The following is a 63,803-nucleotide window of genomic DNA, read 5'->3' on the forward strand; positions in this document are numbered from 1 at the left end:
TTATAAAGCAGCCTCAATCAACCCCAGGAGCTGTGTGTGATTAACCTGACCAAAGTTTTACAGCTGCTGACACAAGATAACCGGTTTCATTTTTCATCTCTTTTTCCATCTCTGCAGAAATTACCCTGAGAAGGGAGGTGTGACCCCTGATCCCCTGCAGTGACAGAGCTGCCCTGCAGCAGTGCGGGCTGCTGGCTGACTGCTGCAGCTCCCCGTCTTCATGGGGTCAGAACTGATCCCAGCTACGGAGCTCAGATTTGGGGAAGCTCAAGGGCTCCACATCCAGCTTCTCATTCGTGGAAATCCATTACGATCACCTCCCCAAAGCAACAAGTTTGGGGTCTTTTATGTAAAACAACTGCAAGGAAAGAGTGGTGAGCTAGCACGGCTCTGCACCGTCTTTACCTCCTTGCTCTTCAACACAACCCTGCTGGCTGTGGAGTTAATCACCTTTTGATTACTTTTTGTTTGTTTACTTTAGTTAGAGCAATGGTGATCTCCAGAGTTTTCCTGGAGCCCTCAGGTTTCAATTCCAGCAGGCTGGTAGTGTTGTTCCGTGTGCCTTTCCCTCTGCACTCGTTCTGCCCAAAGGATAAGCACTGTGCAATTAGGAGCAGAACTTAATAAGTCTTCACGTTACTAGAAGGAGTTTATTCTTATAAATAGGCTTTGTGAGTCACTGTTCTGCCACCCAGCTTCACATGGAATGCTGGGCTGCGTCCGAAAGGCAATAAACGTTCTGTATCGCTCCTCTCCCGATCCTGTTTCTTAAGAGCAGATGTTGAGATGGTTGTCTCCCCACCAGAGCCCAGCTGAAAAGCATTACCTGCACTCCGAGTGTGAACCCTGCCGAGCTACTTCCCGGAAGTCACCCGGGTAGGATTAGTGTCCGAATTTCAGCTAATTCTTCCAAGCATCTCTCAAAGCCAATTGCTTTCCCGTTTTTCGCAGGAGTTTGCTCCAAAAGGCAGCTCGAACAAAAGCGAGAACCGGCCAGCTGCAGAGCTCCTCGGAGCCGCGGACCTGCCGGCCCCGCGCTGCTGCAGACCCAGCAGCCTCTGCACGGCCGTAAGAACAACAGTGGCACAGGGACACCGACGGGCACGGCCCGCGAGCCGGAGCGCCGAGCGGGGAGGAGAAAGAAGCTCGTCTGTACGTTGCACAGCAGTCGGATGGAGCCGCTGCACAAAGAAAGTTCAGCCCCGGGCGCACGCATTCCTCCGCTGTCCCTCCCCTGGGGGAGGTCGCCTGTCTGCTGCTGCCGCTGCTTCAGGGGGGTACCGGGGAGCCAAAGTACGGCGACGCACCTCCAGCACCCCTGAGCCGAACCCGGCCCCTCTGCACCGCAGCCACCGCCTGGCTCAACACCCCCATCCCTCTGCCCCCTTCAGCCCTGCACAGCTGCCCTCTTGCCCCAACAACACGCTGCCCCGCGGTGCCCCGTCCCCTCGATCCCCCGTCACTTTGCTCCCGGCCCCTGCAGCCCCCCGGTCCCGTCCGTACCGCGCGCTCAGGCGGAGCAGCCCTCGGCGGGGCAGAGCTGCGAGCAGTGCGGCGGTGGCCATGAGTGCGGCGACGGCAGAACCGGGGGGGCCGCTCCGCTCCGTACGCAGCTCCGGCGGGGGCGGTGCGCGGCCCGGCCCGGCCCTCCTCAGCCCCGGCTTGGCCTCACCCGGCCCCGGGGAGGGCAGGGCAGGGCTTGGCCGGCCTCGCCCCGCAACGGCCCGGCCCTGGAGGGAGGACGGGGTCTGGGAGCCGGGAGCCCTGCTAACCGCCACCCGCTCAGCCGTGTGGAGTGGGTCGCAAAGCATCTTCTGCGCGTGGGGGCCCCGCTGGAGCAGCAGGCAGGATGCCGCGCGTCCCAGGGCACTGCCGCGGCTTCCCGGGATCCCCCCTTTGCTTCCCGGCCACGGCACGCTGCTGACGGCACTGAGCCCCGTCTCCCTGCTCGCTTCTCTTCCCAGCTCCCTGCCATGCAGCTCCGTCTCTCCGCTCTGTCCCAGCGGCCGCTTTTGGCCTCACCCCAAGCGCTTTGCCGCAGCCGCCCCGAAACCCTCACGCAAATCCCGAGCCTTGGCTGACACGGAATTTGGTACGAGGGCTGAAATTGACTCTGCCAAGGCAACCGGCGCTGCTTGCCTGTTTTTCTGCATCCGTCAGAGCCCTGTGAGTCATTAATTTCTAGCCTTATCCACTTAATGAATTATCGCAGTTACCACTTCGCTAGCGGCTTTCAGCACTCTGGCTGTCTGTACCCCGTCACATCAAACAGAGCAGCGAGGAGCGGCAGAGCCGGGCTTGCCGAGGGCAGAGGCAGCACCCAGAGGAGCCCCGCAGCGCACAGCGGCACTGAATGGTGCAGAAGGGCTGACACGTGTGGCATTCCTTGTGGCAAATGATTGACAGACTCTCCGGGCACTGCTGGAGGCTAAGGTATAAATTTGGTGCCAGAGGACAACCCGTGTCTCAAACATCACACAGACATTAACCACCGGGGTGGGCTGAGAGCGGCCTGATTCTCACTCAGCCACTGACCTGCAGGACAATCGCTGGCAGTCATTTCACAACCCCACTTCTGGTTTTCCCTCCGCCCAGGTGGACGCCAGAGATCAGCAATGGGAGATGCTCCAAGGCTCGCTCACCGTGTCGAGTGCAACAGAGCTTATGAACAAAGGCATCAATACTGGCTGCAGTGAATCTTAGGTATCAGAGCCACAAAACATGCTCGTAACACAACCATGTAATGAAATGCTGCCTGCAACCAAATCTTGTGTTTGGGAAGGTTGGCTTCAGAAGTAGATGTTGGATTTCTCTCAGTGTGCATTGCTCATGAAGCACAAGGAGCTTGTTTGGTGGCAGTAGTGGTGCTGATTTATTTGGTTGGAGGAAGGAAAACTTTGTCTTTGAAATGTGAAAAACTGGTGAGCAGGTAGGTGAGTGTGCATTTCCATAGGTGATGTAAGGCTGTATGGCACTCATGGCCAGGAGTCACTGCTGCAGCAAAGCACAGTGCAATTATCTGTATCTGTACTGCAGGAGCATCAGTGTGCACTCAGTGTCGTATAACCACAGAGAAAAAAAACAAATGTCTTTGAAAAAAAAAAAAAAAAAAGAAAAAGAAAAAGAGGAGTCAGCTCTCCTCTCCTCTCCTCTCCTCTCCTCTCCTCTCCTCGGCACAGATTTGCCCTTCATTGCCCTCTGAACCTCGCTGCAAAAAGCACGAGCTTTGCACAACCGGACCTCACTTTTCTCCAAAGAGGGCTCTGCCATTTCAGCTCACCATTGGGAGGCACAATAGCGTGCTTTACCAAATTCCTGTAACCTCCTGGATGAAAGCACGCCAACCTTAGGTACCTTCCATGGTATTTTCTAGGATGCAAATCCTTGTTTACCTTGTTTACCATGCCTTTGCTCAGAACCTCCAATAATCTCCGTTACATCTAAGGTAAGCAGATCCCCCGTGCTGGAAGAGGCTCAGTGGCACTGCACCGAGCAGCCAAGGTGCTCCCCGGGCACAGGTGTGCCGCAGCAGCACTCACAGACGCCTCTGTAAGCGCACGTAGGTCACAATGCGTGGAGGGGCTTGGAAACTCAAGGCTCGTTCTCACCACAATGCCGTTACTGAGGAGCACTAATTCGGCTCTGCCTCAGGAAAAACTCTTCCTCGGACTTTTCCGGCCGTGGGTCGATCGGGACAGGAGAGCACTTTGCTGGTGGAGCTTCCGGACCAGAAGAGAAGTTGCAGAATTTCTCCTCGCAGAGAGGAACGCCTCGGTCCAACTGCAGCTCCCAAAAGACAATCCGGGCTCCGAGCGCGGCGGCGGCGGCACGGCTCTGTGCAATGCGGCCGGCCAAGGCAGGGAGGCGCGGATCGCTGCGCGCTGCCGCTCGCAGGGCCGGCAACGCCGCTCCGGGCCGCCAGGGGGCGCTGCGCGACACCGCGGTGCGGACGTGGACGCGGAAGTGGCTGGCGGGGCGGCGGGGCGGCGCGGGGTCCGCGGAGCGGCCATGGCGCGGGGCGGCGGCAAGGCGGGCAGCCTGAAGGACAAGCTGGATGGCAACGAGCTGGACCTGAGCCTGTGCGGCCTGAGCGAGGTGCCGGTCAGGGAGCTGGTGAGCGTCCGAGCGTGCGGGGCCGGCCGGGAGCAGCGGGCCGATGCCGGCTTCGGGGCAGCAGCGCTGTGAGCCGGCGTGCGGGGACGGAGCCGGGCGGCGGAGCGTCACGACCCGTTCGGCGGAGCGGCGCTGCCCGGCCGCGCGAATGGCCCCGGGTTCGCTCCTTAGAGCGAGATCCCGGCTGCGGCCCCGTCAAGATACGACGTAGCTTCGCGGAAACAATACAAAATATCGCGGAAACGATACAAAAGTAGCGCCTTCGCGGAGGTTTCCGCACTGTACCCGTACGTTCATTCCGGACTGCTTTCTTTCAGGCTGCGCTTCCAAAAGCAACCGTGCTGGATTTGTCCTGTAACAGCCTGGTTTCCTTGCCGGTAAGATGCCCGACAGCCTTTGAGAGGATGAAGCAGAGCTGGTAGGAAATATCGGGAAGAGACCCCTGGTGCTCCAACAGCCGCCGGCTCAGCCGGAGGTCGGAAGGAGCTCTGGGCTCTTTGCTCCTGCGGCGGCTGAAGGCGCCGCTGGCAGCGCAGGGCGGGTCGGTGCAGGCAGCGCTGCGGGACAGAGAGCAGCTGACAGAAAAGGGTTGCGCCGAGCAGAGTGCAGAACCTCCTGCCGAAGGATCCCGGGCTGAATACCGAGCAGGCTCAGCAGCCGCAGCAGTTCAGCTGTCTCAGTTGTTCTGCACACCGCCTCCGGTTCGTCTGCCCCACCGTTACCTACCTCACTTTTCTGAGGCAAAGGAGGTGGGGGGATTCTCCTCCACCAGTTCCGTGGGAAGCTGGGGATTTGTGGCTTGTATCAGGTGCAGACTCGGCACAGCCCCTGCCGAGGACCTTTAGTAAGGTGCTGAAATGCTTTTCCTGCTTTTTGGTTGTGTTTTAGTCAGATTTCTGCAGTTTGACACACCTGGTGAAACTGGATTTGAGTAAAAATCGGCTCCAGCAGCTGCCCGTGGACTTTGGGCGCCTGGTCAGCCTGCAGCACCTGGACCTCCTCAACAACCGTTTGGTCACCCTGCCCGTCAGCTTCGCGCAGCTCAAGGTAAAGCCGGCGGCCGGGCGGTTACGTAAAGCTTTGGGACGCAGCCCAGGGTCTTGTGATCCTTCTCAAGTTGATTTCTCTGGTGAAGCATCTATCCTGACGATACTCCTTCCAAAATTCAGCTGTCTCTGCGCTACGGCCCAGAGGAAATTCTCTCACACCTATTGAGAACGCTGAGCTCCCCACTTGTCTTCCTATTTCATTCTTGGGAAAACCAAGCAGCTCTTTGCTTCAGCTTTGAATTTCTTAAATAACCACAAGTCTGTTGTGATGTTTGTGGCCGTCTGACAGCCCCCCCTTCACCACCTCTTCCTGCAGAACCTGAAGTGGCTGGATCTGAAGGACAATCCCCTGGATCCTGTTCTAGCTAAGGTAGCTGGCGACTGCCTGGATGAGAAGCAGTGCAAGCAGGCTGCAGTCAGGGTAAGGAACGTGCTGCTGTTTTATTCTTGTTTCTTATCTTTTTGGTGATGTTTTTTTCCTCTCTTTACTTAGTAAGCTCTAAAGTTTCTTCAAGCAGTTCTCTGCACTGATTTTACTGCTTCCATGGCTAGAGAAAAAACATGGGGAGTCCCACTCTCAGTAGAACTGAGGACTAAATGCTGCTTTGCTAAGGGATTGAAGGCACAATCAGACAAAATAACTTGTGCATAGGCTTTGTTATATTGTTATACTTTGTTATAACTTGTTATACTCCAGGGTATAAAAATCTTCATAGAACTACTATGGGAAACCATAGGGTCATGTAAATAGTTGCTGCTGGGATTTGTGGAGCAAAAAGTTACAATATGCACTTCTGTTACTGCCTTGCCATGCTGCTGTGAAATAGTTCAGGCTGATGAAACAAGCTGTTCTGTGATCCTCTGTAGCTGCTAGCACCGCTTTTCCATGTAATTTTAGAGCAGAGACCTCTGCTTAACTGCAAAGATTGGTGTAGCAAGAGTTCTCTCCAAGTCGTACCTGGAGGGCTCAGGTCAGCAGTCAGATCCACCTGACTGCCTTCGCACCCACTGCAGCCATTTGTGAGCTAACCTGCCACGAGCCTTCTGCAGCCATCTCACCTTGTTCTCTTGGACCTTGAAGGTACTGCAGCACATGAAAGCGATCCAGTCTGAGCAGGATCGAGAAAGGCAACGGAAGCTCCAGGCAGAGCGAGGTAAGCACAGTCCTCACACTGCTGAATGCTGCCCACAGTAAGGATTGCCAGCAGGCAAATATTTGTAACTATTGGAGTTCTGAGCAGGGTAGAATGGCTGGAAGGAGAAAGATACCCTGGGACACAGTGCTAGTTCCTGCCTTCTTGACAGAATCATAGGACAGCTTAGGTTGGAAGATACCTTAAGAATCACCTGGTTTCAACCCTGCTGCCATGGGCAGAGGCACCTCCAACTGGACCTGGTTGCTCAAAGCCCCGTTCAGCTTGGTCTTGCACCCTTCCAGGGAGCAGAATGAAGGATAAATAAAAGAAAGAAAAAAACCCACCACCACCAGAACAAACCACTACAGCACAGGACAGTTATTTGATTTCAGAGTGTCAGAGAATAGCTAAGGTTGGAACAGGTATCTGGGGGTCATCTGGTGCAACTCCCGCCTCAAGCAGGGGCATTGAGAGCAGCTCGCCCAGGACTGTGTCCAGGGGTTCCAACTAGGAACAGATAAGCAGGCAGTAAGGAAGAAGCCAACGACAATCCTTTATGTAAATGGAAAACTTGCTGTTAATCCCCAGAAATGGAAAAGAAGCGCGAGGCAGAACAGCGAGCCAGGGAGGCTCAGGAGAGGGAACTGAGGAAGCGAGAGAAGGCAGAAGAAAAGGAACGCAGGAGACGGGAATACGATGCTCAGAGAGCTGCAAAACAGGAGGTGGAAAAGAAAACTAAAAAGGAAACTGCGCAGACCCGAAGTAAGTGGTATCCACAGTGAGCTCAGGTAAAGTGCATTTTAATGTGTGCCTTGTGGAAAAGAGTGAACAGGAGCACTGCCTCAGAACTGCGTCATGCTTAACCTGCACTGTAGATTTGATAGTGCCAGATCTGCATTTATGCAGCCTAGGTGCTGAGAGACCAGGAGTGGGGGAAGCAGCACAGCAGCAGAGCTTACAGAAGCCTTACAGACAGGCAGCTGTAGGCAAGTAAAACAGTGATTTAACATCCGGGTTCCTGATGAACTGCTGAGCTACAAGTTTCGTAAAGTGCTCTGAGTGCTCCTAAAAACTTCTCCATTCATTTAATCTTACTGTACTGAACTATAGGTTTAAAAACAGGTCTTGTACAACACACAGATGCTCTGCTCCTTTTTCACTTCTGCCCACGAAAGTGAATCTCATGGTCTTCTCCTAAAGTGACCGTAGTTAAATGAGGAGAGTTCTTTGAGAAAACAGGAGCACAGCACAGGCTGAAAAACGCATTATGTGAGCACGGCACAGACGGGTAAGGATGCCTGAATAATTCCTCCCGTTGTCTTGCAAACGTTGTTCTTGCAGAGCCTGCCTCCAGTTCTCGCGCCCCTCCCCCAGCGCGGCACAAGCACTCGTGGTCGCGGTCGGTGCTGAGGGCGCTGCTGCTGCTGCTGCTCTGCATCCTCGGCACTGTGGCTGTCTGCAGACTGACAGAGCTTCAGCACCAACCGCTGTGCGTCAGCGTGAGCGCTCTCTACGAAGATGTAGTTGCTGCCGTGCAGAGCCACAAAACCCTGCAAAACGTGCTGCAGCAGAACTCGCAGCAGTGATTGTCCTGGATGGGCGCTTTGTCAGCATCTCCTTTCACCATCCACGCAGCTGGAATTCCTATGGAATTGTGTTCTGATGAAACGCTTTTTACTGTCAGCGTTGATTTGCTGGTCCTCTCCACGCACAGTAGTTACTGGCGGACCATCGCTGCTGCGCGCTTCTGTCGGCCGGCCGCTGCCATCACCTGCCTGCATTAACTTAACGCTCCTTGCCTCGAGGGATCCACAGCTAGCTCCTAAGACACAGACAGATGTCACTTCATAGGAGTGGGGAAAAAAGTGGCTTTCAGTTATCAGGTAGTTGTCGCTCTGTAATGCAGGTGTAAGATTTTTTTTAATACGTATCCAGTTCTTGCTCTCGTTTCTGTTAGTGCTAAAATTGATGACGTAGCTGTATGGGAGTAACATAGGTAGGCCTGCTCCAGGACCAATGACGTGTGGAATGGCTGTGCATCTGTGTGTGTTGGAGTGAAGGAGCTGATGTACTATTGAAAGAAACTGAAAATTTTCAATACAACATTTTTCGCATCAATGTGTCTGAAGTGTTTGTGTTGTCACCTCAGGACAGAGCTGTGTTACACACCCTAGAGCAGCAACGCCCCTTTCTGACCACACACAGCAATCACTCGTTGCAGCCAGCTAGGAGCAGCAAAGGAGCTACAGCTCAAGAAGGGCTTCTTGCCAGCCTGCAGTCTTGTCAGAAAGTGAGCGCAGGGGGAGGTGACACAGACAGGAGCTGCTGCGGCTGGCTGCAGCACACGGCGCTGGGTGGCACTGCTGCAGCAGCACAAAGCCTGGCCCAGACTTCACCGTGGGACCTGCAAAGGTTGGGAGTTTGGCACAGTGCTAAAGAAGATTCGGCTGTGTAAAGGCAGAGTAGTTCAAATAATCTCCACACCGAGGAAAACCAAACAAGCATGTCATATCCCTACAGGGTTTGTGATTGTAAAAGAAAGTGAGTGTAAATGTAATGATGCAGCGCAGCTTTCAGAATAGCCATGCTACAGCCTCCACAGAGACACAGCTTTGTTAGGCACCTGATGTGCTCCCTCTTTTGCAGTACTGGAACGATTGCATCATTACACTGACACGAGGAATGGCAACTCCTCTGTTCCACTGTTATTGCGCTGCTACAAAGAAGTCAGTTATGCCATTTCATATGACCGAGGTCATAAGTGAAACAGAAGCTTTCACCTTCCCATAGCTTTATGATACACCTGTAGTTCTCTCATTACCTTTCAGAAGAAATCAACAGCATGGATTCAAAATAAAAGGACAGAGCAGCTTCCCATCCCTCTGACACAGCAGTATATTGCACGTTTTCTACAATTCCTTGAAACAGCTTTAGGTTTTGTTTCTAACTCATAGTCTTTAACAGGTCATTGCTTACCATCCAGAAATACAGCAGACAACACCCAAAGCAACACCTGCCTGTCAGCACCCGGCAGCAACCTGCAGCTCTACCATCTAGAAGAGTCCTGCTTAAGGCAGCAAACGCAAGGCTAATAAGATCTGTCACTTTCAGTCAGCAGCACCTACTGGCCACGCTGAGGCACCCGCTGCGCGCGAAGCCACTGCAGCTCATGGCTGTTTTTCCTGTTTGAGGTGGCGTTCCTCCAAAAGGCAACTTCCATGCATGGAGTGCAGTTCAATTCATACTCAGCACTTATTTCAGTAAGTGCCTCTGGAGCAAAAAGCCTCAACTGTCCTCGTGTGCTCACCAGTGCTGATGGCTTTGTGGGCAGGAAAGCGTGTTCCCCAACCTAATCAAAAGAAAGCTCTTTCTGCCAACTGTTTAGACCTCATAATTCCAGCACATGTAATCAGATTTCAAGACCCTCTATAGATTAAGCTGTCTGTGGACTGAATCAGGGCAGTCTAAATTTAAATCCGAAAATTAGTCTTATTCATTCCCATCTGGCACAGCAGAAAACAAAATGTCTTTGAGAGGTAAAGTTCTTTTCCCTCAGCAGAGCAGGTGCTGGGGGCAGCACCGCACTGAGCAGCACCATTTCTCACACTGAAGAAAGAGAAGGTATCTACTTGTAGTTTGGATACCAGTGGAAAACATCCAAGAAGACACGCCAGGATTACAGAACAGCTCGAGGTCGGAAGGGACCTCTGGAAGTTGTACCCGTCCAAGGAAGTGTGTTAAGAAATAACTGGTGTTATTACAGAAAGTGATTTATTCCCTTGGAAGAACTCTTGACAAATAACAAAAGCACCACCAGTGCCGTAAGGCATGTCCAGTTCATGCTTCATGGAAGACATTCCACAGCTTTCTGTGTAAACGCCAGCCATTCAGCAATTGGATCCAATTTCCTTCTAATGATAGAGACCAAAAGTGCTTCAAGCCTTTAAGCTGCGATCCAGGAGCCCACTTGTCACCTCCGTGCCTTTTCCCAGAAGGAAGATGAATACAACCAGAGAGACCATAGGATCTTCGCTCATCTGGGCTATCCAGAGACATCCAGGCACAGATCAGGGTCGTGGGAAGTCATCTGCACACAGATCCTCCTGGACAGCTCGGGCCCGACACGGCGGCAGGTTGCCGTCACCCCGGTGCCGCGGCGCACAGGGAGGGCAGCCAGCATGTTCTGCTGCTCCTGCTCTGAGGAGCACCTGCTGTAGGCCTGCGAGCAGCACAAAGGAACGGCATCATCTCTTCTCATCCATCGCTCAAAGACAGATCAGTAAATAAACCCCACACGCCTGCAACAGCTCTGCACTCTCACAATAAAACTTGTTTTTCCCCTGGTCTCACTCCAGATCTCATTACGGGTTTGGAGGCAGACAGGCCCCAAACTGCCCAGACAGAACAGGAGAACGGACACTGCGAGGTGTGACACTGCGCAGGCAGGACGAGCAAAGCAGGGCCGCATTACTGTGGTGTCACTGGCAATTTCTTTGGCCTTTCTCTCCGAGGGGAGGCTCTCATACAGGCTTGTCAGTAGTCTGCTCCATAAAGCTGAAGCAGCGTGTGCCAAGGAATTGAGTTTGTTCACCACCTTCCTAAACACTTCACGCAGAATCCTTGTGTCAAAGCTAACGCAAAGGTAAATTATTCCTACCATCCCCACAGCAGCTGTTTGCATGCAGCCCTCGGGACGCAGGAGGCATCCTTACCTGGACCAGCAGCTGAGGAGAAGGGTACGCAGACACAACAGCCTCAGCCATCTCCCCACTGACCCGGTTAAACTGTTGGATCTGCCTCTTCCAAACTTCAAAGAGGCCCTTTCCAGAAGGTTCCACTTTCACGCCTCTGCACCACTTGTTCTCTAAGTAGAAAGAGAATCCTGTATTCTGCTGCTCTCGTCTGTGGATAAAGGATGAGAAAGCAAGTGACCCTCCCAAAAATTCCAATTCCTGTACCTGTTACCACACAGCCAGAGAGCCACCTCTCGTGCTGTGCTGCTAAAGACACCAGTGGCATCAGCATGCTAAAAAGGTGACCCTGCTTTCTCTACATCAGTTTCCTACACGCAGGCCAACATTTTCTATTGAAAAAGGAACCATCCTGTAGCTAGGAGAACAAGACCTTGACTTAATGCCAAGTGAGACAACTTGAAATCAAAGTCTGCCTTCACCCCACTATTCCCCCCAGGAAGCCTGAAAGCAAAGCCTCTCCAAAGAAAACATAACCAAAATCGCCTGCTTACTCACTTGAATGGAGCTTCAGCTACAGCTTTTGTAAACATGGTGGCAAACTCTCCGAGTTCCTCCCAGCTCTCAAAAAAAGTGACTTGGACACGTGTGCAGAGTTGCAAATCCACCAAGGCCTGTAAAGGTCATTGAAACAACAAATGGAACAACTCACGTTCTTACATCAAACTCCATTCATGACTGAAAGAAAAACAAAAAAACAGTCCTAACATCCTGGTGTAAGTCAGGAACACCCATTCCCTCCCCATTTTGCAAACAGCTGAACACAAAGCGTTTGGAGGCACTTTGTTTCCTACTGTCCAATAGCAGTTAGTGCCATATCAGCTGGGAGATTCCTGCAACATGCAGCAACTGCTCCTGGGCGGCAGCAGCTGGCTTCATCGTCAGGCCATGGAGTTCAGGAAATGCTAACAGATTCATTTTTCACTTCCAGAGTCAAGGTGAACAAGACACAATAGCCCAGGAGAGGGTTGGTTTGTAACTGAACAGAGGGGAACTGAAAGAGCTCTACTTATTGTGCATAAACCAACAGAAGCTGAAGATCCCAGTCCCAGAAAGCGCGTGATGGGGTCAAGTGTCCATGCAGAGGCAGACAACAACTGCATGCCTGTTCTACTCACATCTTCCACATCCAGTCTGCTGATCTCCAGGCCAGGATCCTTAACCCGTTTCTGCCTCTGGCCTCCCCTGTCTTCTGCCTGGCTCCCATTTGCTGTTACCTGTTGCAGTCTCTTTTTTGACTGAGCTCTGAGACACCTAAGAAGAGGAAGCTCAGATTGGGAATTCTGAAGGGCGAGGCTGCACTGGAGCATAGAGCACCTCAGGGCCAACACCCTGCGCTGACACCGAATCTGTAGGACAGGCCATTGGGTACACAAGCATTACAGCTGACAGAAAATTCCTCTGCGGCATTTATTTATTTATTCTTAGAGCAACAGAAGCCTTTCAAGAAAGTATCTGTGAACATTTCTGCCGCCCTCATACTCATACAGGTATCTGTCACTGGTCACTGTGCTGACGAGCTAGACAGACCTTTGTTTCTGCTCCTACGTAACAGATGTGGAGCAGTTCTAGATGGGAATTTGTTACACGTCTTTGCTAGAAGGAATTAATGTAAACACTGCCTCTTTCAGTGGGACAACACTGACGCATTTGAAGAGAAAAATTCTAACCTGAAATATTTCTCTACTTCAACAACTGTTAGAGCCAGAATTTTCCCAGGCATCTTTTCCATCACATGAGCTACAAAGCTCTGTAAGGTCTCCTTCTGCTCTGTGCAGCCTTGGGCCTCCTGCAAAGAGCAATAGGAAAAAGAATGGAACCATCCCGAGTAGCACAGATGAGACCAGCAGCCTATGGCCCGAAGTTACAGCTAAATCTTTGCGTAGGTGAAGTTCTGCTCCTGAAGCTCTCGGGTGCAAACAGAGAGCACTTGATCTAGTAACAAGTTACAGTAAAGAACACAAAAATAACAAAACATACATCACAAAAAAAGCCCCACAACATACTTAACCTGACAGCATCTACTAAGACAATGTTACCTCTCAAAAAGCCTCTAACAAATAGCAGCTAGGAAAGAAAGCTTACCAGAACTCTGTCTCAGACAATCTCAGTGCTTTTTATCAAGTATAGATCAGACTTATGATTCAATAAACCATAGATAGCTTCCAAATGAAAAGGGATGGCAAATACCACCCTCTCCAGAAAGCCACATTCAGAGAGCACAAAAGTTATAAGCAGTCTTACTTGCTTGTAGTTACGAACCATGGACAAGAACTCTTCCAAGCCAAGCAGAACCAGGAGATTCGGCTCTTCTGTCCATTCATTACTGTCCTCAGCCTGCCCAGACACAAAAACAAACAGCCAGACCAACGGCCTGTTTACAATTCAAAATCAAACCAGTGTTCTCAATCTGAGGTAGGGAGAAGGTTAGAGGAATGTTTGCTTGGGATGCTAAAAACAATTACTATCAAGTGCAAACAACGTGCAAAGAAAAGGGCAAGATGATTTTGTCCCCACACCTGAGATAACACTGACTTCCTCCTCCAGGTAATGCTGCAGGGAACAGCCTGGCTCTCAACCACGCAGGAATAATTTGCAGACTGCAAAGCAGCGCGGATCTGCACCCCACCTTCAACCTGCAAGAGAACTGAGATTGGCACACGGGTCAGGATCCCACAGCCAGAGCTGCTGCGAGGCCAGCGCAGGCTGCAAGCAGTACCTGGATCCAGCACCACAGCGATGTATTTCTGGCACTCCCCCGGCCGCTGAGCTCTCAGCACTTTGGCGAGGTTCTTCTTTCTTTCTCTTTCCTCCTCCTGCCGCCTTTTCCTCGCTTCCCGATCCTTCCTCCTCTTCCAGGCCGCCTGGCAAATCGCCTCCCCTTCCTCCCGGCCGTACTTCGGCTTTTTCGGAGGAGGAGAAGCTTCTGCGTTTTCTCCACTTTCCAGAGGCCCCCCAGGCCGGGCCGTACGCTCACTCACAGGGGCAGCCGGAGGGATCGCCGGCCCCTCAGAGCCAGGGGGGCTGACGGAAGGTCCTCCCTCGGGTAACAGCGAGGCTGTTGGAACAGCCCGTTCCCTGCGGCCAGCCGCCAGCCGCTCACCGCCGCGAGGACGGCCGTCCCGCTCAGCCGCAGCCCCGCCACCCGCCGGCAGAAGCCCCGGACCCGCAGCGTTCTGCATCGGCCCGCCGGGCGGCAGCCTCCTGCTGACCCTCTCAGACAGGGGAAGGATCTCTACTTCATCCTCGCTGTCACTGCTCAGCATCTCAACGCCGCTCCCTCGCCTCAGAGGAGGAGGAGAAAACGACGCCCTCAGAAGGGCCGGCCCGCCGGCTGCCGGCAGCGGCTGTAGCAGAGCAGCGAAGGCTGGCAGCTCCTCATCACCACCCTCAGCTCCCGCCATTTCCTACGCCTCCAGAAGCGGCCGTTGAGGGGAAAACAGAGGGCGGGCGTTTGGCGCGCTGGGCGGTGATTGGCCGGATCCCGAGCGCATGCGCCTGCGGCGGGAGGGGATTGGTCCGCGCGCGTGAGCACGTGTGCGTTCGGACGAATCTCCTCCTACTGCTCCGGAAGGAGAAGTGAGGCGGTGCCGGAAGATGGCGGCCTGGGGGCGGCTGTGTGAGTGAGAGGCGTTGCGGGAGGCGCGGCGGGGCGGTGAGGGTCTGTGGGATCGTTGAAGTGGAGCGGGTTTGAGGCCCGGCTCGCTCTGAAGCACAGGACGGCCTGCGGGAAGCCGTGCCGGACGGTTCCCGGTTCGCGCTCTCTGAGGCCGCTCTGTGGTGAAAGGGCATCGCTGGGAAAAAACGCTGGGCTGTGTTGGGCCGAACGGCGCGGGGCGCTGCGGTCAGACGGCGCCGTTTGTCTGCGGGAAGGGGTTTGCAGGCAGTGATGTGGTGGCGGCAGACGCCATCCGGGCCGTAACAGAGGTTTCTTTTTCCCTGGACTTGTGCTGGTTGTAGCCCCAGGGTTTGTGCTCAGGGAGTAATTATGCCTGTGTATCGTCCTGAAGTGGAGTCTCCGCATTTTGCTTTATCAGTACTGGTTGCTTTCTTCTTGCTTTGTTCTCCTCAGCCCTTGAGATGCAGCCTATTTGCAGAGGATTTAGTGGTTGAACAATAATTTGCCCTGGGATTTCTTTTCCTCAGGGCTTTTGTTTACCTTTAAAGCCGTTAACTGACATCCTCTAAATCGGGAAAGAAAAAAAACAACACCTTAACTTACATATTTTTCAGCTGGTTTGTTGCTGTTGTTCTTGTTCCAAATCTAGTTCTGTCCGTTCCACAAACGAGCCTGGCTGCTGTCAGATGCGCTTCTAAGAAATCCGGGGGCAGCTCAAAAAATTTGGGTGGTCGCAGCCCCGGGAAGCGCTACGGAGTGAAAAAGTTAGAAGGTAGGTGAGATGTCTGCTGAGCCGCATTGGCACCCACGGGGTTTTCCACAGGTATCCCCTGCCAGCTGGGCTGATTGTGGAGCATTCCGGTAGGAGGCGGCTGGGGCATTTTTCCAAGAGAAAGGAAACAGGAAGTTCAGCAGAAACTCGCCTCCCGTGGGCAGGGGTGGCAGCAGGAGGGCGCGGTGAGTCAGCCCTCCCTGCCAGCAGGACTGCGGGAGGCCAGACAAAACTGCCTATGGAAAATGTACTCTGGTACTTTGCCTCCCTGCGGAGTCCAGGAGGAGGGTACCCTGTGGGACAGCTGGTAACTGAAGCGTCCTTTCCCTCTGCTCTGCGTTAAGAAGTTGGTTGTTTTAGATGTTTACAAAGGGGAGAATTATGATGTGCAGAGGAAGCCAAAGTACAGATTCTTGCAGCTCAGTGCTTAATAATTAGAGAGTTTGTTCATGAAAACATGTCAGTGTTAGAGGTAATATAACAAATGCCTTCAGCAAGTACAAAATGCCTTGTGCTCTAGAAGCAATCTCCTCAAAAAGAAAATTCCCACAGAAAGCTCTTAAAGTCCTGGAACCGTTTGTTCTTCTGCCAGCCTCGGGGCTCCATTTCTCTGCAGTCTGACTCTGCCATTCTGTTGCAGGTACATTTGTGCATGCAGGCAACATTCTGGCTACTCAGCGATTGATACGCTGGCACCCAGGGGCTCACGTAAGTCACACACCTTGTATTTTAAAACGTGGAGCAGCAGATGCTGCTGAAGCCGGGTATCAAACAACATGGACAGATGCCCTGGCCCGCTGTAGTGAAAGACCTCCAGCCTTTCCTTTCTAAGGCCATCTGGCTCTTTTCCAGGTGGGGATGGGCCGGAACAAGACGCTCTACGCCCTGGAGGACGGGATTGTGAGATACACTAAAGAGGTCTATGTGCCCCCCCCCCGCAGCAGCGAGAGCAGGGAGGTGATCTGCTCTCTGCCCAAAGGAGCGATTCTTTACAAAACCTTCATCAGTGTTATCCCTACCACGAAAGTAGGAAGCTTTAAGCTGGTCACCATGCTCTGAGTCTCCCGTGTGACACAGGAGTGGATGGGAGGAAGCAGCTGGGACAGAGCGCTACAGCTGGACTGCCGTCTGAGAAGGACAAGAAAACCTTGCTCTGAAATTAGCTGTGCTTTGCTCTCTTGCTCCCAGAGCACACGCAGTAGGTGTTTGGGCATTGGAATCATCTGCTGGCCGCTGTAAGTGTTCAATAAATGCACTGGAGTTCTTGAGGGTCTTGACTGTTCACAGAATGTTACCTGTGTTCCTTCAGCAGCTCTCCTTCCCCTGGAGAACCTGTTCCATTGTTCCACTGAATTAGTTCTATCTAGAATCACCTTTGTGACAATACTTGTCCTACTAACAATTCCATCTATTTTTATTCATTTTTAGTCATTGCTGCTATATTTGTTTCTTAGCTCCAAGACATTACAGAAAAGGAGAGATTCCTTTCCAGCTGTATCTAACTGCATCCCAGAAAGCTAGATTTCTGCTGGTATCTAACTCACCTCACTGATTAACTCAAATGCCCAGAAGCATTCCGTTTACAACCATGTGAGGCAATTCTGTGCTCTTAAAGCTAATTGGTGACTGATTTTAGAGTGCCTGTTAAGAGGCGCAAGTCTGGGATGGTATTTGAAACTTAGCAGCTGGAGGTGTCTCATAAAGCCATAATCCAGAAGACTTTTCTTCTCATCTTTCCTGAGTCATTCCGTGATTGCTTATGTTACTTGAAAGAAAGAAGCCTGGATGCCTCATAGCCAAACTGATCTCATTTTATCTACAGGTTTGTAAACAATTTGAAGCTTAGGCTTTACAGTAGAAAACAGGTTATCAAAATTGGTAGTGTAGTGACATTAATAGATTGTCTTCTCCTCAAAAGAAGACAAGGTAAGATGCACCAGAAGTGCATTTCCACCTTTGCTTTACATTCCCCATGGAGGCTGCCGGCCATTTTGCCCACTCTGCTGCCCTTTTGCACACCCAGCTGTGCCGTTGTCTCAGCACTCTGCGTTTGCACACAGCACTGCCAGTGACACGATCCCTTCAACCTCAAGTTTCTGCACATCTGAAGTTCATACAAACTGCTGCCATGAGAGCGTGCAGCAGCGCTCCGATGCAGATTCGTTCTGTCACTAGCAGGTCAGGATTGCCATTGGGAATCTGATACGCCGATAAACAGTTTTGTCTCCTGAGGAATAGATGAAGTGGCACAGCACGACCATCAGAGCTCAAACACGTGTGCTTGGCAGTGCCGGCCGCGCCCTCAGAGCTAATGATCCACCAGCTGCCTGCAGGAACGGAGCAGACCTTCACCTTTGCTTCGCCCCTCACGCAGAGCAAAGCAGCTCTGCTGCCAATCCACCGCCTCGTGTTTGGCAAATGGAAGAGCAAGCAGACGTCCCTGGTCACTGCAGTCAGGGGGAGCTCCGTGGTTGTCTCCATGCTGCAGGATGGGCGTCCAGGACAGCTGGGTCCGACTCGCCTGCCTCCAACCAGCTGACTGGAAACAGGAGCGAAGGTCTGAGGTTCGGCTGTTCCCTCAGGTGGGAACGACGTCCCAGGACTTCTGCCACTGACGCGAGGAAGAAGCACGGCAGCACGAAGTCTTACACAGCTGTGCTCTGCTGGCTTTGGCAGCTGACCGGGGCCTGGGGGGGGGCTGGCACAGCGCATCTGTCCGCGGCCTCTGAGGTGATTTCCACTCCTGAGAAAGCTGGAGGGTGCCGCAGGGCGTGCTCATAGGGAGGGGGCAGCTGTTGAGAGAATCAGAAACAAGCAGGTCACCCCACGTCCTACACAGCACACACAAGGCACCAAAAAACATTGGAATTAAATTCCAGGTCTCAGAGCAGCAGGCTGCTGGCTGGCTGCGAGCTGGAAGGTAAGAGCGGAGCTTGGCATCGTTTGCCTCGCAGGGGGGCAGAAACCCACAGGTGTCACAGCATACCCCTCCCGCTCCCTCCAGGATGCCATGTTAGGTTCCTGCTCTGCCCCGTGCCAGGGACTGGGCCCTGCTTGTTGCAAAGCCAGAAAAGAATTGGCTTCTGCTGAAACAGGACTGTTGTTCACTTCCCTTTAGCTACGTGCAGGCTGTAGGGGGGTCTATAAAAGCAGGCTACAGTTTGTAACTTCAGAGTTTTCAAGGCTCAGTACTCCCAAATTTAAGCCTGTTGGGCTTTAGCAGGCACAATTCTGAGCAAGTCACTCAGCACAGGCTAAGAAATGTTGAGTTCAATTTCTTGTCCTTGGTGTGGCTGGGCCTTGCTTTCCTCTGCCCTCAGTGCTCTCACATCAGGGCATTGGTTACAAACCCAAGTGCTGAGTGCCAAGTGCTGACTATTCCAAATACTGCATTGTAGCACTACAAGCTGAAAATCCAGGTAAACCAGGGAGTGCTTTGTGCTCTGCTAAGGATTTCAAATATTTCTCTGCTGCTTCAGTCAATGAGGACTTCTTCAACAGGAGTCTCATGTCAGATGCCCTCTCTTGGACTGCAAATCTTAAATACCACAGCAGGCAAAGCCTCTGGCTCTCAATAAGCCACGAGCACTTCGAGGTAACAGCACGGGGCTGTCAGAAACGTCCTGCTGGGAGAAAGGAGCGAGGAGCCACGGAAGCCTTCAGATCCAAAAATAGCTTTCCACGCTCGGCCTGGCACAGAGCGCTGATCATAAGGGCTCGCTCTGCCATCAGCACTTCTGTCCTTACTCCCAGCACAGGCATTTCTGCAAACGCACCGGCAGAGATGAATCATTAACTGCACAGATGTACACAAAAGGAGCCTCTGAGTACACCGTGTGCCCTTCCCAGAGATAATGGCTATCGGAGAATGGCGAGCGTGGGGAACAGAGTCCATAAGCACTGCAAATCACTGGAGCCAAAGCCAGATACGGGTGGGAGCAGCGCTGCCCCTGGACCCTCACCGACCGAGAGCAGCCCTGGGCTCACCTCCTGGGAAGGCTCTGCCCACAGCCCAAACCTCTCTGCGATCATCTGATGGATCTCCCGCTGGCGATCCTTCTTCCGCACGCTCTCATAGCTGGGCAGGCGGGGCTCCCAGGAGGGCAGCTGGTAGCTGCTGGGCGGCGCGACACAGAACGGCTCCTCTGCCTGGAGACACCAAAGCCAGAAGTGTCAGCGCAGCGGGGCTCTGCTGGGAGCCGGTGGCCCAATGCCACCTCGGGATGCTTCAGGCTCAAAACTACGGGTGCTGCTCCTTGAACCCCTTGAAGAGGAAATCCGCACACCCTTCACCCCGCACACCTGGAAATAATTACACCACGGGTGCAAGATGCAGACACGCTCTACAAGATCCCAAAGTCCAAGGGATCTGCCCAATCAAAGCAAGACATACAAAGACAAGGTGGTGCCCTCCGTAGCATCCCTGGGCCTTCTGCACCAGTTCTTGTGCACAGACAGCTTTCCCAGAGCCCGACTCCTCTCTCATGACCCCCAAGACCTTCCCGGGACACCACAACCTTCCCAAGTCTCCTTCCAGGGTCATCGGGACCTTCGCTACCCTTCCCCCCAGCTCCCCGTAGGGAAAGCAGCACCACCTGCATGCCAGGATTCTCAGCAGCGCTCTCCAGCCGCGACGCTCTGCACTGGGGTCCCACCAGCCGCTGGTTGCTGCTGAAGTACGGGGGTTGGCAGTCCTGGAACGAGGGGTCAGAGAGGAGCAGTGAGCTGAAATCCCCCCCGCAGCTGCAGCTCCAGACGAAGAGCCGCCGGCTGTGCCCGGCGCGCCGTGCCTGCACCCTTCCCGCACCCAGAGCTCCCGCACGGTCTGGCCGGGCAGCAGCAGGTCCGCTCTGGGCGCCCACGTCGGCTGGCCGCGCTGCCGGGCGCCGGAGGCTTCACGCAGGTTCAGCAGAATTAGCTTTCACGGGGGAACAGCACGACATAAAAAAAGGAAAAAAACAGAAAAGCGGGCACTCGGCTTTTCCACTGGTGTAGATAAGAGCTCTGGCACGCGTTCAAGGTCACAGGATTTGTAAACTCTTATCTATTCAGGGATTCGTTTCAGAGCAACGCTGCAAGCAGCTCTGAGGAGCAATTACGGTTCTGCTCCTGAGCAGCCTTGCTGCGCTTAAACGCGATTCCCTGCAAAGGCGCTGAGCAACTGCCAGCAAAGATTCCTCCCGCGGAGCGAAGCGCTCCCTGCTCTCACAAAGCGGCGCGGAGCCTTCGGACGGACCGCGGGGCTGAACGGGGGGCGGAGGGCAGCGCGCGTGACTGCGCCGGATGGCGGCGCGGTGCCGCCCCGTTCCGGGTCAGCGCGGCACCCACCGGCCCGGGCAGCGGGGAAGCCGCCTTTCCGCACCCAAAGCCCGAAGCGCCGTCCCCGCATCGCTCGGAACGGCGCCTTCCCCGGGCACCGCACAAAGGCGAGCCGGCCGAACACGCCGCTTCCCGGCCCCACTCCTCGCGAGGCCCCTTCCCCGTAAAGCGGAGCAGCGCGGAGCTCTGCTCGCCAGCGTGCCGAACGGAGAAAGGGAAGGAAGGAGGAAAGCGCGACCCGGGCGGCCGAGGGGAGCCGCGGCGGTTCCCCCCCAGCAGAGCCCGGCACGAGGGCACGGGGCACTCACGCACTGCCCGGGGCTCTGGAAGAAGCGGCACGAGCAGAGGAACTGGCAGCACGTGGGGTCCCGGCGGTACAGGAGCAGCAGCAGGACGAGCACCGCCACGAAGAACAAGGACGTGGACACGGCTGCCAGGGGAGAGGACATGCAGTGAGCTGCGGGCAGAGCGCGCAGCCCCTTTGCCCGCGGGGTCTGTAGGAACAAAGCAGCGCGGGGAAGCCGGACTCGCCCGCTGCCCGACCCAGAGACACCGAGAGCACCGCGCGTCCCCAGCGCTTCTCTCGCCGTAACGAGACATCGGCTCTGTTCCCAGAGCGCGTCCCACGACCAGCTCAGCTCCGCCCCGTACCCCCGCGCTGCCCCGAGCGTATCTCGGGACGCAGCCACGGCTCCCCGCAGCTTCCGCGTCTGCGGTTCCCAACGGACCGCGTGCGGGGAGCGGAAGCCATTCCGGCTGCAGGAAGCGGACCGAACGCTCCCGGTTCCGTCCCGGCACCGCGGGGAACCCCGGAGAACGTCCCCGGCGCGGAGCCCCGGCCGCGCACTCACTGGCAGCGACGACGATGGCCAGGACGTTGCTGTCCATGTTGTCCTCTCCGGGCCGCACCATATTCCGACCGCTCCGCTCCGCAACCCGCCGGGCCGGGCCCAGCACAGCGCCGGCAGCGGCGCCGCCCCCCGGCCCCACTGGTGGCGGGGCCGGAGGTCGCCGTGGCGACGCGACGCGCGGGCGGAGCCCCGGGAGGGAGCGGCCGGGAGGGGAGAGGGCGGCGGGGCCGCGTGCGGGCACCGGGAAGGAGAGCCGCTCATTAACGGCGAGCGCGGAGGGGAGCATCGCCCCCCGCCCCGAGCGCCGCGGGACGAAGCGATACCGCAGAACGGAGCCCGGGGGCACCCACAGCCCGCACGGGGCCGCCACACCGCACCGTACAGATATAGATATATTTGTGGAGATGTTGCATATTCAAGGTAACTTTACATAACGCTCCCGACACAAATTTTGGCGCTCCGCACGGTGCCGGCCCGGCGCGTACCCACAGCTCCGGCAGCTGCGGTGCGGGGGAAAAGGGCGAGCGATGGGCAGCGAGCAGCTCGCACAGCCCGCGGAACTTGGGGGGGAGCGGGGGGAAAGGCGGCACGGGGCTCAGGAGGTGCTGAGCGGGCGGCCCTTGCCCCAGCAGCAGCCCTCGCCCGTCCTCGCACAGGCAACGTCCGTCCTCGGGCTGCTCACGAACTCCAGTCGCAGTTCCACAGGTGGAGCAGCTCCTCGGGGTGGAAAACTGAAGCCGGCCGTCCCACGCAGCGCTGCTCTCGGAGAGGAATGGCGCCGGCAGGGCCCGGGCCGGCGGGTGGCTGGGAACGGGGCGCGCCGCCGCTCCCCCGGACGGGGGAAGCAGAAGCAGCACAGAGCGGATGGAGCCGGCCGGATCTCCTTGCTTTGCTTTGTAGCCGGGGAAGCAGAGCAGATCCTGAGAGCTTCTGCTGACCCAGGAGAACAGGGCGGGCGGGGCCGACGGGCTGTGGCGCAGGGCATCTGCCATCGCGTTGCATTTTGGCAGGAGACGCATCCCGCCCCGGAGCTCTGGGTGGAGCAGAGACGGAAGCCACAACGTCCCACAGCGGCTTCTGGGGCTCAAACCGCCCTCTGAGCCGTCGCACAGCAAGCATCGGCAGCTCCAAATGTTTGGCACAGTCGGGCAGCTGCCCTGAGGGCAGCGCGATGCGGTCCCTCCTCAGCCCCCAGCAGGAAATGGTAAACAGCAAAACAATAATAAAAAAAATGTAAACAACCCAGCACCCTGTCCTGCAGCACCAGGACAGCCAAGAGAACAAGGTATGTTACAGTCTCAGGGGACGTGGAGACGCGAGGACATCCCGGCCAACGGGGGTCTCGTCTCTATTGCACTTTGCATCATATATATTTCTACATACATTTATAAAAATACAAACTAAAGGGTTGGGGTCGAGGGGGTGAGATGCAAGCCCTGGGCCAGCAGCAGCTCCATGCACGGGGCGGGCTTTGACCTATCCTGCTCCTGCACGTCCCTGCGTGCCCTGGAGTCCCCTGCCAGCCTTCCAGGGGAGCAGCCCGCGGCACCGGGCTGATCCTGCAGAGATCGAGCCTGGGCAGGGCAGAGAGGGCAGGGCGCTGAGCTGGTGCAGAGCCCGCCCCTGGCAGCCTTCCGTCCCTCCTCCACCAGCCCTTCCCACGACACCAAGGCCTGGATTGAGAACCACGCAGCTCCCGTCAGCGCCCCACGGCGGTGGGCACCCCAGCACGCTGCCCATGGCCGGCAAGTGCCCATTCCTGGGGGAGATGGCCAAGAGCACCTCCCCCTCCTCCAGAAGAAACCCGCAGGAGGATCCCTCAGCCCGGCACTTCCCCGTTCTCTTCCTCAAGTAACTTCGGTGCGAATTGCACGGGGCGATGCAGCCTGGAGCCCCGCGTAGGGCAGTGATGCAGGACGGCCCCAGCTCCCACCGCCCCCCGGCTGCTCCTGCTACCTCAGCCGCCCATCAGGTTTGACAGGCCCCAGTTCTGATTTGGGGTCCGGGGACAGTGAGCTCCAGGAGGTTTTGCTGCAGAGCTCCAGGGAGGAGCAGGAGGATTCGCTGCCGACACAGACGTCCGCCACGGACCAGAAGGTGCTGATGGCACTGTCTGCCCACTCGTCCAGCGCCCGCCCCGTCAGCTGTGCTTTCTGTGCCGCCGCCGCCTCTGCCTCCTCGGGGTGCGGCAGGTTCAGGATCCCCCCCAGGCCCTGGAAGCTCTGCTCCATGTACTCATTGCGGGGGGGCCCGCCGTGCAGCCAGCTGCTGTCATCTGTGCAGGACGGGGACAAAGAGAGCCGTGAGCACTGCTGATCCCAGCACTCCGCTGCTCCTCCCAGCACCCTCAGCATCCTGGCCCCTTGCAGCCCATAGTCCAGCCCAAGGGACAGGGAGGCACCTGGAGGACGGATGTGGCAGACACATCAGCCTCGTCTGACACATGCAGATACACGGGCAGAGGAGGATGGCTCCTGCAGGCTGGAGGCTACCACGGGGGGAAGCACATGGGACTGCCCGCAGAAAGACCTCGGCCCCGATCCCAGAGCATCCTCACCTTTTCTGAGAGGCTGCCTGCGGTTGAAGGTCTGTGGCACCACCAAGAACTGGTTCTCCCCCAGGGGTTCCCAGAACTGGAGCAGGCGGATGGTCCAGATGCCGGGGCGCAGAGGCCGGTTCAGGGGCGGCTTGTACTGGGTGAATTCAGTCTCAGCATCCACCGTGATGTCGTAGGAGGCAGCAATAACATACGTGGGGTCAATCCACACCACTGTGGCTGTCAGGTTGGGGCCTCGCGACCACTTCTGCATGGCCATCGGCTCGTCAAAAGGCCCCATCAAGCCTCCAAAATTGCGGAAGAGCCTTTCCTTGGGATCCCACTCCGTGCCCACCTGCAGGGACAAGAGGCATGAGGCAGTGGGACACTGGGCAAACAGATGCTACCAGCTCGGGATTTGTGCTTCACCATCCCAAACCTGAGAGGAAATGAGCTTTGGAGCCCAAAGTGATGCACACCCACCCTGCTCTGCTCTCCTGTCCGCCTGCACCACATCAGTGCCAATCCAGCTGCATGTAATGCCCTCTGCAGCCAGAGGTGTTGCCACCAGCTGCCTCAACTCCCCCCACTGCAAAGATCCCTTCAAAGCCTTTTTTCCCACTGTTCAGCTCCAAACTGAAGCCAAACTCCTGGACAGAAGTTCATTCTCAGCCATGACAATGGCACTGTGTCCCTCTGCCTCACTCAGTGTGCAGGCTTGGAGAGAAAGAAGGGCAGCATGGTGTAGAAAAGCTCAGGAGGAAAGCAGGAGTTCTGAGGGAAACTTCCCATACCTCAAGGTTCTGTAACCGGTTTGCCTGTCCTCCATGACCCGCCAGCTTCAGAGCTCCTTGGGGCATCATCCACACCTCCAGGGACTCTGCCCGGCCCGTGGCTGAGTTCTGCACTTCCTGCATCACCAGGTAGCCCTGGAAACGGTCGTCATAGAAATACAAGTGAACACTGGATGGGAAACCTCGGGGCTCAAATCTGGAGAAAGACAGAGGTTGCACAACTGAGCATCAGCATCCTCCCAGCACGACGTGCAGCCACCCCTCAGAGCCTGAGCCAAGCCACGGTCAGTGCCCCACCTGCAGAGCTTCTCCTGCTCTGGCGCCACCACAGATGCTGCTTTGCGGAGCCCCAGCCTGGAGAAGCCCGTGTAGAAGGTGAGGGTGACGTCGCTGAGGCCGCTGAGCCCATCGACGCGGTCGTAGACGTTCTCCCAGTAGGCCTTGAGGGCAGGCGTGCTGGGGGGGTAGCTGCCATACAGGTGGGTGTCCAGGATCTCCAGCACCTCCTGATTCACCGTCGACTCAAACTTGCGGGCAAAGAAGGTGGGTCTGGAGAGTTGCTGGAACAACACAGTCATTTCTAACAGCAATGGCGGCTTCCCCTCCACCCTCCCACCTCAGCAGGGCAGCCAGGTGTGGGGCACAGGGGGAAGAAGCATGCTAGGATCCATTCTGCCCCATCTGATGGCGCAGGCCAAGGAGCAGCAAAGCACAGACTGTGTGTGGGATCCTCTGTGGCAGGATCAGTGGTAGCAAAAAGTATCGCTACTGGTAATGCAGATGGGTTCCAATCTCTCCCACTGCCTTCCCCTCTATGTGCTCACAAGCATCCACTTGTCATTCACCCCTTATCTGTTGTATCTGGCTATGCTCAGAAGGGCTCCCACCCGCCAACCTGCAGAGTCCTGGCCATGTGGCACAGCTTGCAGGATCAGTGCTGTGCACCATGGAGTACTGCAGCCCCTCGCTGGAAAATCCCACCGAGGGACAGAGATCTCCCAAACCTCCACCGTTCAGTTTACATCTCAGCTTGCCGAGAGCACGGGAGGATGTCAAAATATTTTGTCCTACCAAAGATGACAGCACTTTTTTCACAGGTTTTAAAGAACAGATATTTGCCCCAATAGGTCTGCAAAGAAAGAGCAGGGAAATGGGAAAGAGTCTGGGAAAAGGAGCAGCATTGCAAGCAGAACCCGGCTGCTAGGCAGGGCAGTCAGCACAACCCCGCCAGCGGAGCGCTCAGCCACATCTGTGCTGAGCCCCACGGGGGCCGGAGAGCCAATCCTGCTCCTGTTCCTGCCGGGTCGGGTGAGGCTCGTGCAGAGCAGCTGGCACTGCATCTGCAGGGGAGCTCAGAGGAGAGCCGGGACAGAGAGAGGGAGGAGGGGAAAGAGCAGGAGGAGAAAGGAGGATCTTTTTCACCTGTAGCCGGAGGAAGTCCTGGGGTTTGAAGTCATTTGGGGAGCACCCGCACCAGTCGACTATGTGTTTATATTGGCACTTACAGCCCAGCTTGCGGTTCCAGTTGGTCACGCGGAGGTTGTTATCGACCAGCGTCTCGCAGGCGTGGCTGTTCTCCAGGACCGTGTGGAAGAAGGACTGTATGGCAGAGAAGGGACAGAGACACAGGGGGGATGGAGGGTGGGTGCTTAACGGAGCCCCTCACTCACAGAAGAACAGGGAGGCCTGGATAGCTCCCAGTTCCCAGCACAGAGCAACCCACAACGTTCACGCACATCACTCCTTATCCAGCCCACAAGTGTCTGGACCCAAAGCACGGGGCTGGATACAAACGCAACCCTTGGCAAGTCTGCTCCTCCGCCCCCTCTTTCCTACCAACAGTCACAAAAGCTGCATGAGCAGAACCTGCAACGCTCCTCCCAGCTACCTGGGGCACGGATGGAGCGGGGCGTTGTTCAGAACAATGGGAAGAAAGTCCCACCAAAGCCAGCACCATCTTTTGTTCGTTTCTTGGGGAGAAGGAATAAGGCTGAGAGAAGAAGGCAGCTCCCACAGAGAAGGCAGCTCTGAGCTCCCCTGCCTGCAGCCCCGCAGCCCAGCAGCACCCACCTCGGCTGGCAGCAGCGTGTAGGTGTAGAACTGCCGCAGCTGGGACACCAGCTGGTCGTCTGCATACACCACGTACTGCACGAAGCTGCGGGTCAGTGAGAACCAGTCGGAGCCACCGTCCACCACGATGCCCTCAGGGATGTGCCGCTCACCCAGCCTCCACATGTGGGAGTCACACTCGTGGAACAGGCGGTCCAGCCCCTGCTTCTTGATAAACCTGGGCAGAGGGACAAACACGAGGCGTTAGGGACACCACTCGCTTCACCAGGACACAAGCTGATCTCTTGCAGTGTAAAACCAGTGGATTGACACCAGTGAGAGGGCTGGCTGCTCAGCTCTAGCGGCTGCAGCTAAAACAACTCCCTGCACAACTGATCTGTTTTTTTCCCCTCGCATCTCCCCACTTTCCTGTTCCTCCCCTTGGTCTTTAACTGGGATTACCTGGCATTGTCTCGGCCGTGGGACTTCAAGAAGTTCTTGTCTCGGTATTTGGACAGGAACATCACTAGCTCCTCGTTGGTCCTGACAGGTAAATTAGAAAGTGTTAGTGGGATAAAGCAGCCCAGTGAACACTCAGGCTGCAGCAGCCATCAGACACAAGGAGCCTCAGGCTGCCTGGTAGGGGCTGACTCGGTCCCTTATTCCATTGCTGGGCAGATGCAGCCTCTGCTGCCTGGCACCTGCTGAGGTTTGCAGGACTGGTGCACATCCATGTCTTCACATGTGTTCACGTGCACATTCTCCTGCAACACCCAGGCAATGGGAAAGCACGGCCTCTGAGGTACTGGCTGGGCTCCTCTACAGAGACGGGACCAGCCTTGCCCTGAAGTATCATCACCAGCACGTGGGTGCAACTCTGACCTCTTCTTCCTTGAGCTCCCTGCTCCTCCCAGCAATGTTACTCCCAAGGCTGCTGGGGAACCACGCAGCCCGAACCCCTCCATCATCCTCCCTGATCCAACAAGGTCCCAACCTCGTGGGGTAATCAGTGGCACTCAAGTTGATGAAGAAGTCCCAGGGCCACTCAGTCAGCTCCAGCAGGTCCTTCATGCTACGCAGGTACATCTTCAGCAGGCTGGCGCCTCCCCAGATGGTCACCATGCGCCAGGGCGTCACACGGATGTTGGGGTAGTGCTGGGCCAGCTCCACTGCCTCTCGATGGAGGTAGTTGGAACGCTGCAGGGGACAAAGCTCACGGTCAGCGAGCACTCCTCTTCCCAGGGCCCTGTCCTCCTCACCACCAGCCCTGCTCTGTGTCCTTCTGCCCTCCCACTCCCGTCTGCCTTCCTGAGCAGTACCAAGAGTCTGACCCTGCAGCTCTGTGGTGCCCCAGGCCACACCACAGCTAAACTTCAATGCTGCTGTTCTCAGGGGTTGGACTGGAAACTCTGGAAAGGGCAGCCAGACCCCACCTGCTGCCAGCATCCCCCCATGCCCCCAGACCCCAACCCTGCTGGCAGGCTGGGCAGCCCACCTCTGAAGGGCTCTCTGAGCAGCAGCAGCCACGATCTGCTGCCTGCCCAGGGCACAGCAGCCCCTTTCATTTATACTGCTGAAACAAAAAGTGGGCAGCCAGAACAGAGTTGCCTGCCTGATCCAGCTGACCTTTCCCTTCCACCAGGCAAAGTGACGTCTCCCTGGGATCTTGGAATCTATGATCTATGAGAGTGTTTTGGCACTAGCCATGCCTTTGGGCTGTTTTTGGCTGTTGCCAACGCACAGAAATAACAGAGCAGAGAAGCAGGGTGTGAGCACTGCATCTTCTGGGCTGGAGTACAATCTTTCCCCTGGCCACATGAAAGGAAGTGGCACTGGAGGAAGGTGAGCACAGACTGTTTGCTGCTTGTGGCCCTAAGGGCTGAGACCACCCTGCTCCAGGCAAGGGTGACAGATTCTACTATTTCTGGGGAGGCAGAAACAGTGGGAGAGTCACAGTGATGACAAACCCCACCCGGTCACTTCCTCCAATGCAGGAGACCCTGTACAGGAGACAAAGCCTTGTCTTCGTTTGGTCTGCGCCCTCACCTCTATGGACTGCTTGGGTGATGGATCCAGACACCATTAGCACGTCCTCTCCCTTCTTCCCTCCCCCCTTCACGTACCTTATCGACGTGGATGTAGAAGAAGTGCTGCTGGTGGTACACAGCCTTGATGAGCCGCTTCAGCTGGCGAATGGCCCTGCCGTGCACCACCAGCATGTAGGCGATGCGCACAGGGTTGCTGGGGGGCACCTGCTGCAGCCGGCTCTCATCCCACTGGATCACAGGGCTGACCTTGCCTGCATGAGGAAGCGAGGGCTGTCAGCAACCTGCTGGCTTTGGCTCCAGACAGCACAGGGCATGCCACTGCCCTACCACACACAGCAAGGCACCTTGGCACGAGCAGTCCCTAGTGTAACACTGACAGGAACGTGCTGGGAAAGGAGGGGTGCCCTCCTATAATGCAATGGAAAGTGCAGCAACGACAGCAGAACAGCAAGAACTCAGGTCACAGCAAGTGAGAATTTACTCAAACACAACAGCAGCAGGGGCAGAAAGAGAAAGAAGCTGCTTACCTTGGGAAGGCCTCAGGTAGGCAGGGATCTCTTAGAGACCCCCACGCATCCACTGCCAACCCTTGAATAAGGGCTGGGAAGGGGTGGATCCTGGCTCCATCCCTGCTGCTCAGTCAGGTACACTGCATGCACCTGAGCTCCCCTGGGTTGGCCCTGCCTCCCCACCAGGTGCTCCATCACTGGCTCAAGCCCTGACTTAGCATTTCCACTACACCTCCTCTGGATATTCAAAACAGAAGATGCAGCTGCACCTGGCTCTGATCCCTAAAACTGCTGCTGCTTGGGATGAACAGCCCAGTTTAAGGAGGCTGGCACAGCTTTAATTGGATTACAGAGGCAGCAGAAATTTGGGAATCAGCAACAGGTTGAGGCAGCTTTGGGCCCTGTGGGACTGTCTGGCACGAAGGAGGGGGCCCACCCATCTCACCAGGATGCTCCAGATGCCCACAGGCAGCCTGGGCACGTGAGCAGGACTTACCGGAGAGCGGGCAGTGGCGAGGCACAGACTGAGGCATGAGGCTGCCGGCCCGGTGCAGACACACCACGTTGGCAATTTCCTGTTGGCACTGCTTGCTGCTGGCTCTGGCCAGCGCAGAGAGGGCATCTTTGCCCGTGATCTCACACTTGGGGGTGAAGCTGTTCTCGGTGGGCTGTGGAGCCCCCTCCACGCTGCCTGTGTCACCCTGCTGGAAGACGGCCAGCTGGGCGTCCCTGCGCGGCTCCGTCAGGTTCCTCCGGCTGGAGTCCAGTGCGGCTGGCAGCCGCCGTCCCACTTTGTGTCTCGCTGTGACAGCTCTCACCACCTTTGACACCAGAGCCCCGGGGCTGTCCAGCCGTCCTCGCCATCGCCCGTGCTTCCGTCCTGCGCTGCCCCGGCGCCCGGCAGAGCTGTCAGAGTCCTTGGAGCCATCGCCGTTTTCGGGCAGCCTGGCTTTCTTCTGCCGCTCCTGTTTCAGGTGGATGCGGAAAAGGACACAGTATTAACTCAGGCCTGCTGTCGATGCACTCAGAGCATCCTTGTTCCCAGTGCTCAACGTCTGTGTCCCACTGGAGCCCAACAACCAGCATCCTTCTCTGCCATCCTCAGGACACACTGAAGCACAGCAGGGCTGGCTGCTGCAAGCAAGGGAGGCACAGGTACCCCTCACGGCAGTGTCCCCTCAGGGTTGAGCAGAAGAAGCCCAGAGCAGTGATCTGACCCCTGCCCCCAGCAGAATAACTAGCTTCATGTACAGCAGCTCAGTGCTGCAGCATGGCTGGTGCTCCAGCAGCAAATGAGGCCTTCACTCCAGTCCCCACCCAAAACCCCCAACTCCAGCCCCACAGCACCTCCCTGCACGGTGCTTTGCCTCCTCACAGGGACAGACCCCAAGCCTCTATGTTCCAGCAAGTGACACCGCTCTGCGGCCCCTGTGGCTGCAGCACCCAAGACAAACAACCAGGACATTGCTCCAAGGTCCCCTCTGCCTTCCTGCCACACTGCAGGGTCTTTTGTGGGCAGAGAGCAGTAAGGACAGGCACAGGGCTCCCCTAGCTGGTGGCTGTGACTCTGCCAGCTGGCAAACAGACCAGCTGCTCACTGTCACAATCACACTGTGAGCCCAAACTGGCTCTGAAGCCCAGCTTATCCAAGGGATGGAGTCCCACACAAGAGGCAGCTGTACTTATTGGGACTGAAAGTGTAAGGGAAGAACCTGTTGTGCTCCCTTCTCCGTTTCCTGGCTTCCAGTGCTCACCTGGAGCGGATGCAGTGACTGCCAGCTTCTCTAGAAATCCCTTTAACAAACCTTCCCAAGGAGCCAAGTGTGTGCAGAGGGAAGTTAATTGCACTTCATTACCTCTGCCAGGCTGGCTGATTAGCAGAAATGAGTTAGACGTGGGAAGAGCGAAGAGTTGTTCCTGGACACATAGGAGTCTGGATGGTAGCAATGAGGGAGGCAGCTGCAGGGCCAAGGAGTGGAGCTGCCCGCAGGGTTGGCACGACAGACACCATCAGATGCACTCAGAGCCCCTGAGTTATTCTGGCCAGGGCTGGGGAAGGGCTTTAGCTGGCACGGCCACCGGCACAGCACCAACCAGTGTCACCGCAGGCAGTGAGACGTGCTGGGAGCTTCTCTGGGGGAGCAGCATCTTCTGAGGATGCACAGATGCTCACGGAGATGGTGAGACCAAGTTAATTTGCTGCACAAGCCTCCCTGCAGGCATAGCTGCCAGGAAGGTCAGGAGAAATCACGCTGCGCAAAGGCTAGAAAGCATCTGGCAAGACCTGCCTGTTCCAGCCAGCCTGTGTGAGCAGCCGACAGGCAGAGCCAGCACGCTGTCCCTGAGCTTCCTGTGCTGGGCTGAATGGTCTCCCCACAGCCTGCAATCCTCAGCCATGCAGGAAGGGGCCGCAGAGCTGCGTGGCTCCCGCAGGGCTGATGTGAGCAGGGACAAGTGAGCCCACTGCCACGCAGCCAGGTGCCACCACCAGCCCCTGACAGGTGGGAGCAGCTCATTAGCACAGCACAGGCCCGTCTGTTTGGAGAGTTATGGACCTGTTTCCTCAGCGTGTCACAGGAGCAGGGAGTCAGAAAGTGATGAGCAAAGAGTCTCCTCCACAGACTCAGCCCAGCCCTGCAGGAAGACCCTCTGGCCCTGCCAGCACGCCTCGGCACGGCACCCACACACAGCACCCCACGTGTCCCCTGGAAGGAACTCAGCTGCTATTCACAGCAGGGAATTCCTCAGAAACATCACCAGCCTTTCTGGAGCTGCCAGCTAACAAACTGAATGGCTTCTAATTACTGCACCACAGCAGAGCCATCCCTCCACCCAGCCAGGCAGAGAACAGCTTCAGCCACGTTGCTCTGCTGTATTTAGGGCTCGTGCACAGGACTCTCTGGCAGAGCTCCTGGGAGCGCCAGCAGCTGCCCGTCCCTCCTCCCTGCACACATGGACAACTCCAGCCACCTGCCAGTGGTCACTTCCTCCATCCTGCATCCCCACTGCCTCCACTGAGGTCTGCACGGTGCCATGGAGCCGTGGGCAGGCACCCAGACCCCACCTCCCTGGAGCAGGGCTGACCTCGCACTGCCTGCCAGCTGGCGACTAAAGCACCACGTCCCACATGCAGGGCGCTGTGGCCATCGTCCCCATGGCACCTTTCCTCCAGCGCAGCACCAGGATGCCGCATCCCCATGGCCCATTCCCACATCCCATCCCTCCTGCCTCCCTCGCTCCTGCAGATGGAGCCCAAACTGCTGGGAAAGGAAGGGTACAGGGACTGGCTGCCCCAGGACTTCTTTTAGAAAGCAGTAGGTGAGCTTAGGATCACAGCCCCTGCATTGCCGGAGCTTCTCAGCACAGATGCCAAGTCCTCCTAAGCATCTCCTCCCTTTTTTGCAGGACACAGAGGATGCATCCATCTGGGCCTCCAGGTCCTGGATGCTGCAGAGGGCCCAAACACACATCAAAAAACAGTGATGAGAGAGAGGAGCAGAGTTAATGACATCTGATGTCCTGCAACATTCCATGTGGGCTTGACTGACCCTGGTGCCTGTCAAATACCAGCTCTCATCAGGAAAAACCAATGCCAAAATGTTCCAAAGTCACTGGGGAAATGTGAGGCTCAGCTGCTGTTAGATCAGCCAGCAGCAGGTCCCTGAACTCATGATTCAAATGGACTCAATCACAGCTCCTACAAACAAGCTGGCTGGAGAAAAAAAAAAAAAAAAAACAAAACCCAAGAAATCTCAGCAAAGCTGGAAGAAAAGATGTTTTGTAGGAAGCTTCTCTGGAGGCTGAGCACATAACACTCCAGCACCAGAGAGGGGCCTGCTGCCTGCAGCGAGGACAGGAGGGAGGTGAGAGCACAAAGACATGAATGGGCTGCAACACCTCTCCCCAGTGACAGCTCCTCACCTCCACCCACAAAGACACTCTGTGGTCTTGTGCTCACTCCTGCGAGTCACAGTTGGCTTGTGGTGGGGATGAGCCAGGCTAGAGCAGTGTCCATTAGTGGGAAGGAGCCATTTACTCAAGCAATTAGATCCCAGAGTTTCCCAGATCCATCCAAGCCTTCAAAGTCAGGTACTCCAGGGAGAGTTCTGCCTTCATCTCTACCAGAAATACCCCAGGGAACAGTGGCTCCTCCAGGTCTGGCCAAAAGCAGAAACTGCAGGAGGGCACAGAACCAAAGAGCTTTGTTGTCTTTCTAAAACAGTTTACTGCATTCTTCCCAGCTTGCTGATGGGTTTGAGCTGTCAGTGAAGTTCATGAGGCTTCTTGCATTCTCCAGAGAGGCCTCTCCATTCCCATCTTATGAGCTGTGAGACTGGTGGCGGCGAATTGTCCCCAGTACAGACGAGGCTGCCCACAGCCAAACCTGTCAGTGCCCAGCTCGGTGCTGGGGGAGGTACGAGGAAAGCAGGAGGAACAAGGAGGCTGCGCAGGGCAGGAGCAAAGGCAGGCAGAGCTGATGACAGTGGCACCAGGAACTGCCTGCCCAAGTGATAACGGCAGACAGGGGAGCAACGTAGGCCGGTGCAGAGAGAGAAAGGGCAGCTGGGATGAGTGTCCAGCCAAGGTCAGGGAAAGAGGACGGGGCTGTCAGTCACACCTGGCTGCACAGCTCACACACTCACAGCATCTTCAAATCAAAGGTAACTCCGTGTCCGCTCTCCTTGCCACATCCTGGTTCTGACTCACTGCTGCGCTCACCCAGCCCTGGGGCTGGCGACCGACCTGCTGGCCGTGTGACCAACCCACAGACTTTCCTCCTGCTTCCTTGCAGTGGCTGCTCCATTCCTTTTTGCCCTCGGGGGAGAAGTTTCTAGTCCAGGGAAACTCCTGCGGCCGCAGGGGCGGCTCCAGCAGCCAGGGAGGCGGCAACGGAGCGGAGGTGAGGAGCTCCTTTCCTTCCTTGCTTTCCCTCCCTTTGTGCTCAGCGTTACGAGCCGTCGCTGCCGCTCGCCCCCTGCAGCAGGCCAGGCCCGGGCACAGCGGAGCGGCTCTCCACAAATAAACGCAACGCCACGAACGGCCCGGAGGCGAAGAGCTCCGCCGGGAGGTGGAAGCGACGACCGCACGCGCCGGCCCTGCCCGCAGCCCCCGCCTCAGCTTGCCGTGCGATCGCGAGGCAAAACGCGCGGCCGGCGCCGTCCCGAGGCGCGAGAAGGTCGGGGCTGCGGGCAGCGTCACACGGGCACCGCGCTCCGCAGCCCCGCGCTCCGCTCCGCGCCTCCCCTCCGCACACCGCGTAGACCCGCGGCCCGCAGTACAGCGCCCGGACCCCCCGCGGCCCCAAACGACCCCGCAGCCCCCGCCCGGCCGCGCCCCGAGCGGAGCCTCCGAACCCACCGGCGGCCGCGGCCCCGGCCCGCCCCCCGCCCCGGGCCCGGCCCGTTCCGTTCTCCGTCCCCCCGCTCCGCACCTCGGCCGGGCCCTCCTCGTCGAGGCCGGCGGAGCTCCAGAGCACGAGCCCCTGCAGCAGCAGGATGGCGAGGGCCGTGGCCACGGCCAGCCGGTACCGCCGGGCCAGCTTCCGCACCCGGGCGCTCGCCCCCATCGTCACGGCCGCTCCGCCGGCGCGGGGCGGGCTGCGGCGCGCACGCGCGGCCGGAGGCGGGCGGGGCCAAAGGCGCGAGCACGGCGCGCGTGCCGGAGCGCGTGCGCGCTGCTGAGGAGCGGACGCGTGTGCGCGCGTGCAGCGGTCCCTTCCTGCGCGTGCGCTGCGCGCGTCCACGTGTGCGGCAGGCCGTGCGCGTGCTCGTGTGCGGGGGCGCGCCTCGCGTCCTCGCGGTGCCGCCGGCTGCAGGGTGCGCCGGAGCTTTCCGTCCCCACGAGGCGGCTGTGCGGGTCTCCGCCCCGTCTGTACTGAGATCTCGGGCGGCTCCTGGCCCCGCAGCGCCCGCTGTCCCCCGGCAGCGGCTCTTAGCAGCTCTTGCTGTGAAAATTATCCCCAGATGCGGTGGAACGGGGCCCGGCTCCCCGGAGTTATCCACGGATTCACCGAAGTATCAGCTGCGTTAATTGAGAGAGACGTTTTATGGAGAATAATGCGTCGAGTGGGCGCCCGGGAGTAAACGATGGGCTGAGGTGGGGGGGCTGAGCCGCGGCCCGTCAGGGTGCGCGCCCAGCGGGGCCGTGGGGCACGGAGCCGCCCTGGGGAGCACGGGGATGTGAGCGGCTGTTTCCCAGCGGCCGTGCGGGACGAATGGGAGCATCTCTGCCGGCCGCCCCCCCAGCAGGGGCCGCACAAGTGCAGGGACCATTTTCTGCTCCCAGCACGGTTGCCACGTGGGGCACGAGGTCTCCGAACGCAGGTGTCGCCTCTTGCTCAACCTCTTCCTGTCTTGGTACCAAAGAAGCAGCGGAGCCTAGGAAAGCAGCAGCTCTGACATGCAGCCGGTTCCTGGCTGCCCCACGCACTGTCCTGATGCCCCCAAGTGGGTCTCAGCGTCCCAAGCAGCTCCCAGCAGACAGCAGTGCTGGCTCCCCATCCTCACTGTGCTGCACGCTGCTGCCTGGGAGCCATGTTGGCATAGAGCTGTTCCTGCTCCTCCGGAGGGATTTTGCACACCTGTGCGTAAAGGCTCTCTGTACTCCCTTTTAAATCCTGGGAAAAAGAGGGAAAAAATATAAAAAATGATTGGCATGGTTTCTCCAAGGAACATCCATCCGCCAGAGCCTCTTCCATCCCTTTCAAGCGCCCACTGCAGCTGCAGGACCAGAGAGCAGGAGGGCAGCCTCGTTATCTGTGGCAATTATCCACCTGTAACCCGCCCATCCGACCCAGCCCTGCCCCACACCAGGTGCCCCCATTACAGCCCCCAAGTGAGATTTCTTCCTGCTGCCTTCTTGAGATTTCCCACCTGCCACGGCTTCTTGACCTCCGAATATTCAGTGGCTGCCTGTGGAGATGCAGGGGCAGCCCTGACGTTGCTGTACGGATGGCTCTGCTCCGTGCCCGCGTGGCTGATATCCGCGTACTGCAGCACCTCCTGCAACCAACCAGGAAGAGTCAGGGTGCACTTCCAGCATCTCCCATCCCGCTGCCCTCAGTGATCAGTGCTGGGATGGAGGCAGGAGCACAGAGTGCAGCGCTTCCCCCTTCCCGCACAGCTCCCCAGGCCCGTGCTGTTCGCCTTACCGCGTTGGCTGTGCCACAAGTGCTGCCCATCTCGATGGGTGCTCCTGCGAGGGCTGTGTGAGATGCAGTCATGGTCAGACAAAAGGGAAAGCAGAGGAACAGCAGCGTGTGAAACCCTGTGCTGCTGAGGCCAACCTCACCGCAGAGCAGGAAGGGACCCGGGGCGCCTGGCCCGAAGCAGCTCTGCAACAAACGCAGACCCAGCAGAAAGCTGGCGGCCCTCTGCCCCTCCCTGTGCTGGCACCAAAATTCACACCAAATCTAGACAGAAAAAGGCACTGGTGACAGCTTCGCTCACCCTTCTTCCTCTTCCAGGACAGAATTACCAAAACGGTAGCAGCAAGTGTGAGGAAAAACAGAACCACTGCGATGCATGGGATGAGGATGCCCATGACTACGTCCAACCTGCAAGAGGAAAGTTTCTGTTCTCTCACTCTGCTCAGCAGCAAAGCCAGCAGCAACCACTGCAGAGCAGGCATGTGGGCAGCTGCTCCTGCTCACTTTGCTCTCTTTGCTCGGCTTGGTCATGGCTGTGGGCAAAGGGCTTGCCTGGAGAGCAAGGGAAGCAGGCAGGTGGTCCTCGGCCTGCAAGGAGCAGCAGCAAATGGGACACTGTTCTGAGAGCTGCAGCACCTCCAGTGTTTTAAGAACCACTTATTGCCACTGCCTCTCTATTGTTCTGCTCCGGTTTGGATGCACTGTTTGGTGACCTGCTTTGCTGCCAGCAAAGGCACAGCCACTGTGTCAGGGGGACAGGTTTAGAGAAGATCACCCATATGCACACTGATGGGAACTGATGGGAACCTTCCCCACATCTTGCATCACCTCTGAGAGACGGAGGAAAAGGGAAGCTCTGCTGCTGCCCCTTGGGCAGCCCCTGCGAGGCCATGTGTGACTGCAAAGCAGAACAGCACCCAGCTCAGCGCACAAGTGGCTTCCCATAAGCAAACACCCCTTCGAGATATGAGGAAGGAAATGGGATCAGCGGTGCAGCCCAAGCTCTCTTCTCACACAGCCATGACCTGTTGCTTCCTCGTGCTGCTCAACACCAGCAGGCAGGTGTGTCTCTCTGCCAGGTCCCACATTGATGTCTGCACTGAGCAGCTGTCTGACAGGACACAAGGCTGCCTTCTGAAGGCAGGAGGTCTAAGCCTGAGTGTGGGCCACGAGTGGTACTCACTGCCCTTCACTGAGGTCTCCGGAGGAAGTGGGGCGTGCGGTCTGCTCTGCAGGTTCCTGCTGGGAAGGCGTACATGTGGGGCCCGAAATGGGGCCAGGGGTAATGGCTGATGTGGAGGGTGATGCTGAGGTAGGACCTGTGAAAGAATGGGAAGCACTCAGCACATCTGCCTGCCTCTGTGGGAAATGCTGTGGGCTGGGAGGTGATGCACTCAGAGTCACCCCAGGGACACGGAGTCCCCTCTGCACAGAGCACACAGCCCCAGAGCTGAGGCTCTAAGCCCCCTCCCTAGGGCTGCAGCGGGGCCCAGCAGTCCCAGTCCCCCCAGCACACACACACACCCCAGCAGAGGTACTGCATGGCCCTGATCCGGGGGTCTGGTGCTCCTTGGTGGGAAATGGGGCGGGAATGAGGGACTCCATGGTGGCACAACATGTGGGCCAGGGGAGCACAGGGAGAGCCAGTGGGATCAGAGCAGAGTGAAAATGGAGCATGAGAGCAGGGTGATGCCCTGCAGAGAGGGGGGTAGCTGAAAGTGGGGCAAGAAAAAGGGACCGTACCGAGACCCCTATCATGGTGGCAGCCTGCACAGCCTGGTGATGCATCCCAGGGCAGCTCCATGTCAGTGCCCATCTCCTCCCGGCAGCTGCATCACACAGCTCTGCTCCTGGCACTTCTTGGGCACAGGGGGAAACGTCAGACCCACAAGTACTGACCTGGGAACACGGTTACCCGCACCTCATCGGCGACATCCATCTGCCATCGGTGTTTTTGCACCCCGCAGCGGTAGGTGCCTGCATCCCCCACAGTCAGGTCTCTCACGGTCACAATGAACACCCGCGCCGTGCGGTTGTCCCAGATGGAGGTTCGGCCCTGCTGAGCCCAGGGCTGCTGCTCCGACGTGATGACAAGGTGGGTGTTATACAAGCAGGTGTTAATCGTCCCAGGGTAGCACCAGTATTTCGGGTACTTCTCGTACCCCTTCTGGTAGGAGCAGGACACTGAGAGGGACCCCCCGATGTACCCCTCCACGGTGCCGGGTCCCCGCACCGCCCGGCCGGGGAGGCACAGAGCCGCGCAGCAGAGCAGCGGCAGCAGCCGCATGGCCGCATCGGCTGCACTTCTGCCCCGGGCAGCCCTCGTGCAGATCATGCTCTGTGCCTGTCCTTCAGGGCTGTGCCTTCCCCTTTCTGCTTGACTCATGGCCAGGCACTTGCAGAAGTCGAACTGCAATGTGCAGTTCTGGTTTCCTCTGCTCTCAGTTCATTTCCTTCATCCCTCTGTCACCAGCAGCACTCAGTTCCCACCCCTCGAGCCTCGCTGCCCAGCTTCCACCCCAAAACCACCCTCACCCATCACATTCCTCTTCCTCAGCTGTGTGTCTCCAGGCCTCTCCCCATCCCCAGACCTCATCCCCCGCAGCTCCAGTCCCTCATGCACCTTGCCGTTGCCCTGGAGGACAGGTTGGGCTCAGCATGCCCATGCAGTGGGGTTCCATCAGGCTGATGGGGTTCCCCCAGCTCCGTTTGGGCAAGTTATCTTCTGTGACACAAAAAATGTCCTGGCAGAGGACTCAGTGTGCACTGAAGGGCCCCACATGAATGGCAGCACTGCTTCTGCTGCCGCCAAGCACAGAGCATGGGAAGGAGTGTGATCCCTGGTGGAGCTCAGCAGCGGATGGATGCAGAGCCATGGATGGGGTGCAGCGAGGGGAGGAGGCAGCGCTGCAGCCAGGTGTGCTGTGAGCCCTGGGCTCAGGATGGGCAGTCCTGCCATGGGAAGACACAACTCAGCCAGTTGTGGGTGCGTGGCTGCATGGGGCAGGACTGAAATTGTGGGCAGCTCAGTCAGGCTGCAGTGCACGGCTCCCATGTGACACCATGCCCCCCCAGCTGGGGCTCCCTGCACAGCAGCACAGCCCCACACGTTTGTATTGGCAGCCCCTGGAGCCCCAGCCAGTGCTGGAGACAGACAGACAGACAGACACCTGCAGGATACCCATGCTTTGTTTCAAAATTGGTTTTTGGTGGCACCTCAAGCTCAGCAGACACGAGATCTCTGCACAGCAATCCTTCCCTCGTGCAACTTGGGGGGCATCAGGAGGGGCTGAGGCTTCGCATGGAGAGAGCTTCCTGATGCTGAGCAGCTGCAGTGGCTCAGCCCTGGCAGGGTGTGGGGAAGGGGACCAGAAGGATGCTGTGGTGCTGCCGGGGGGTCAGGCTGCTGGGGGGCCGAGCTGCCCGGTGCTGCAGTGCTCCTGGACTTCTCAGATTGCTGCAGGTTTTCCCATGGGCTGCAGCTCCTGTGCCACCTCCTCAGCCACATGGCCCCGCACAGCAGGGCCAGGATCGCAGGCACCTTCACACTGAGGACGAGCAGCAGGAGGGTGATGTCAAGCTGGGACCTGGGGAGGAGAAGCGAGACAACAACAGAGCTTGTACCAGGTCTGGGCAAGGAAGATGCGGGCTGCAGCATCCCCGTGCCCAGCCTCCACCCGCTCACCCTGTGGGATGCCCTGGGAGTGGCCTCAGCCAGTGTGACCCCGAGCCCCAACTCACAGTGCTGGAGGCTCCTCGCAGCCAGTGGGGGATGGCTCTGCCTTTGGCAGCGGGTGCACATCGCCGGCCTCGGCTGTGGCTGAAACGAGTGCAGAGAAGGCAGAGAGTCAATGCAGGACCCCCACAGCCCATCCCTGGGTCACCATCCAGGGACCTTGGAGGAGATGGAGGGGGTCCGTGGCCCCTGTAGGGCTGTGGGCATCACCCTGTGCTGGCCCAGTACCCAGCACAGCACTGCTGCTCGGGGTCAGCTCCATCCCTGTGGGCGTAAGGAAAGTGCTGAGAGCTGCAGAAAAAAACCACAGTGGAAGTACTGATGGCACAATGCTCTGAAATAGGATGTTTATGTTTTACTTGGAGAAATGTTATGCAAGAGAAGAGCATCACTGCTGTGATGTGGTGCAGGCACACCCAGGAGCCAGAGAAAGAGTCTCTGCTGGAGAGAACTGGAAACCTTAAGGGTGGGCTCAGAGGAGCAGAGACATTACCAAGGAGGGAGGGAGAGGTTCTGCTCTGTGCAGTGCTTTCCATCCTCCCTCTGCCTCCTCCAGCACCAGCCCCGGGCACCCTCTGCCTTACCCTCAGACACAAGCACCTCGGTTTTGTGCCACCGATTGCCTGTGATGTGCCACAGGGACTTCACTGCCCCGCAGTAGTACCAGCCCGCATCCTCTGGCATCACATCTCTCATCGTCACCGTGAATACAAGTGCCGTGTGGTTGTCCCTGATGGACACCCTGCCCTGTGTCATCGCCGCCTCTGAGCCATTGGTTTGGGCCATGTAGGAGCAGAAGATCTTGAAAAAGTATGGTTTGCACCAGACCTTGGAGTGGAGCTTGTTGCCCAGCCGATAGCTGCAGGACACCGACAGCGAGCTGCCCCGGCGGGCCGTCACCTGCGAGGGACCTGAGACCGCCCAGACACCTGCAGGGGACAGGAGAGGGGCTGTGAGCTCAGCCAGCGCTGAGGGATGTCCCCAGCCTTAAGAACAGAGCCCCCAGTGAGCACGGTGGCAAGCCAGAAGAAGCCTCTTGTAGCAGCAATACAAGGGGTAGCGCAGGCTGGAGTTGTCCGGGTGCTGCAGCTGCCAGGGGAGGATGGCGGCAACAGAGCTGTGCCCCACAGCGTGGTGGGCACCCCTGGCTGCACAGCTGCACCCCTCTGCCTCCCCTGACCCAAACATGACCCACACTTACCTGGGAAAATCATCCAAACCAGAATAATCCTCATTTTTCAGCTTCTCCCTGCTTACATGGACCCTTCCCCGCGGTGATTCACAGAGCTCCCGGCAGACGGAGCAGGCTGCTGTGTGCCCAGGAGGTTCCCAAGCCTGTTTCCCTGGGCAATGTTTGCTTGAGACCCCGTATGTCTTTTTTAAAGGCATTTGCTTCCTTCCTCCTATCCGTGAGTCACTCTGATCTCATGACCTTTCTCTGGAACCACCACCAGTTTCCAGCAAAGCACCATAATGCAGAGAGCTTTCCCAGCCGTGGTGCCCATCCAAGCAGCCCAGAGGGATTCGGGGGCCCAGCAGAGGGGCTTTTGCCACCCCCAGCCCCAACTCAGTGCAAACCCCCAGCACAGATCTCCAGTGCTGGCACAGTGAGGGCGGCTGCCTTTGTTTGGTGCAACAAGCAGAAGTGCCTTGCTTCCCCAGAAAGGTGCCTTTTTTGGCACAGATGTGGTTTCTGGGTGACATTGTTTTTCTCTCTAAATGTTTCCAGCAAAATTTCAGAACCCAAACACTCTGCACAAAGCACGGCTGTGTCCTTCCAGCGCCTTTCTTCCTCAATGCCCCTTGAAAAGACCTCAGGGCAGCTCCTTCCCACCCTGCCCGTTTGCCCCACGCTCTCCCATGCCCTTCCCTGGCACAGAAAGAGGAAGCTCTGCATTTTGTTCCTCGTAGCCCCGTTCCCAGGGACCTGGGGCAGTTTGGCTGTGAGCGGCTTCCACCCTTCTGGCCCCAGGTCACTGCACACAGCAGCATGTTCTAAGTTCAAGACATGGCCGATGACTGCTAGCATGTTTTTGCTGATAAAACTCATGGGGAATCCTGGGCAGTGAAGCCTCAGCTGCTGCCCCATCCCCATTCACCTCTGGCTTTCCTTGCTCCGTGTTCTTTCCGTTCCCCTCTCCCTGCTCACCCTGTCCACTCACTGACAGCCCCAGCACCAGCCGTGTGCCCCGTGGTCCTTTTTTCACTTCAGGATCTTCATCTCTCTGCACTGAGCCCTGTAGGGTGTTTCTTTATTGCTGTTTACATACATCTAAAGCAACCCATGTGCTGCCAAGCCAGGAGGATGCCCTGTGCATCACCATACAAAGGAATGGGGATCTGGGTTCCTCCCATCCTGGGGGCACCGCTCAATCCACAGCAGCAAAGCAGAGGAGGGAAGCTGGGCTGGAGCAGGGTCAGAGCCCCATGGCAGAGGTCGTCACAATGGTGAGACTGCAGCGAGGACACGGGGAGGGGGCTGCTGCTCCCTGCCCTGCTCAGAGCAAAGCCTGAAGGGACGCCCACAAGCGACGTCCCATAAGGACTGCAGGGAATCCTTTCGAGCATCAGCTGTTGATGTAGATTCCGTCGTCCCCCAGCTCACTGCGCTGCTCCTCTGTGTCACTGCTGTCAGTGCGGGTGCCCTGGGGGTTGCCGACCTGCGTGGCCCCTGCCCGTGCTGCACACACCTCCCTGCAGCGCCAGCACTGCTCGGGCCGGGCTCTCACCTTCCTGAGGTGCAGCTCATTGTCGTAGATGGCGTCCAGCTCTGCGGTATCGCCTGGCTGTTTGGGGGCTGCGAGGCCTTTGGTGCGAGGCGGTGGGGTTTCCCTAGCAGCCTGTCCGGCACCGGGCTGCAGTGTGGGTCACGGCCCCACTCGTGTCCCCACTGCTTTCAGCCCTGCCCCTGTGCAGCCGCAGCAGCCTGGAGCTACAGGGGACATTTGGGGGCTGTGGCTCCATGGGCCAGTTGTGCACTTACGTGATGGTGCTGCTGTGCCTGCACTGCCAGTGAGCGCAGCTGGGAGCTTCCCACCAATCCCAGGGTTTTCTGTAGGGCTGGAGTCAGGGAGAAGGGACCATCAAAGCTCACGTTCCTCAGGGAGGTAAGGCTGGGATCGTGCCTTGTCCCCTCTGGGCAGGGAATCCTAGTCGTGCTCCAGTGCCATTACCTTCCTTACTTCTCCTCCTCCTCCGCAGAGCGTGGATGAGCCCAGCAGAGCCAGCCACAGCCAGGAGGAACAGCAGCACCACGGTGGGCAGCAGGACCTGCAGGGCTAGCCTGGAGAGGCTGGGAGGAGAGGAGGGGGGTTCCTGACCCTTCTGAAGGCTGGTGTTTTCCTTCTGCAGCCCCGCACTGTGGGATGGACCACAAAGCAGGGCAAGCAGCCTGAGATCACGCTTCAGTCCCTGCTGCTTTGCCCCAGAGCACATGGGCTCCATCGTGTCTCCATGACCCACCATGCCGGGAATGTGGTGCCCAATCACTGTGACCCCACCGCACTCCCTGCCATGGACTCACCCTGCAGCAGAGATGTTCGTAGTGTGGGGGAACTCCGTTGTGGTGTTGGAGAGCCAGGGCTCAGGGCTGGGAGCTGTGGGTATGGCTGCATCAGGGACGGCCCTGGTGGGAGTTGTGCCCTGGAGGGGAGCTCAAGCCCCTACACCTCAGCTGGCAGGAGGTGAGTGCTTACCCCTACCCTGCCCACATCCCTGTGGGATGCCATTCCCAGCATCAATCTGACAGCCGTGAAACGGAGCTTTCCCAAAGCTGGAGGAGTTGGATCTGCCCCTTTTCCTCAGCTACAAACTCAGACGTTGTGTCACAGCCCTGCTTTCATTTTCAGAGGCCCTGCAGGCTCTCTGGCTGCAGCACTGTGGCTCAGCTGCAGGCTCTCGCTGCCGATTTTAGGCAGCGGATTTCCGTCCTTCCTGTGTGCAGTCCATGCTGGAGCCCAGGCAGCCACGGTGCTGCAAACCCTGCACGGGTCTCCAGCGCTCCGCATCCATCTGTGAGCACCAACCCATCTCCTGCCAACCCTGCTGCTGCTTTACACCGGGTGCCAACTGCTGTAACTGCAGCAGGGCTGAGGGGCTGTTCCCCACATCACCGTTCCTTCTTGGCGCGACCCAGCGGCCCCCCGCTCTCTGCCCAGCACAAACACGAGCCAACTCGATGCCAGCGCTCACCTGGTCTCACCCTCACGGTGACCGGCTCCATGATGTCCCTGCCTGCCCGCTCCACCCCGCACCAGTAGCTCCCAGCGTCCTCCATGCAGAGCTCCTCTACGGTGAGCAGCACCACGCAGAAGACGTGGTTGTCCGTGATGGAGACGCGGCCGTTTTGGCGCGGCACTTCTCGCCCCGCAGTCTCCACCACTTTGTGGCAGGAGCCCCGCGCGGCCCCGCGGCACCAGTACTTATTGTAGCCCTCGTAGCCCCTCGCGTACCAACAGCGCAGGGAAAGCGTCTCGCCCTCCCGGCCGCTCACCTCCCTGGAGACAACCAGAGCCTGGCAAACTGCGGAGAATCCCCACAGCACCAAAGGAGAGAAACAGCACATCAGTGTGCGGGCCGCCTTCCCCCGAGGTGCTCCTGCACAGCAGAGAGGAACCGGCACCCATCGGGGGCCCTGGCTGCCTGCTTATCCCCACAGGGCTGACACCCAAAGGGGAGCCCGCACCTGTGGGAGCAACAGCCCCAGCCCCTCAGCTCTGCCCATCCTCACCTGGGAGAAGGAGCCAGCCCCATCCTGGCCGTACCCCCATCCTCCTGCTCCACCCCACTGGCATCAGCCAGGAGCACGGTGTGCGCTGTGTGCCGCAGTGGGACTGAGGATGCTGAGATGGTGTGCAGCTCTGCTTTTCTGCGGCTTCCTTGTTCAAATTGAGTTACAGCACATGGCTCTGGTTGGGTTATTTTTGTCTGGGAGAGCTTCACCCCGGGGCCGGGGATTTGTCTGCTGTGGGAAATGAGCCTCTGAGTGGCTTTTTTCAAACTGACCCACCTGGAGGCACTGAGGCCTTGTGCTCGGGGTCAGCAGGGAGGGGAGGCAGCAAAGTGCAGCCTTCCCTGAGCCTGACTGGGGTGTGAGGATGCAGAGCCCACAGAGCACAGCGGGGTGGCACAGGGGGACCTCACCTCACATCGCTGCTGCAGGGGCAGCACACAGCACTGCTGTGAACACCAACGCATGGCAAATGTCACACATGTCTACTTTCTCACAGAGAGACCTCGTGGAGATGGACTGAAGAGACAGGGCAAGGCCTTCCATGCTGTAAGAGGGAGCTCTGCCTCTCTTTTCATTCTCCTGAACCGGAGAATTGGAGAAGCTCAGACACCAGGACGAACACAAGCACATGCAGAAGCGCCAACACAGGAGCAAGCCCCGACACAAGTAGGGCAATGGCACTGCTGGCTGCATGTGAGAGATGCTGAAATAATGCAACACTGAGGTGTGGGGAACACCCGAGTTCTTCATAAACCAAACAAAGGCATCAGCTGACCAGAAACCACCAGGCAGGAAAGGTGGTGAACAAGTGAGGCTGCACTGCTCTGTGTCTGCACGTGGAGGGGCACAGAGGCTGCACGTGCTGCTGGTGTGGCACAGGCTCAGAGTGGCATGGAACACAGCACAGGGTGAGTGCCTACAAAGGCATTCGCTGATGGAGAATTCCCAGGGCAGCTCAGTGACCTGAAAGCAGTCAGAAGCATTTTTTCAGAAAGCTACTTTTCTAGAGATCATGGAAGCAATTTTCCAAGCACATCCTTGCTGCTCTCATCAGATAAGAAGTATTGCTTCCCCTTCATTTTCTGTTTCAGGTTTGGCTTCTGGGACGGATGCGGTCAGAGAAGAGCCGGAGTCCTGCGCTGAGCGGTGAGGAGCAGAGCAGCTCAGGGCAGGGCTGCTGCCTCAGAATGCAGTGCTGCTGAAGCGCTGCTCGGTGCCCAGTGATGCATCCCGACAGGCACAAAGCAGTGCTTTCCTCTTGGCCACGTTTGGAGCTGGAGCAGAGCTGGCCATATGGCCCTCCTGCAGTCGCTGCTCTGTGGCCGTGGGACAAGGATGATGCAGTCAGACCTCTGAGAAGTGCAGTGGGTTCTGCCCTGGCAGTGGCCTTAGCAAGAAGACTGCAAGCACTGCTGGGATGGGCAGAAATTGACTCAGCTGATGCATGATTGTGTGAGAGCTCCTGGGAGCCCTGAGCCAACAGCTCCCATCCCTGCATACCTCACAGCAGCACCTCGGCTGTGTCAGACCCTCCTCTGCTCTTGGCTTCAGTGGCATTTCCTAACCCCAGATTCTCTTATTCCGTCTGGTGCCTTTGAAAAACAATCTGCACTTTTCAGACAGCACTTTCATGTTCTGCTTTGCACACTTAGGTGGAATTGTCCTGCTGAAATAAGGCTGAATGTTGCTGTAGCTAACGCGGCTCTGTTGGCTGATGGAGCACACAGCATCTGATCGCTCTGTTCTGCTGCCATCTCTGATACCCCAGATAAACCCAAATCATCCTCAGATGTGCTGATTTAGCAAAGCTAGCAAAAGAGAGATCCTTGCGGGCAGCATTGCAATGAAGGCCTTGCTGTGGGCCGTGCCTCGGGCTGACTTAGCCAGAAAGGCTGTAAACCAGGGGCTTGTTATTGCAGCGAAATTCAGGAAGCAAAACTTAACGATGCGGCGTGGAAAAGATCTGATTTTTCCTGTTTTAGGAGAAGGAACAGCTTCAGCAGGGCTCACACGGCATTGCACAAGCAGCTCAGTGGACAGAGAGACAATTAATGGGGTTGGGCAGCAGAGAATGAGTGGGAGTGGGAAAGGGAGACAGAGCAGCAGGACGTGGACCTTACAGTGCCCAGAACCTTCCAGAACCTTCCAAGGGCAAATAGACACATAGATGATCAGAGGTATGGCCTGCCAACAAGCAAGGCCAGGCAATAGGCAGGCTCACTTGACATCGCTCCTGTCATTTGCAGTCCACCTCCTCTCATTTCACTGATCTGCACTGATTCCAGCTGCTCAGCACCCACACGGGGCCATAAAGTGCTCTGCGGCCACCAGGAGCCTCTGCTCAGGTCTGTGAGGGGCTGGAGAGGTTGGAGTTCTATTTTATTTTATCTTCTGAGGTGGGGAAAGGCAGTCCTTGTGTTAAGGACGGGGGGTGCTCTGGGTGTCAGGCAGCCGAGCTCCAATTAAGCTGCTGACATCACTTATCACAAGGGGGAGGTCGTGCTTGACCAACCTGGTAGCCTTCTATGATGTTGTCTCTGGCTGGGTGGATGGGGGGAGAGCAGTGGATGTAGTCTGCCTTGATTCCAGCAAGGCATTTGATACTGTCCCCCATGACGTCCTTATAACAAAGCTGAGGAAGTGTGGGATAGATGAGTGGACAGTGAGGTGGGTTGAGAACTGGCTGACTGGCAGAGCACAGAGGGTCGTCGTTGGTGGTGCAGAGTCCGGCTGGAGACCTGTAACCAGCGGTGTTCCTCAGGGGTCTGTGCTGGGTCTGGTCTTGTTCAACATCTTCATCAATGACCTTGATGAGGGGATGGTGGCCACCCTCAGCAAGTTTGCTGATGATACGAAGTTGGGAGGATTGGCTGACAGCCTGAAGGCTGTGCTGCCATTCAACAAGACCTGGACAGGCTGGAGAGCTGGGCAGAAAAAAACCGGATGAGGTTTAACAAAAGCAAGTGTAGAGTCTTGCATCTGGGGAGGAATAATTCCATGCACCAGTACAGGTTGGGGGATGAGCTGCTGGAGGGGAGCTCTGCGGAGAGGGACCTGGGTGTCCTGGTGGACGACAGGTCGGCCATGAGCCAGCAGTGTGCCCTTGTGGCCAAAAAGGCCAATGGCATCCTGGGGTGCATTAAAAAGAGCGTGGCCAGCAGGTCAAAGGAGGTGATCCTCCCCCTCTACTCTGCCCTGGTAAGACCTCATCTGGAGCACTGCGTCCAGTTCTGGGCTCCCCAGTACAAAACAGACAGGGATCTCTTGGAAAGAGTCCAGCGGAGGGCCACGAAGATGGTGAAGGGCCTGGAGCATCTCTCCTATGAGGAAAGGCTGAGTGATCTGGGTCTGTTCAGCCTTGAGAAAAGGAGACTGAGAGGGGACCTGATCCAGGTCTATAAATATCTAAGGTGTGGGGGGCAGAATGGCGAGGCCGGACTCTTTTCAGTGGTGAGTGGAGACAGGACAAGGGGAAACGGCTGGAAACTGCAGCATAGGAAGTTCCGCACAAACATGCGCAAGAACTTCTTTACAGTGAGGGTGACGGAGCACTGGAACAGGCTGCCCAGGGAGGTGGTGGAGTCTCCTTCTCTGGAGATGTTCAAGACCTGCCTGGATGCCGACCTGTGCGACCTGCTGTAGGGAACTGCTTTGGCAGGGGGTTGGACTCGATGATCTCTGGAGGTCCCTTCCAACCCCTACAATTCTGTGATTCTGTGATTCTGTGATTATCTGTAACGGGTCAGGTCCTCAGCAGCCATAAAGTGCCATACAGCCTTTGGAGCAGCGCCCATCCATGCTGCTGGAGAGCTGTGTGCTTCTCACTGCTCCTGCCTCCCTTCTGCCAGCGATCCGCGCTGTCTGGTAGAGCAGCACCACGTTTGGCAGTAGCACAATGAAGGAGGAAAGCTCTTCTCCCCTGCACTGTCAGCCCTGCAGGGCTGAGCACATCCCCACACAGTGCCTGTGTGGGACAGCAGAGCCCGGGGCCGTGCTTCCCGCCGGCTCCTCCGCTCCTCACTGCTCTCCTTCATGACTCAGGAAATGAGAACAAATATTGCTGGAATGGAGAGCAGCCAGAGAACGTCCTGCAAGCCCTTCCTGCAGCAGAGCTGTGCCAGGAACCCCCACCCTGAAGTGAGCAGGCCTGCAGCTTCAGACCTGGTGCTATTCTGGGGGCTTCACGCCTCCTTGCTGGGACAAGTTCCTGGCCTTGGCCAGCCGCAAACCCCTGGCACGCTGGGTTGATTTTCTTCTTTTTCTAGCTTTGTTGCCAAGGCTGATCCTCCGACCTGGCAGAACCATCTCTGCTGTCAGAGGAATTAATGGGTAGATATAATTAGCAATGTCAGGCACAGACAGTAAACCAGCAATTGAATGGGTGCAGATGGCTCTTGGAAACATGGTCTGCTCCTCCGGCTGGGGGCCGTCTGCTGATCCGGAAGGAGGGGACAGAGACAGCACAACTTAAATAAGTTTCCCAGCAGAGGTTTGTTTGGTTCCAGTCTAATCAAAAGCACCAGATTGTTCTAAAGAGAGTTGTTAGTAAGAAGATCTCAATTAGATATTTACTTTCACCTCCAGGTTTAGGTACAGATCCCTCTTGTTTCTCAACACGATTTGTGTTATTTTTGGGGTGTGTTTTTTTTTGTTTTTGTTTTTGTTTTTGTTTTTGTTTTTGCTTTTTTTTTTTTCTCCTAACAAATTCCTACCTCTGCTCTCTGAATGCAGTGTGTTTGCAAAGGGAAGCTGCTGGGACAGCCGGGCACCAGATAGCCCTGGGGTTGCCGAGAAGCTGAAATAGTCTGCCCAGCATCAACCACCGCCCCGATGACCCTGCAGCTGTGCTCTGCCCGATGGCGGCATGGGTTGATGGCTGGAGAGGTGTCAGATGGAGAAGCCCTGTGCGGTTCGGGTCTCCCTAACCGAGTGAGGATGAGCTGAGCACGAAGCACTGCTCAATCAGCACAGCGGACCTGGCCTCGTTCTCTCAACTCAGTGGTTGATCGGAGCAGCAGGAAGCATCTCTGCCATCCCCTCGGGCAGCTCCCGCGGCGGGGGCGGGGAACGAGAGCAGCGTTTCCCGGTATGAGGGCGAGAGACGGCCGCGCCCTCGGGCTGGGAGCCCCGGGCTGTGCGGGGCAGGGCGCAATTTAACTGCCGGCGGAGGTGGGAGGACGAGAGAGGGACCGGCGGTCGTGCGGGAGCTGCCCGAGCCGAGGGGCGATCCCGCAGCCTTCCCGGCTCCCGGGCCGGACCGCCTCCTCCCCAACCCCGGGACTGGGAAGGGCCGCGGGCAGGGCGGACACGGCAGCGGCGAGGAGCCGGGCGCTGCTCCAGGGAGCGGCCGCAGAGAGCCGAGCCGAGCCGAGCCGAGCCGAGCCGAGCCGTGCTGAGCGGGACGGAGCCGAGCACAGCCCGAAGGGGCGGCGCCGGAGCGCGGAGCGCAGAGCCGCGCGGCGCGGGTCGGATCCGGGCGCTGCCCGCGGTGCTGGAGGCGGCGCTGCCGCTGTCCGCGGTGCTGCAGGGAGCGGCGCGTCCCGGACCCGCCCGCCCCCCCGCGGCCGCGGCCGGCCCATGAGTCCCGGCCATGGAGCCCCGCGCCGCAGGCTCGGCGGGCACCGGCTACAACGAGGCCCTGCTGCACAAGGTAGGGCCGCGCGCTCGGAGGGCGGGGGAGCCGCCGAGTGCGCGGGGGGAACGCTGGGGAAGTGCGAGGGTCACCGCCGGGGCGGGCGACCGCTTCAACTTCTCCAGCAAACTCCATTCCGCTTCTCCCCCTCGCTCCTCTTTCCTCCGCGGGGTCCATCTGCCGCCCCGTGCGGCCGAGGGGGCTCGGTCCCGACGTGGGGTGGCGATGGGGAGGGGCTGCAGGCTCGGCAGCGTTCTTGCAAAGAGGAACGAGAGGGAGCGCTGGAAAGGGGCCAGCCCAGCGGCACGGCCCGCAGCGCAGTCCGGCTGCTCCCGCTGCTGTGCGCTGCTCAGAGAGAGCTGCACCCCGGGGCTCCCCGCCGGGGCCGTGGTAAGGAGATGGGACTTCCCTGCCACGGAACAGCAGGGAGCCGGGGATGTCTGCTCCTCTCCTTCTTGCTTTAAAATCGTTGTTTTCTGCGGAGTCCCCGGGATCGTTTCATAACTCCACGTTGCACAGAGGATGACTGGAGTTGCTGCTGTCCCTGCAAAGCCTGGGTGTGCCTCAGGGTCTGCGGAAGGCTTTGCTGGAGCACAGCATCCTCTCCCCGTGCTGGCACTGCCCTGCAGCTCCAGGAGATGTGGCAGATGCTGATCTCTGCCGGATCCATGCATCTCTTTCTGTCTGTCCTCACACTGCTTCTCTGCAGCCCCAAGTGTGACTGTGCAGGTGCAGGCACCTCCAGGGAGCTGGGGAAAGGGGGCAGCTCAGTCGAATTCTCACCTCAAATCTGCCTATTTTACATCCTGCTTTACTCGGGGCAGTGTGCCCAGCCGTTGATTAGCAGGAAAATATCAATTACCACCACGCTCAGTTCTGTTGTGCACTGAGAACATAGGATGTGCCTCCAGGGATGACTCAAGAAACTCCGATTCTTTGCAATCTCTTAACTCTCTCCTCTTCAGCATGGAGCTGCTGCAGTTAAGAATCAACATTGTTGGAAATGAATTTCCAGGCGGGGTAGCTGCCTGGGCAAGTTACCATCCAGCTCCACACTGTCTGTCATTTCCATTGGGATTTTGCTGTCACTGCTGCCTGGATTGCTTGTCATGCAGAAGCAACTCTCCTCTTGCTCCTGGGACATGAGGCAGCAAATATCTCAACAGACACGGTTTCCGACCAAGGAATCAAATTTCAAGCATGCTGAAAAACCCTGGGAGAGATCATTCTAGAAACAAAGGTTAACTGATTTCTGGTTGGTGGCCAACCCTAGGTCTGGGGAGGAAACAGACCAAGAAGAAATCAGAACAGGGGTAACAAAAGTTTGTTCTGGGCTGTTCCAGAAAACTTTTACTGTTCACAAAATGACTGATTCTGCATTTGGGTGATTTGACCCATTGCCAAATTCTTCTGCTTTCCATAGGGTGCTCAGATGGAACAAGAAACGGGGAGCGAGATGTGATCCGTGGTGCTAGAGGGGGGTTGGAAGCCAGATGCTCCAGGGCAGCTTTGGTCTGATGTGCAGCCCTACAGCTCACATCTCAGGACTGAGACGCTGCCTCAGCTGCAGCTGGCAGAGGGTCCTGGGCTGTGGGCCAAGCGCACGCCAAGAGGGCACAGATGTGGTGCGGCACCATCTGGGCAAGGTGGGCTGCAGCTCCCTGCACAGCACAGGCTTGAGGCAGCACCCAGCTGCCCCGAGGAGCTGCCTGCATCCTGTATATGGAGCAGGTAATGGGCCACAAAAAGTTCTGTCCCCTCCCTGTGCTCTCTCAGCAGGCTGGAGTCACACCTTGCTGTGCTCCCATCCGTTGCAGTTTGAGCTCGGGTCCAGCCGCTGCATGCTTAAGCTCCAAACTGAACCGAAAAAGCAATCTAAAGCCACGCACTTGCTCTTCCCCATCTCATACCACCCGGCTGGCTCTGGAGCTGCTCCTCTCTAAGCTGCCTTGACAGCCATGTAAGACCTCTCTTCTGCAGGCGCTTTAACCCAGAATATCTTCTTTGCTCAGTTACTGCCAGCACAGGCAGAGGAAGTCGTTGTGCATTCACTGCTTGGGCTCACTCTCACCATTGCTCTGCCGTGTCTCTGCAGCCCACACCAACCCAGCAGGGCTGTTTGTCTGCATTAGCCCCCAATGGGAGCCGTGGGGTGGCAGAGCTGGCAGCAGTGCTGTCAGTCCGTGGCACGTTGTGCTCATTTCTCTGCAAGGACAGTGGTGGAGCAGCTGAGCAGCTGTGGGGCCACGGGAGGTGGAGTTCCTTCTGCCCACGCAGGGAATGGTGAGAGCTCCCTCAGCCCGGAATTATATACGGGTTTTGGTCCCCAGAGGGTTTTTGTGGGCAATTTTATTTCAGATCCAAAGAATCATTTGGCTGAAAACAAAAAAGGCCTGGCTCTGTGCTGGGTGCAGGAGAACTGCTCTGAGGCACTGCCAAGGCAGGGGGATACGGAGCTCCGCAGCAGTTGGGCTCACTGTGGCACTGAACTCCCCAGATGTATTTCCATTTGTTATCTCCAGAGCAGATCCAGCTCTGTGCATGGGGGGGGGGGGGGGGGGGGTGGCCCGGGGGCTGGGGAGCAGAGCGGGGAGGCTGGGGGCAGGGAAATACCCCCGGGGGGGGAAGTGAGCCTGGGGTGGGATGCTCCTCCTCTGGGGGCTTATCCTGAGCAGGGATGAGGAGCTGAGCCAGGATGGAGTGGAGCTGTAGGGCAAGTTTGTCTGGTAGGGACAAACATGGAGCATGGAGCATGGCGGAGGCATGGCTGCAGCCATGGGAACTCCCACATCCCAAAGGATGGGGCCAAGTCCACTTCTGAGCAAGAAGTCTGTGAGCAGAGTGTTTATTTTTCCTCATGTCCCTGGGAAATTGCTCAGAGTGCCTCGGTTTCCTGAAAGGATGGGAACGTCTGCATGCACGGCTTTGCAAGCAACACCCAGGTCTGGCAGAGAAGGTTGGGAGGCGTTTGTGTTCACACTGCTGGTCTCCCTCAGGCCTGGGATTTGGAGGAATGTGGGCAGGCAGTGAACAGAAGGGAAAGGTCAGGGCTGGAGGGAGCAGGGGCTGCCTGGGATGTGGAGCAGCAGCTCGGGAGGCGATGGCAGTGCTCCGCTCTGCCACCTGCACAGCCTCCGACAACAGCTCTGCCCCTTGCAGGAGAGCTTGGGGGTTTGCACGATGGGACGGGGGGCAGAAGGGCTCTGTGTGCGATGGTCACGTTGCTTCAGATGCAGCGCTGCCAACGGGAGCGTTGCGGTGGCACAGCGTTAATGCAGCGTGAGGACAGCGCTGCCCCAGAAAGGCTCCGTGCTTTATCAACACACAGCGGCTGTTGTGTGCAGCAGCCAGGGGAGAAGCTCTCTTCACTAAATCATTCTGGACCCGGTCCAGCTCTGCCAGATTCCTTCTTCCTCAGCAGGGCTGTGCACACCGAGATTTTCTCTTCCGTGTTCAGAGCCCGGAGCTCAGCCTGGGGCAGAGTTCGTGCATTGCAGACACTCAGGGTGCCGGGGTCCCTCCCCAGGTGGGCGGTGGGACCAAAGGGGACGGCAAAGTGGGGCACAGCGGGATGAGCCGTCTGGTTGGGTGCAGCGCCCAGCAAGCAGCCCGTGGGGGCGATCTGCTGTTCGGCGGGGCTGCTGGCGGCTCTGCAGTGCTGCCCCCGCTGCATTTGCTGCAGCCCCCGAAGCCAGCACCTCGGCCATGTGCTGCGCCCCAGGGCTGGGACACGCTCGGTCCCGATGTGCTGATGCCACTTCATTGATCTCTCGCAGACCATCCTGGTTGGAGACAGCGGTGTGGGGAAGACGTCTCTGCTGGTCCAGTTTGACCAGGGCAAGTTCATTCCAGGCTCCTTCTCTGCCACCGTGGGCATTGGGTTTACGGTAAGGACCAAACCCTTGGTGCTGGGCTGGGTAACACTGTGCACTGTCAGGAAATGACTCCATTGGTGTCAGTGATGCTAAGCGTTGAAAACTGGGGAGGGTTGTGTCACTGTGAGCAGAGCTCAGCCTGCTACATGCTGCTGGAGTTGTGCTGGGGGCTGCTGGGGGTGGAGGGAGGCTTAATGCTGTGAAACCTGCTGTGGTGCAATGCCCGTTGATCCCAGTGGTGCTGGGCCCATTGCTCCCAGCAGCTGCTCACAGAGTGGTCCTGCAGCAGCTGGCCGTGCCCTGGTGAGCAGCTCCAGGCCCTTGGAAGCTCAGGCAGATGGCAGCAGTGCTGGCAGTTGCTCTCAGCAGCCATCCAGAACTATTTGCAGTGCTGCTGCGGGGCTGGCAGCAGGGCTGGCACACGGCCCCAGACCTGGGAAACAGAGACCCAAGTTCAGGACCTCACGTGCAGCCCCATGTGGCGGTGTGGCAAGGCAGGCTGGCTCCTCTGTTCAGGCCAAGGAAGCAGGGATAGATGCAGGGCCGTACCCCCGAGAGGCAGAGGGCTCAGCCAACCTCCTCAACTCATTTGTCTCATGAAAAACGACAGCACACGCAGTGCTGCTCGGCCGGGCTCTCGCTCCTTGCTTGGGACGCTCAGAGCAGCAGCTCCGGCGGCACGCGGCCAGCTCAGCTCACAGCAGCGCTGCCAGAGGAGCGTGGTGCTCCCCAAAGGCGGCCCGCTGAGCCCGGTTCCACCCAGCCCTGCAGCACGCAGTCCCGTTCCCTGTCCCCATCCAGTCCCATCCACGGCCTGCTGTAGGCTGCGACCGGGCGGTGTGGGGATGTTGGGTGAGCCCTGCAGCGCAGCTCCGCGTGTCTCAGCTCCGGGCAGCCCCCCAGCAGCACAGCGCACGGAACTTCTGCGTCCCCCCCTCTCGGCACGAGCAGTTACGGGACTGGAAATACAGGTTCCATCTCTCGGCGTTTCCCGAGGGGCCGAGGAAGGGTTGGCTGCGGCTGGAGGCGGTGCCGCTGCGGGCGTATCTCTGCCATCGGACCCCCCGCGCCGTGCCCGCCCCCGGCTGGGGGAGCAGCGCGGGACGCGGCTCCGGGGGCGCAAACGGGGGTGTCTGATCCCGGCGGGGCCGATGGATTCGCGCTGGGATCGGCCCAGTATGGGGTCGGAAGGACCGCTGTGGAGATGGGTTGGGGGTCCTGGGGCAAATCAATCGGAGGTGTTGATGGGCACCGCCTGCCGTGTCTCCAGCAGCCTTAACGCGTGGGCTCGGATGGGGCTTTGCGGAGAGAGATGTTCGGGTAACGCACCGTGCTCAGCCACCCCTGCGGGACCTCTCCTATTCCCATGCTTGGCCTTTTCCCAGATTGTGCGTGAGATGAAGGTGATCCAAAGGTCCGTGGAGGATGCTGGGGGCTGTGTGAGGGTCCCGCGGGGGACAGGAGCCCCAGCACTAATCTTGTGCAAGACGCAGGCGCAGCACCTCGCCGCAGCCTGTGGCTTCCTGCTAACGGCCGCCGCTGGCTTCCTCTGCGCCTCGGGGCTAAGGGGGGGCCCGCAGTGCTGGAGTGCCCCCACCCTCGGAGTGGGCTTCGGGATGAGCAGGGGCAGCCCGTACCCTGCAAGCCGCAGCCCCCACTGATGTTGCAGCATCCCTGTGGGGCAGGGGACTGCTCAGCTGGGGGTGAGCGGCCTCTTCTCCCCATTGGCGCTCTGGGACAGGGATCCGGCTGCACCTCCTCTTCCTCATCCCGCGTAGGGCGGTAACAGGGCCGGAGCGCAGCCCGGCAGGAGGCACTGCCCGAGGTGGAGGAAGAGGAGGAGGAGGAGGAGGAGGGAGGGCCGGGACTCCGCAGATCTGCTCAGACACACCATGAGCGGAGCAGGGGGCAACGGGATCCCCCCAGCATCCCTGCAGGACTATGAGCTGGCTGGAAAGGTGGGGGGCAATGAGGCGATGAAGGCCGGGGGGGACCTGGGGCCATCTGCTTCATCTTGCTGCGCTGGGAAGGAGCAGGGCTGAGGGGGGGGAGGAGTGGCAGGGGGCAAGAGGAGCAGCATCTCACTGCTGTGAGGGAAAGGGCTGCAGTGGATGAGCACAGAGGGGAGCGCAGCATCGGGGCAGAGCCTAGAGCTGTGCCGGGTGGAGCAAGGCAGTGCCTGGCTGGGGCCTGTTTGCTTTGCAGGAGGGGACAAGGCACCGTGTTTGCTTTGGTGTCTGTGGCAGGCAGGGCCCTGGGAATCCAGCAAGGTTTGTCCAAGCAGGGCACCGGCACAGGGCTGCCCCATGTAACCCCATACCCACGGGCAGTTCAAGGCTGGAGATGCTCCGGAGACAGTCAGGAAGCACTTCTCAGTGCTGCGTCCCCAGCGGATCCCTTCCCTTCTCCACTGTCTGCTCCTCTCCATCGGGATGCGCTGCGGGGCTGCACCCTGGGTGCCCTACAGAAGGACGTGCCCTGGGGACAGAAGGACGCAGGGTCGGGGCAGAGGGGCCGCCCTGCTGACACCTCACCCTGCGCCCGTCTTGCAGGTGATGTTACTCGGAGACTCAGGCGTGGGGAAAACCTGCTTCCTGCTCCAGTTCAAAGACGGGGCCTTTCTCTCCGGGACGTTCATGGCCACCGTGGGCATAGATTTCCGGGTGAGAGCACAGCAGCCTGCCCCAGTTCTGGATGTGTGAGCCAGAATTCCAAGTTGAGGAGTTGTTCTCAGCAGATCCTGCTTGCTGAGGCCATCAGATCTCGTCCAACCACCCCCCCTCCACAACCCCCCCCCCCCCCCTACCGTCTCGTTCTGTTTGCTGACTTCAGCTGATGCAGCGTTGTAACATGCAGGCAGGAAGAGCGGTCCGCACCACACGGGCTGAGAGCCGGGGGGGGAGCAGTCCCATGCCCATTTTCTGAGCTATCCCTCAACTGTTGTCATCCCCTTCTTGCCTGCATTTCCACTTCAAACAGTTCTGTGCAACCAAATTGTTTATACTCATCCTTATCACTGGAAGTGCCATTCTTTAAAAGATCCTGAAAATACTCTTTGGGCAAGTTGCCTTTTCACTTGCACCACACCGGCGTCTAGAAGGAAGTCCCTGTGCTTCTGCATTCACAGCAGCAATTGCTTCACCCCCAGAGCTGCCTTCCCCACTCATTGCCCAGCCTGTGCTGGGGGTGGTGGGATCAGGGTTTGGAGCAGGAGCAGCCCCTGAGGCGCAGTGCTTCCTGAGCAAAGCTTTACATGGGGCAACCATCATAAGAGTAAACAAACATACAAATAAATACACATTTGTTTGCAGTTCATGCAAGACCTCGCACTTGCCCAACCCTGCAGGGTTTCCCACAGCCAGGGTGAGGGCTGCAGGCGTGGGGCTGCTGCTGCTGGGCAGGTCGGTGTGCCTTGGGGTTTGCCGTGTCATTAGCTGGCTCACCAGTGGAACAGGGAGCTCTTGGGAGATGAGCAAGATCTGAAGCAAGTTGGGCAGCTCAGCTCCATGCCCTGAGCAGGGAATGCAGAGCCCTGCACTGGGCAGCTCCAGTCCGGGATGCACGTCGTGCTGACAAGCTCCTGTCCTTCTCTCCTGCAGAACAAGGTGGTGGCTGTGGATGGGGTGAAGGTGAAGCTGCAGGTGAGTTTTGGGAGTGGATGAGCAATTCCCAGCCGCGCTGCCCAGCCCACACCAGGCTGAGCCATGGGACGTCCCCTCCCACCCTCACTGGGGCGTCTCCCAGCAGATCTGGGACACAGCAGGACAGGAGCGGTTCCGCAGTGTGACCCACGCCTACTACAGGGATGCCCAAGGTGGGTTTGGGGTCAGCGGGGCTGAGCCCCATACGTGTGCTGCCCTGCGGCATCTGTGCCCTCTGCCCCTTCCCTTCCAGCCCTACTCCTGCTCTACGACATCACCAGCAAAATGTCCTTTGACAACATCCGCGTGAGTGTCCCCACTGCCTGGCACGAGAGTGTCTGTCCCTGGGGTTGGGGATGTCTGGGTTGTGTGGGGCGAAGGTTCCACCTCAACGCAGTTCTTGCTGTCCCCACAGGCCTGGCTGACAGAGATCCACGAGTATGCCCAGAGGGACGTGGTCATCATGCTGCTGGGCAATAAGGTGCATGCGTGCCCTGGTCCTGCCTCACCTCCCGCCGTCCCTTCCCTGCCATGCTGTCCCCACGGCCGGACGGGGCCCTGGGGTTCCCTGCCGGGCTTTCCCAGGCACGGAGGTGACCCCAAAGTGCTGGAGGGCTGAGGGCGGCCGCGTTCCCGGCAGCCAGTGGAGGGCAGCACGGGGCTGAGCGCCGGGTGTGGGAGGTTCCTAGTGCGGATGCTCCCAGTCTGGGATGCTGCTGCACGGGTTGTCCAGCTAGATCCCGGATGCACGTCCCCAGATCTCAGATGCCCAACCGTGTCTCACATTGTCTCCTGGGGTCTCAAACGCTGCCACGTACACAGGGTCCAACTGGGAGCTGAGTTTTCCCCTGGTTGCCTCCTGGAATTCAGAATGATGCTTGGTACCAGATGTCCCTCTGGGTGCTGAATGCTCCCTATCCCAGATGCCACCAGGTGTCAAATGCTCAATGAGCTCGGCATTCTCCTCTGGGCACTGCGGGTTCCTGGCTCCCTGAAGCCAGCTCCTGGAGTTCCTGGAAGCCCCCCCATGCTGACAGGGCACAGTGGTGATGCTGTCCCTCTCTCACAGGCCGACGTGAGCAGTGAGAGAATGGTGAGGACAGAGGATGGAGCCTCACTGGCCAGGGTGAGCTGAACCTGAACCTAATCTGGCCACATCCCCTGCTGCACGCCATGGTGCCCCAGACACTGGCACACGGCTTGGGGACTTCACGGCTGTGCCACCTCCTGTGCTCCATGCTCTATGTGGCACAGGCAGCACAGCACTGGGGCACAGCAGGGAGGGGATGCAGGAAGGGTGCAGTTCAAAGTGGTGTTTTAGGGCTGGATACTAATGGGCCCGTTCTGCCCTCCCAGGAATATGGGGTGCCCTTCATGGAGACGAGTGCCAAGACCGGCATGAATGTGGAGTTGGCCTTCCTGGCCATCGCCCGGTGAGTGCAGGGTGGGGTGCAGAGCAAAGGCTGTCCCCACAGGGTGACACGTCCCCACTGTCCCCAGGGAGCTGAAGCAGAGAGCGATGCAGCTGCCAGACGAGCCCCGCTTCCAGATCCACAACTACATCGAGGCGCAGCAGAAGAGATCCGGCTGCTGCGCCTTCGTTTGATGGGGACAGGAGCAACGCCCCGGGAACGGCGGGCTGGGAGGAGCAGGGCCGGATCCTGCCTACGATGGAACAGAGGGTCACGGCTCTGCTCCTGCAGGGCTCTGAGCAGGATCGGATCCCGTTGCCGCGTGGGGCTGTGCCAGGATCACCCCGAGTGCCCCAACCGCGCTGTCGGCATCAGCCCAGCCGATCACCGGAGGTGATGCCACCGCTGCCCCAGCAGGACGCAGGGTGCAGGATGCAGACCCGGCGCCTGGCTCCTCCCCTGCTGTGCACTCCATGCTGCACTCCTCGGCCACACAGGCCCCGATCCGCCCCGCTGCCCTCTGCAGAGCCGCTGGCCCTGAGCGGCGCCCCTCACCACCACGTGCTGCGGTGTCCCTGCCTGTCCGCCCTGCTGCAGTTGGCACCACAACATGCAGACAGCCCCGGAGCACCCGGTGATCGCCGAGGGCACTTCCAGTACACGCAGCACTTTGGAAAAGCTTTGCTTTCCCCCTCTTGCAGCTGAAGCTTTTCTATTGTTATTTACTTCCCTTTGAGGGGAACGCTTTTTTCTTTCCGGATGGGGCTGAAGCAGCCCACGGGTCGCACCCTCGGGCGCTGTGCTGCACAGGGCGCGGAGACAAGGAATATTCGGGTGTGCTGCTCAAGATGCCAAGGGCAGCTGCAGAGGGCACAACTCTGATGCAGTTGGGGTCAATCGGGCACATCCATCCCCACGAGGGCCCTCCCTGCCCCGCAGCCCCCTTCACTCCTGTGCTCCCCTTGGATCTTTCTTTGCAAGTGTACAGATTAAAGCTGGATATTTTCAAGGCTTTGCATCTGCCTGGTTTTTCTCTGCGTGAGAAATCCCTGCCCCGGGCCCTCCACGTGGGAGGCTGTACAGCACGGCAGGGAGCGGGATGTGGGGCATGCAGCGGGGGAAGAGCCCACAGCCCCCTCCTCCTCCCAGCGCTTGGCTGCGCATTTCAGACAGTCCAAAGGTGAGAGGGGAAGAATAAACACGGCCTGTTAAATTAAAACCAACCTCCTCCCCTGCTGCTCTCATAGTGCGGAGTCCAGCATTCCCCAAATAACTCTGTCTTCCCACCAATGGCATTGCTGCTGCCTCTCGGCTGATGTCTGCAAAAAATGCTGGAGAGCTTCAGCACAAGCAGCCGTTGGCTCTGCGCTGTTTCCCACCCCTCAGCCCGGGCTCTCCCAGCGCTGCAGGAGCTCTGCAGGCTCCTGCCAGGATTCGGCCGTGCTCTGCCGGGCGCAGATGGAGTCCGAGCGGGACTCAAAAGCAGCGCTGTCTGTTTCCTTTTCTGCTGCGTTCGTTCCTTATCGCAGCCCCACGCTGCAACCATCCCTATCGGGGCCGGGGTTTGTTTCCTGAATGAGAGGAGCGTTCCCCAAAAGCGCACCCTCCCTCCCCTCTCCGAACGAAACGGGAGCGTTTCTCTGCAGCCCAAGGGGCCGCGCCGGGCTGACGGCTGCGCGATGCCACGGGCTCGCCCTGGTTTTCTCCGCAAGCGTCTGCTGCCGCCGTGGGATTCGTTTCGGCTGCGTTTCTCAGGGCTGAGCGGCAGCGGGGTGAATGCTCAGCGGAGCGGAGGCAGCGGCTGACCCCCCCTCACCCCCCCGCTCCGCCCACCGCTTCCCAGTCCCCTGCCACGTGCTGCGGTCGGGGCTCGCTATGGATGCCCCCGCTGCCCCCCGCTCGGTTCGGACGCGGCTCATCGCGACGCCAACCGCCCCGCAGCCCTCCGGCCGGCGGGAAAAGACCGAGGGCAGCACCGCCCTCCCCGCTCGCAGCGCCCGCAGCCCCGGCTCGCCCCGCCCGACCCCGCAGCCCCGCGCTTCGCACTGCCGCGACCTCCCGTGACCTCCCGCCGCTTCTGCTTGCGGACTGAGCCGCAGTCCCGGGGTTTCCCCGGCTCCCGGCCCGCGCCAGCAGCCCCAGCGGCGCCCGCAGTCGGTGCCTGGCCGGGCCGGGGCCGCTCGGAGCGGTCGGGCCGCGCTCCCGCTTCCGCCGCGCAGCGATCCCGGAGCGCTCGGCCCCCCGCGCTGCTTCCCCACCCGCGCTCGGCTCTCCCATCCGCTCGGTGCGTTTTGTAGCTCCCCGCACGCATTCAGCACCGGCTTTGGAGAAACTGCGAGGCGCGGCAGCGGCGTTAGCGATGCTGGGTGGGGCGGGGGGACGCGGGGCGACCCGCGGGAACGTTGCGGCTCCGCTGCCCCCGCGGTGCCCGCGCCCTCGGGGCCGCGTTTCCAAAACCCCGCCCACCCTCTATTTGCATAACAACGCGTCAAGCCGTCTGTTATTTGCATAACCCCGCCCTGTTCGGCTCAGGGCCCGCCCACTCCCTCTCTAATTGGACGGCGGCCCCTCGGGCCCCGCCTCGCGCTCTAAAAGCCGCCGCCGGGCGCGGGCGGCCTCACACGGAGGGGTGCGGGCCGGGAGGCGACGCCGCCATGAGCAGCGCTCCGCCGGGCCCCGCCGCGCCGCGGCTGTGCTGCCTGGAGAAGGGCCCGGACGGGTACGGCTTCCACTTGCACGGCGAGAAAGGCAAGCCGGGCCAGTTCATCCGGCTGGTGGAGGCGGGCTCGCCGGCCGAGCGCTCGGGGCTGCGTGCCGGGGACCGGCTGCTGGAGGTGGACGGAACGAACGTGGAGCGGGAGAGCCACCAGCAGGTGGTGGAACGCATCCGTGCCGCCCCCGGGGCTGTGCGCCTGCTCGTGGTGCAGCCCCAACCCGAGGAGCAGCCGCCTAAGACCCACAGTGACCCCGACGGCGAAGCGCAGCGGGAGGTGCCGGCGGCGGAACCCCCGGTGGCGGAGCGGAGCGGAGAACCCGAGGAGCGGGTGAGTGCGGGGCGGTACGGGCGGCCTTTGCTGTCCTGTAGGGCCGGGCGGTCCCGGGACGGTGCCCCCGGTGCTCTCCTCCCTGCTCCAGTCGCAGCACGTCGGGTCGTGCCCCTCCTGCTCCGTCTTTGTGTTGCAGGAGGAGCGAAACGGGGTCAGGCGCGCGAGGGGGACAAGGGGGGGAGGCTGATGGCGACTCGTGGGCGCGGGGTGCTGCCCAGTCCGTCCCCTGTGTCATCATCTGTGCTTTGGGAGCTCGGTTTGGTTTTGCTCCGGGAGTTCTGAGTTCCAGCCCCAGCCCTGCTGCGTCTTCACCTCCTGAGAGCAGGTGCCGGGTTGCCCCGAGGCTTTTGGCGTTAACCGCCTCTAAAATGCAAAAAGCGTTTGGCAAGGGGAGGTGTTGTGCTGTGGCTGCTCCTCGTGCCCTGAGCTGCGCGGCCTCAGCCGCACTATGGGGAAGGGGAGCACAGAGCCCTTCGGTGCGGACCGACACGGTTTCAGAATGTCGGCCTGGAGCAGCACGTAGGAGTCAGCGGTTGCACAAACAGAGCGATGCAAAGGGGTGAGGAATGGAGACCCAGCTGACCTTTCCTGCCCGCAGCAGTTTCGAAGGAACGCTTGGGGCTGCCGCGGATAATGCCGCTTTTTGTTTGCTCGGTGAAAACAAGTATTTGTTGTTGCGACCGAGGCGCTTCCTGGGAAGCTGTGACACAGAGCCGTGCTCGGCTCCTGGAACCCGCCCGTAGTGCCGACGTGGTGGCACTGCTGCGGGGTTGGTGCTGAGTTCCGGATGGACTTTGGTGCTGAGCTGCCCTCCTGCAGGGTGAGGTGTTGCTGTCACCCGATGCTGACTCTTCCCTTGCTGTAGGACGCGTGAAAGCATCGCTCCCGTGGGCCGTCGGTGGGGTCTGGCGGCCACAGCGGTGCTCGTCGCCCCATCTGGGGTCACAAGGCTGCATGGGAACGAGCAGGCTCTGCTCCCCCGGCATCCTCCACGTGCCACAGTGCCGGCGTCCCCTCCGGCCACCGAGTCCTTCT

The 63,803-nt window shown here is 58.5% G+C and overlaps 10 protein-coding genes and 1 pseudogene across 16 annotated transcripts in view; 4 read left to right on the top strand and 7 right to left on the bottom strand.

Annotated features, from left to right (window-relative positions):
- Positions 1-1,593, bottom strand: part of ACSF2 (acyl-CoA synthetase family member 2) — a 34,599-nt gene extending 33,006 nt beyond the window's left edge. Inside the window, exon 1 of the mRNA XM_042864992.1 lies at positions 1,504-1,593. Within this exon, the coding sequence (XP_042720926.1) occupies positions 1,504-1,565 (62 nt within the window). The 5' untranslated portion in view covers positions 1,566-1,593. The remainder of the gene's footprint in view (positions 1-1,503) is intronic.
- Positions 1,594-3,998: 2,405 nt separating this feature from the next.
- On the top strand, positions 3,999-9,405 carry LRRC59 (leucine rich repeat containing 59). Of its 2 annotated transcripts, none has more exons than XM_042865124.1 (7): positions 3,999-4,113; positions 4,431-4,490; positions 5,002-5,160; positions 5,479-5,583; positions 6,244-6,316; positions 6,887-7,060; positions 9,263-9,405. In XM_042865124.1, exons 1-7 carry the CDS (start codon positions 4,009-4,011, stop codon positions 9,388-9,390), a joined length of 804 nt encoding a protein of 267 aa, XP_042721058.1. In that variant the 5' UTR covers positions 3,999-4,008; the 3' UTR covers positions 9,391-9,405. The 2 variants fall into 2 exon arrangements, with proteins under 2 accessions (XP_042721058.1, XP_042721057.1); XM_042865123.1 differs by lacking the exon at positions 9,263-9,405 and adding an exon at positions 7,640-8,416.
- A 647-nt stretch (positions 9,406-10,052) lies between these two features.
- On the bottom strand, positions 10,053-14,518 carry EME1 (essential meiotic structure-specific endonuclease 1). Of its 2 annotated transcripts, none has more exons than XM_042865122.1 (8): positions 13,769-14,518; positions 13,569-13,696; positions 13,312-13,386; positions 12,720-12,838; positions 12,168-12,303; positions 11,548-11,663; positions 11,011-11,200; positions 10,053-10,517 (listed from the first exon to the last, which is right to left on the bottom strand). In XM_042865122.1, the coding sequence occupies exons 1-8, from the start codon at positions 14,451-14,453 to the stop codon at positions 10,341-10,343; spliced, it is 1,626 nt and encodes a 541-aa protein (XP_042721056.1). In that variant the 5' UTR covers positions 14,454-14,518; the 3' UTR covers positions 10,053-10,340. The 2 variants fall into 2 exon arrangements, with proteins under 2 accessions (XP_042721056.1, XP_042721055.1); XM_042865121.1 differs by having other exon boundaries at positions 13,294-13,386; positions 13,769-14,502.
- Positions 14,519-14,567: 49 nt separating this feature from the next.
- Positions 14,568-16,724, top strand: MRPL27 (mitochondrial ribosomal protein L27). The gene is made up of 4 exons (XM_042865128.1): positions 14,568-14,668; positions 15,318-15,440; positions 16,081-16,148; positions 16,293-16,724. The coding sequence occupies exons 1-4, from the start codon at positions 14,647-14,649 to the stop codon at positions 16,497-16,499; spliced, it is 420 nt and encodes a 139-aa protein (XP_042721062.1). The 5' UTR covers positions 14,568-14,646; the 3' UTR covers positions 16,500-16,724.
- A 509-nt stretch (positions 16,725-17,233) lies between these two features.
- Positions 17,234-21,721, bottom strand: LOC122176526. 2 transcript variants are annotated; one of them, XM_042865126.1, is made up of 6 exons: positions 21,611-21,721; positions 21,068-21,189; positions 20,248-20,358; positions 20,036-20,134; positions 19,428-19,589; positions 17,234-18,232 (listed from the first exon to the last, which is right to left on the bottom strand). In XM_042865126.1, the coding sequence occupies exons 1-6, from the start codon at positions 21,669-21,671 to the stop codon at positions 18,086-18,088; spliced, it is 702 nt and encodes a 233-aa protein (XP_042721060.1). In that variant the 5' UTR covers positions 21,672-21,721; the 3' UTR covers positions 17,234-18,085. The 2 variants fall into 2 exon arrangements, with proteins under 2 accessions (XP_042721060.1, XP_042721061.1); XM_042865127.1 differs by lacking the exon at positions 20,248-20,358 and having other exon boundaries at positions 21,611-21,718.
- A 1,229-nt stretch (positions 21,722-22,950) lies between these two features.
- Positions 22,951-35,112, bottom strand: XYLT2 (xylosyltransferase 2). 2 transcript variants are annotated; one of them, XM_042865201.1, is made up of 11 exons: positions 34,978-35,112; positions 30,043-30,511; positions 29,113-29,288; positions 27,984-28,186; positions 27,452-27,532; positions 27,011-27,227; positions 26,363-26,539; positions 25,238-25,467; positions 24,941-25,136; positions 24,168-24,501; positions 22,951-23,885 (listed from the first exon to the last, which is right to left on the bottom strand). In XM_042865201.1, exons 1-11 carry the CDS (start codon positions 35,110-35,112, stop codon positions 23,563-23,565), a joined length of 2,541 nt encoding a protein of 846 aa, XP_042721135.1. In that variant the 3' UTR covers positions 22,951-23,562. The 2 variants fall into 2 exon arrangements, with proteins under 2 accessions (XP_042721135.1, XP_042721134.1); XM_042865200.1 differs by having other exon boundaries at positions 25,238-25,500.
- Positions 35,113-35,442: 330 nt separating this feature from the next.
- On the bottom strand, positions 35,443-38,995 carry LOC122176564 (CMRF35-like molecule 5). Its single transcript, XM_042865202.1, has 6 exons — positions 38,593-38,995; positions 37,877-38,012; positions 36,995-37,101; positions 36,697-36,749; positions 36,419-36,547; positions 35,443-36,162 (listed from the first exon to the last, which is right to left on the bottom strand). Exons 1-6 carry the CDS (start codon positions 38,978-38,980, stop codon positions 36,049-36,051), a joined length of 927 nt encoding a protein of 308 aa, XP_042721136.1. The 5' UTR covers positions 38,981-38,995; the 3' UTR covers positions 35,443-36,048.
- An 869-nt stretch (positions 38,996-39,864) lies between these two features.
- Positions 39,865-41,827, bottom strand: LOC122176593 (protein CD300H-like). 2 transcript variants are annotated; one of them, XM_042865245.1, is made up of 4 exons: positions 41,631-41,827; positions 41,014-41,358; positions 40,435-40,513; positions 39,865-40,280 (listed from the first exon to the last, which is right to left on the bottom strand). In XM_042865245.1, exons 1-4 carry the CDS (start codon positions 41,662-41,664, stop codon positions 39,917-39,919), a joined length of 822 nt encoding a protein of 273 aa, XP_042721179.1. In that variant the 5' UTR covers positions 41,665-41,827; the 3' UTR covers positions 39,865-39,916. The 2 variants fall into 2 exon arrangements, 1 of the variants encoding a protein (XP_042721179.1); XR_006177776.1 differs by having other exon boundaries at positions 40,214-40,280; positions 40,379-40,513.
- Positions 41,828-42,996: 1,169 nt separating this feature from the next.
- On the bottom strand, positions 42,997-45,704 carry LOC122176477 (annotated as a pseudogene).
- A 5,024-nt stretch (positions 45,705-50,728) lies between these two features.
- RAB37 (RAB37, member RAS oncogene family) lies at positions 50,729-60,739 on the top strand. Of its 2 annotated transcripts, none has more exons than XM_042865311.1 (9): positions 50,729-50,811; positions 54,570-54,680; positions 58,268-58,309; positions 58,416-58,482; positions 58,563-58,615; positions 58,725-58,790; positions 59,379-59,435; positions 59,666-59,742; positions 59,810-60,739. In XM_042865311.1, the coding sequence occupies exons 1-9, from the start codon at positions 50,752-50,754 to the stop codon at positions 59,913-59,915; spliced, it is 639 nt and encodes a 212-aa protein (XP_042721245.1). In that variant the 5' UTR covers positions 50,729-50,751; the 3' UTR covers positions 59,916-60,739. The 2 variants fall into 2 exon arrangements, with proteins under 2 accessions (XP_042721245.1, XP_042721244.1); XM_042865310.1 differs by lacking the exons at positions 50,729-50,811; positions 54,570-54,680 and adding exons at positions 56,546-56,626; positions 57,221-57,331.
- Positions 60,740-62,362: 1,623 nt separating this feature from the next.
- The window catches only part of SLC9A3R1 (SLC9A3 regulator 1), a 7,198-nt gene continuing 5,757 nt past the window's right edge, over positions 62,363-63,803 (top strand). The window contains exon 1 of the mRNA XM_042865183.1: positions 62,363-62,765. Coding sequence (XP_042721117.1) covers positions 62,376-62,765 — 390 coding nt within the window. The 5' untranslated portion in view covers positions 62,363-62,375. The remainder of the gene's footprint in view (positions 62,766-63,803) is intronic.

The sequence above is a fragment of the Lagopus leucura genome, unplaced genomic scaffold (genome assembly GCF_019238085.1).
Source record: "Lagopus leucura isolate 7727_CA_CO unplaced genomic scaffold, USGS_WTPT01 Super-Scaffold_797, whole genome shotgun sequence".
NCBI lineage: Eukaryota > Metazoa > Chordata > Aves > Galliformes > Phasianidae > Lagopus > Lagopus leucura.

Coding starts and splice junctions, on each gene's coding strand:
- LRRC59 (XM_042865123.1), top strand. CDS start 4,009: ATGGCGCGGGGCGGCGGCAAGGCGGGCAGCCTGAAGGACAAGCTGGAT. Junction 5,161..5,478: donor TCAGCTTCGCGCAGCTCAAG/GTAAAGCCGGCG, acceptor CTCTTCCTGCAG/AACCTGAAGTGGCTGGATCT. Junction 5,584..6,243: donor GCAAGCAGGCTGCAGTCAGG/GTAAGGAACGTG, acceptor TGGACCTTGAAG/GTACTGCAGCACATGAAAGC.
- EME1 (XM_042865121.1), bottom strand. CDS start 14,453: ATGGCGGGAGCTGAGGGTGGTGATGAGGAGCTGCCAGCCTTCGCTGCT. Junction 13,387..13,568: donor GGAAGTCAGTGTTATCTCAG/GTGTGGGGACAA, acceptor GTGTCTGGGCAG/GCTGAGGACAGTAATGAATG. Junction 12,839..13,293: donor TGGTTCGTAACTACAAGCAA/GTAAGACTGCTT, acceptor TGCTCTTTGCAG/GAGGCCCAAGGCTGCACAGA.
- MRPL27 (XM_042865128.1), top strand. CDS start 14,647: ATGGCGGCCTGGGGGCGGCTGT. Junction 15,441..16,080: donor CGGAGTGAAAAAGTTAGAAG/GTAGGTGAGATG, acceptor ATTCTGTTGCAG/GTACATTTGTGCATGCAGGC. Junction 16,149..16,292: donor GCTGGCACCCAGGGGCTCAC/GTAAGTCACACA, acceptor GCTCTTTTCCAG/GTGGGGATGGGCCGGAACAA.
- LOC122176526 (XM_042865126.1), bottom strand. CDS start 21,671: ATGGTGCGGCCCGGAGAGGACAACATGGACAGCAACGTCCTGGCCATC. Junction 20,359..21,067: donor TCCAGAGCCCCGGGCAGTGC/GTGAGTGCCCCG, acceptor CCCCCGTGAAAG/CTAATTCTGCTGAACCTGCG. Junction 18,233..19,427: donor GGGCAGAGCCTTCCCAGGAG/GTGAGCCCAGGG, acceptor TTCTCTCAACAG/CTGCCCCCTCCCTATGAGCA.
- XYLT2 (XM_042865200.1), bottom strand. CDS start 35,112: ATGGGGGCGAGCGCCCGGGTGCGGAAGCTGGCCCGGCGGTACCGGCTG. Junction 28,187..29,112: donor TCTACATCCACGTCGATAAG/GTACGTGAAGGG, acceptor TGTCCCCTGCAG/CGTTCCAACTACCTCCATCG. Junction 27,228..27,451: donor CACGGCCGAGACAATGCCAG/GTAATCCCAGTT, acceptor CCCTCTGCCCAG/GTTTATCAAGAAGCAGGGGC.
- LOC122176564 (XM_042865202.1), bottom strand. CDS start 38,980: ATGCGGCTGCTGCCGCTGCTCTGCTGCGCGGCTCTGTGCCTCCCCGGC. Junction 36,750..36,994: donor GTCCTGGAAGAGGAAGAAGG/GTGAGCGAAGCT, acceptor CATCTCACACAG/CCCTCGCAGGAGCACCCATC. Junction 36,548..36,696: donor CTTGTGGCACAGCCAACGCG/GTAAGGCGAACA, acceptor GGTTGGTTGCAG/GAGGTGCTGCAGTACGCGGA.
- LOC122176593 (XM_042865245.1), bottom strand. CDS start 41,664: ATGAGGATTATTCTGGTTTGGATGATTTTCCCAG. Junction 41,359..41,630: donor GGTTTGGATGATTTTCCCAG/GTAAGTGTGGGT, acceptor TGTCCCCTGCAG/GTGTCTGGGCGGTCTCAGGT. Junction 40,514..41,013: donor CGAGGTGCTTGTGTCTGAGG/GTAAGGCAGAGG, acceptor CACTCGTTTCAG/CCACAGCCGAGGCCGGCGAT.
- RAB37 (XM_042865310.1), top strand. CDS start 56,561: ATGAGCGGAGCAGGGGGCAACGGGATCCCCCCAGCATCCCTGCAGGAC. Junction 56,627..57,220: donor ACTATGAGCTGGCTGGAAAG/GTGGGGGGCAAT, acceptor CCCGTCTTGCAG/GTGATGTTACTCGGAGACTC. Junction 59,436..59,665: donor ATGGAGCCTCACTGGCCAGG/GTGAGCTGAACC, acceptor CTGCCCTCCCAG/GAATATGGGGTGCCCTTCAT.